We start from the raw sequence: 72089 nt of genomic DNA, 5'->3' as shown, positions 1-72089 counted from the left end.
CAAAGCTGACAGCAGAGCTTGAAGAGACCAAGGCTAGAGAAAAGAAGAATTTTGATACCCTTCAAGGTCAGCTAGAAAGGAGGGACAAACAATTTGATCTCCTTCAAGGTCAGCTGGCCAATCTTCTTGCTTATGGTGCTTTCCCCATTCCCCGGTCTCCTCCTCCTTCCCCACCTGCCGGCGATGAAGGTCGTAGGACCGAAGATGAAGATGATGCTACATAAAAAACTCATTGAATGTTGTGTATTGTTAAACAAAGTTGTGAACTTGTCAGTATTTTGTTGTTGGTTATTTGAATGATGATTATATTGTTATTGAACACTTTAGTAGTTGTTGTTGTGGTTATTAGTTGTTGTGGTTGTGGTTATTAGTTGTTGGTTAATTGTTGTTGGTGGTGGTTATTAGTTATTTTATTGAGTTTTCATGGTTGAATGGCAGCAATGTAAGCTGCCATTATAGGATGTATATTGGTTTAAATTGGTAGGTAGTGTACGGTTGGAAATTATTTTTTTTGCCCAGAAATTATAAATTTATATTTATTTTTTAAATAAATTAACAATTTACAAATAATTATTTAATTAGATAATATTATTATTTTTTAAAAGTTTCAACCGAATTCGGTCGGAAAACTAAAATTAAAAATAAATAAATAATAATAATTTCTGACTGATTTCGGTCGGAAATTTGAAAATTAAAAAAAAAAATATTTAATAATTTCCGATCGATTTCGGTCGGAAAATAAAGTTTGACTGCCAGTCAGCGCATTGGATTTTATCGACCGATTGCGGTCGGAAATTTTCGACCAATATTTTCCGACCGATTTCGGTCGGAAATTTGCGACCAATTGCGGTCGGTCTGCATTTGCGACCATTGTTTTTCCTTCCAATTAAAAAGGGTCGGAATTTGGTCGAAAATTATCAATTTCCGACCGATTTCGGTCGGGAATCACCTGATTTTTAGTAGTGTTAAACGATTAGTGTTGTAAACGCTCGCACAATAACCCTCCTCTAAAACTTTTTTAACTACTATTGGCGTATTTTGACATGTTATGGCTAGTACCTGCCTTATTTTCTAGGTTAGTGATCCCATTTTTTCATAGACGGTTGTGTGTAGTTATCTTTTAAACGATCTGGTGGTATAAAACTCCTTTTAAACTCATTTCAAAAATAGATAAAGCGAAAGAAGAATAGTGGGAGGAAAAAGGTACCTTCTTTTTGTCTCTAATTCATACTCATTGACATCATCACCAAGGAAAGTACCTTCTTGAGTGGCCCAATCTCCATCGTCGCCATCATAACTAGTAAGTGTAGAAGAAAGCTCAGGAGTTCCAGCTGATTCAAACACATTCATGGATTTTGGATTGGTTGACATTGGATCAGAAACTTCAGTCAAGACAGATGCAGAGGATGTTCTTTTTAGACCATTAGCACTGTGATTTGTAATATTCTTATTACACTCAAATTGCTGATTTCTCCAAACTGATGCATTTTCTTGGCCTATTTCCTTCACGTCCCTAACAGCATAAGAATTATCCATACTTGGTTGTCGAATAGATTGAGTTTTTGGGTGATTATGAGCACCATTGTAGACAATTTCTATAACCTGTCCATTTGGTGCACACTCTACTTTTTTCCTAACAGGACAACTTTGCTGAGTACATTTATAGTAACTTCTTGGAAAATTACTCCCTTTTACGCGCTTTTGTCCGTACTTTCTCCATGTGAATCCATCATCTGAACTGCTAGGAATAATGTTAGAAATAAAAACACCCTTCTGTTCAAATTGGTTTTGTTTCTTGGTAAATTCTTCTTGCTGAGGGATTTTTTTATTTGTTAACTCAATGCTGTTCAAAGTTTGTTGTACATTTGTTTCAGTAGGTGTCTGCAATTGAGGGGAATACAAAAACTTACATACCAATACATATATATACTAAGCTAAAGTTCCATGCATGTGGTACACATTGCAACATATCAATGAGATATATAGTTGATAATAAGTAAAACATTGAGAACCTAGACCATTTCTAATAGGAAAGAACAAAATCAGATTGGATTAAGATAGTCGATCCATTTAAAGAGAGTGCAATTGTTTTATCATATTAGACTGGAATAAGGATGAGAGTGAGAGTGGTCACGTATAATGGCAAAGTGAGGAATTTCATTAAGGGTGTCAAGATTTAATATATATGCATTAATGCAGTATTTGACATATATACATATTCAATTGACCTCTTCTCTACATATGTAGCTTTTTATCCAAACCAATATGTGAATTTATGGAGGAGTGACCACAAAACTTTATCTCAATTTTTAGGTGAAAAAAAGGAACTTCTTTAGTTATTTCAAAAGGCAAGACTTATCTTATGAATTTACTTTGTTGGGGGATGGAGGGAGGGAGTGGGGTAGCACAAAATTACTCAAAAATCACATTAAAAAAAAATATTAGGAATAAATTTTCTAGAACATCAGCACAATGTTAAATTGCTCAGACTACTTTCAAACAAATATTCTAACTATATGATGTTGACTAGCATGCATGCGTAATTTCTTTTCCATTTTCCTTTCTTTTCCCTTTCTTTCAGGACTATTCATGTACAAGGAACTTAATTAGTTCTTATTGTCCATTTCATTTTTGTTTTAGCTGAACTAATTTCAAATTTTCGAAAAGAAAAAAGCTAATTTCCAATTTGAATTTAACGAGGGAAAAAAAAGGCAATACCACTGAATTTGGAAACATCACCGGAGAATCAAGCAATGCTGCCGGACTAATGCCGGGAGGTATCGTTAGGACAGCCGGCCGACAAGGGAGTGACGACATGGCTACAGGTAACCCAGGCTAGCAACTTTCTGAAAGTAACGTTCAACAATAACTGCGCTTCAATTCCAAAAAAAAATTATTGAGAGTTTTCTACAATAAAGGTTTCAAGCTCAGATAAAAGAAAAGTATATTAGTAGATTGATAGCAACATAAAACGTAGTCAATTTATATTCATTCTCACAACACATGATACATTGCTAAAGTCGAATAATGTTAAATGGTTTCTTAAGTACCTTAATTTGTTGTATGAACTCATTGCCTTAAAACCGCATTTGGCTGCCTAGCATTCACCAATGCTAGGCTTATCATTTCTCCCTCAAATAATTAATTAAGAGCAATCGAACTTTCACTAGTCATTTATTCACTTCCCACCTTTAATTAAGAGCAGTTTCTTGAGTCTCAACACTCAAGCTTTGGTTGAAGTCTAAATTTCCAATAACTAGAGTGAGTGAAAAGTGAATTATTTTTTGTTTATTGTAAAGGAAAAACTACTAGGTATGAGTTTTTAAGTATTTGGTTAGCATAAAAATAGGGAACGTCTTTGGTTAGCCGAGAAAAGTGAGAAAGAAGGTTTTAGAAGGTTGCGTAATATAGGGACCATATGGCCACGTTTTAGTATCTACTCCTTTCTTATCTTAAAAAAATAAAAATTAAGTTAGGTATTTCATTACGATCTACTAGTTGTTATCTAAAGTAAAGGTAAATAAGGATAACAGATCGATAAAGTCGCTAGTTGTTATATAAGATTATATTTGTCGACTCTTGGTTTGGATGCAGTTAGCGAAACGGTTAAGTTTTGCAATTCCCATTAAGTGATCTAAATCAGCGGCTACGATTGTTAAGGTTAAGAATAAACAAGATTAAGGATTTTGGCAGGGAACTCGTAGGAAAAGGAACGACCAACCGAATTGACATTAGAGTACTTAGATCAAAAGAGCTCCAATAATTTTCTAAATCTTGAAAAAACAAGGAATTTTTTTTTATATAGAATTTCAAGGAGTCGGGTATATAACATCTTTAGTTTTGCATGGATCAAGCCTATAGTAAGCAAATTCCTTACATATCAATATCAAACTTAATCGCTAGCTTACTATTTTTGCGAGGGCAAACCGATTAACTTAACCTAAAAGCCCGTTTAAATCTACATGAACTAATACCGCACTCAGAGAAAATTAGTTTGAAATTATATTTTTACTTTTTTTTATTCAGAGTGCAAGGAGCATATATGCTTCTTCCTTTCTTTCGTAATCTAGATTCTTTAAATTTATGCCTTTTTATTTTCTCAAGTTTAAGATTGTGCATGGCGTTCAATGTTGTGTTGTCATTATTTACCCGCAAGACGGTACATGATACAAGTTGATACAAGTTAAGAAGAATCAAGCAATTCAGAAGAAGAGATTGAGCAGTGAGCAGTATGAGTGAAGCTGAGTTGGAGGCTGACATGACAATAGTTAGTTATGCTAGTTACAGTCAGTTAGGAGTTAGTTACAAGTTGTTAGTTGATAACTACTTCTAGAATCTTTAGCTGAGCTTATATAGTTGATATACATGTAATTGAAGATTACTTTGAAGATAATACAATTCTATTCTTTCTAAGTTCTTCTTCATTGAGCTATCTTCTCGTTAATCCCTGAAATAGCTATCACCTTCTTCGAGTTTCCAACTCCTAGATTGACTATTTTTCATTAGATTCTGTTACATTGCATCAATTGGTATCAGAGCTTCCTGTCCTTGGCATTTTCGATCATGACTCGCAACAAAAATTCAGAGAAACCTGTTGAAGAAATGGAGGACAAATTAACAGATATTCAAGATCAGTTGCAGAAGTTGATGGATGGAATGATGATTATAAATGAGCATAATGTACAAACTGATAAGGAACTACTGGAATTGAAGGAAATCATGGAATCTATGAATCAAAAAGGGAAGGAAAAGGAACCAGTTAAGGCAGAATCTGCTATTGATCGAGCTGGTTCAATGGAGATTCAGCAAGAAGGAAGAATCAGAGAAGTTCATCAAGGTGCAACTTCTAATGGTAACTTTTTTACTCGATACTCTAAGCTAGAATTTCCTTGATTTTCTGGCCATGATTTGAAGACTTGGTTGTACAAGGTCGATCAATTCTTTTCTATGGATGAAGTAGCTTTTGATCAGAGGTTAAGGTGGCTTTTATTCATTTTGATGGAGAAGCTATTGATAGTCAATATCAAACCCTTCATTTAGAACCTACCTGGACTGAGTATGTTCTAGCCTTGAATAAAAGGTTTGGGGAAGAGTTTGAAGATCATATGGAAACCTTAAAGAATTTCCAGCAGACTAGCAGTGTTAAGGACTATCAAGTTGAATTTGATAGATTGTTGACTGGGGTTAATCTATCTAATAAAAATGTAATTAGTTGCTTCTTAGGCGGCCTTAAGCTAGAATTGAACAAGGCTGTGAGAATTCAGTCACCTAGAATACTTCTGCAAGCCTATAGAATTGCTAGGTTGCAGCAAGAAGTATTTGAGGCTCAAGCCCAATCCTGAGGTCTCAAGCCTAACATGAGAACCCACACTGCCCTACTACATACCCCTAATCATAATAAAACTTAGTATAACTGTTGGCCCAAGTAAAGGTTAGTTTTGAAGACTGACAAAGGAACTCGGGATGAACCAGGTACATCCCTCAGGTGCACAAAAACTGCCAGATTCGAGCATGTGGGTTGCATGTGAAGGAAATAAGCTTAACTTGGTGTATTTAATATCTTCTGATCGAAAAGGTTGCATAATTGATAAGGAGAAGGACTCTTTAATCAAAGAGAACACTATCCAAGATAGGGAAGGAGTTAGAAGTTGAAATCAACTAGAACTCTTCCACCAAGGAAGAGTTGCATCAAAACTCTAGTTATTTCTTCATCTACTAACTCTATAAATTGCAGGATGTTCTCACATTACAGTGTCGCACAAAAATGCAGAAGTTAAACGTAAATTGGGAGCAAAATAGCAAGGCTTTTTGCAAGCAGTTCGTGTGTAATTCAAGTGTGCAAACCTGAAGCTACATGAACCAGATTGAAGAACCAGCTCCATAAAGAGTTTTATGTGTCTTTCTTTATTTCTAGTTCAATTGTAGTAGGTGTTTTCATATTGTACCTTTAAGCTTTATCTAGAAGCAATTATAATAGGTATTTTGAGTATTCAAGTTAGAGTTAACTTGAAGTTGTCGCAACAGTTAGAGGCTGGTTGCTACAACGGGATTAGAGGTAATCCTTAGGTTTACAAAGAGTTTTGTAAATTCTGTTTTGGCTCAGTGATTTAGTGAAGTGTTGGGAAAAATCCTACTGAGTAGTAGGTCGTGATTTTTTCACCTTTTGAGCCAGGTGTTTTCCACGTAAAAATCTTTGTGTTCTTTATTTTATGTATTTTTTATTCCGCAAATAGTAGTAATTAGAACACCTAGAAGAACCAGGTTCTTTTAGAGCGAAAATTGGGTACTACACAAATCACCCCCCTCTTGTGTGGTATTGACGTTTAGAACATCAATTGGTATCAGAGCGGGTTATCCTTGAAGAGACTAACACCTTAGAAAAAGATCAAAATGAGTGCACCACCTGGAAACTGGGAAGGGCAATCCACTAATAGGCCTCCACTCTTTAATGGCCACTACTATTCTTGGTGAAAGAAGAGGATGAGAGATCACATTATAGGAGAAGACTATAAACTCTGGGACATAGTCACAGATGGTCCTCTGGCAACTACAAAGAAGAATTCTGAAGGAGAGGATGTGCGAAAGATAAGAGCTGACTTCACTGCTGAAGATTTGAAGAAATGGGAGAAGAATTCCAAGGCCAAGAAATGGCTTGTGTGTGGACTGGGTCCAGACGAGTACAGTAGAATTCAAAGTTGTACCACTGCTAAGGAAATCTGGGATACTTTGCAAGTGGCTCATGAAGGAACACCTCAAGTGAAGAGGTCTAGAGGAATACTGCTATATTCTCAATATGAGAATTTCACCATGGAGAAAGGAAAACCATCCAGGAGATGTATACAAGGTTCACCACACTGACAAATGAACTTAAGTCTCTTGGAAGGGTTATTCTTGAAGAGGACAAAGTTGAGAAAATTTTGACAAGGGTTCTGCGAGTCACTTGGGAAAGCAAAATCACTGCCATTCAGGAATCAAAGAACATTCCCACTCTTAAGTTGGATGAGCTGATTGGAAATCTCACTACCTATGAACTTAGAAGGCAAACCAAGAAGATGGATGCACCCAAGAAGGAAAGGAGCATGGTATTCAGAATCACTGAAGGTGTTGATCTAGAGGAGGATGAAATGACCATGATCACAAAGGACTTCAAGAAGTACCTAATGAGAGGAAAGTGGTCCTTCCAGAAGTGGAAGCACAACAAACCAAGGGTTCCTGAAAAACAAAACAATGAGGGGTGTTACAAGTGTGGGAAGACGGATCACCACATCAAAAACTGCCCTCAATGGGAAATTGAATGGAAGAAGGAAAGAGCTGAACGAAGGAACAGGTTCAACCCAATAAGAATAAAGGATCAACAAAGGCTATGGTTGCTGCCTGGGGAGAAAGCTCAGATGAGGACTCCGAGGGTGAAAATGGAAATGAACAAACACTTATGGCAATTGGAGAATCCGATGAGGAATCTGAGGTAAGTATAATTTATCTTAAAGACAAGATTAAGTTTTTGTCTAAAGAAAGGCTATCTGAGTTACTCCTGAATTTCATTGATGAATTTGAGGATCTAATTAATGAAAAGGAACAGTTGTCTAATGAGTGTATGATTTTGAAAGCTAAGTACAAAAATCTGGAACTTAGGGCTAGTGAAAGTGAAAGTAAAAATGTTGAGCTAAAGAACCAGTTTCATGAACTTGACACCACTATCTTAGAGCTTAGATCTGAAAATCTAAAATTGAAATTAGGAACTAGTAAAAAGAAAGTTGATCACACACAACTCACTTTAGAAGAAAATGTAGGAAAAATGAAAGATGAGTTGTACAAAAGAGATGGGCAGATAAGAGTCCTTAAGGAGGATCTAAACAAGGTTAAGCACGAGATAGATAGAACCTGTAAATGGAATAGGTCCTCCAATGCATTTTCATGGCTATATGAACACCATAGTAGTAATAAGAGAGGACTTGGTTACGGGACCTCTGCACCTAAGTGGGATCCCAAAAGCAAGTACCTCACAGTTCCTAAGAACATAATTTGCACACATTATGGTAAAACTGGTCACTATAAATCTGAATGTATTTCAAAAGAAAAGGCTAGTTAAAAGAATAAAGAATTTGTTCAAGGGAAAAATAGACTGCCAGGTTGGGCTAAAAAGAATCTGATTCACCCTTTTGGCTATAGAAAGGGACCCAAACTAGTTTGGGTTCCTAAGACTAACCCCTGATTTCCTTTTGCGGGTCAAAGTGAAGGGGAGCAGCCAAATATGGTACATGAATAGTGGCTGCTCAAAGCATATGACAAGAAGCAAGAACCAGTTCCTTTCACTTGAGGACCTCAAAGGAGGTAATGTCTCCTTTAGAAATGGGAAGAAAGGTGAGATCATTGAGGTTGGAAAGGTAGGTAAGACTGATTCTCACTCTATTGAGAATGTCTACTTGATAGATTTTCTAAAGTACAGTCTAATCAGTGTATCACAATTATGTGATAGAGGTAACTTGGTAGCATTCCACCTCTACCAAATGTTTTGCTATTGATCTTACCACTGACAAGATTGTTTTGCAGGAAAAAAAAGTAAACAATAGATACATTGTAGATTTGTCCACACTTTCAGAAAATGAACTCACTTGCTTAAGTATGTTGGACAATGATCCCCTCCTTTTGGAACAAGAGACTTGGACATGCAAGTCTGAGTCAACTCAACAAATTAGTCTCCAAGGACGTGGTGATAGGGCTGCCTAACATCAAGTTCAAGGAAGACAAAGTTTGTGAGGCTTGTTCAAGGGGGAGCAGGTAAGATGCTCTTTTAAATGCAAGAAAGTAGTAAGCACCACCAGAACGATGGAACTGGTCCATATGGATCTCTATAGTCCAATGAGAACATTAAGCAGATGTGGTAAAAGATATGTGATGGTGCTTGTTGATGATTACTCTAGATTTTCTTAGACATTGTTTTTAACATCTAAAGATGAAGCATTTGACATATTTACTTCTTTTGTTAGAAAAACTCAGAAATAACTATGTAATCAACTTGCATCAATTAGGTCTGATCATGGAACTAAATTTGAAAATGCTAAGTTTGCTGAATTTTTGCATTCTACATCATAAATAGTTGCATGACTAGACCTCTTGTTAAGAAGATTCCTTATGAGTCACTTAAAGGGAGAAAGCTAAATATATCTCATCTTAGGGCATTTAGATGCAAGTGCTTTGTGCACAACAATGGCAAATACTCCCTAGGTAAGTGTGATCCTAGAAGTGATGAGGGAGTATTCTCGGGATATTCTTCACATAGTAAAGCTTATAAGATATACAGTAAAAGAACTATATGTGTAGAAAAATGTATATGTTATTTTTTTAAAAAAAACTAACATTCTTTCTGAGAGGCAGGAACAAGATAATGAAGAGATTGGGCTGATAAGAAATTCATATGGTGAAACCACAGTCTAGCTTGAAGATGCATCGCAGGAAGGAACAAGTGATGGAACAAGTCTTCCACCCAGGGCAACATGACAGGGGGAACTGACTAGAGAGGAACTGATCTTCAAACCTCGAGGGAACCTGTCCATGAACCTATTCCACAGTAACAATACTAGGAAGGAACATCCAAAGAAATTGACACTCCTATTGCAACATCCACAAAATTGGATATAGATGAACCTGGTTCATCTATTGATCAGAAGTTGTATAGGAGAATGATTGGTTCTATTTTGTATCTTACTGCTAGCAGACCTGACATTGTTTTCAGTGTAGGGCTTTGTGCTCGATTTCAAGCAAATCCAAAGGAATCCCACTTGGCTGCTATCAAGAGAATATTGAGATACTTTAAAGGCACTACTGACTTTTGCCTTTGATATCCAAAAGGTAGTAACTTTAACCTAGTGGGATATGTTAACGCTGACTATGCAGGTTTCCTTATGGATAGGAAGAGCACCTCAAGTATGGTAGACTTCCTTGGTTCATGTCTTGTGTCATGGGCTACTAAAAAGCAAAATTCAGTGGCCTTATCTACTGCTGAAACTGAGTATATTGCTGCTGCTTCATGATTGTGCTCAATTGTTGTGGATCAAGAAATAGTTGATGGATTTTGGTATTGAAGTTGGTTGCATCCCTATTTTCTGTGATAACACTAGTGCTATTAGTATGACTAAGAATCCGATTCATCATAAGAGAACTAAGCACATAGATGTTAGACACCATTTTTTTAGGGACAACTATGAGAAAGGCTTTATCACTGTAGAGTTTTGTGCTACTGACAAGCAAATTGCTGACATCTTCACAAAAGCCTTATATAGAGATCACTTTGAGAGGAACAGGGTGAAATTAGGGATGATTAAGATCACCTAAAAGGACTGATTTAAGGTTAAACAGAAAAAAATGAAAAAATTGAAAAACATATATTTGGTTAGAAAGTCTGTAAATTGTGTATAGTTAGATTAAATCTTGCTCAGTCTCATACTTTCCATAGTATACTCTTGTGCCATGTGTTAAAATAACTCATTAATCTCTAATGATATTTTCTCTATTTTGGCAAATTTAGACTTACACAAGAGAGTTATCAGTGAAGAACCTGGTTCATCAAGATAACATGGTATGTTTTCTACACTCTGCATAATTTGAAATAACTATATTTGGATCATGAGCAGAGTCCTACCAAATACCAAAGATCTTGCGAACTTATCTGTTACAAGTGAACCAGTTATGTTCAAGACTCCTGACCATATTAAACTACCTAGATTCTTTTAAGTCTGCTACTCAGGGGGAAGAGAGTGGTTCTTCCGAAACTGAATAGGTATCTTCTGATTCTAAAGTTTCTCCTGAGACAATTTCTAAAATTGCTGCAAATTTGGAAAATAGATTTGTAGGATCTATAGCAGGTGTTGAGACTACAGAATCTGGAGAAGTTGGTGGTAAAAATGAAAAAAAAAAGGAGAGCAAGGGTGCTAGGAATACTGTGAGGGGAAAAGGGACAAGAGTGGTTGATTCTTCACCCACTCCTATGAGTTTAACTAAAAATGCAGGTGCAATGGTTGTTTGGGGAGATGAACCTGGTTCATCTATAGAGGAAACCCTTACAGACCTGCTAAAGAAAGTGACTGAAAGCTATAATCCAGCTTTTTGATAGAGTTATCAATGGAACCAAAACTCATACCATTCCCTATGGCTTCATTCTCACAACTGTGCTTGCACATTTCAATTTACCAATGAAAAGGTGGGAGGTTAGTACAAGCATGGATCATTTTTGGGTTAATACTTTGCTTGCTTGCGATATGAAGTCAATGTCACTCCTAAAGAACCTAGTTCATCCAAAAAGGTACCAGTGAATAGCAAGGTCAGAGCCTTGGTACAAGAAAGTGGGGCTAAGGATACTGAGATTGAAAGGCTGAAGAAGAGGTTGGTTGAGATGGATACTAAGAGAGATGCTCTCAGAACTGAGCTGGCAAGAGAAAAAGAGAAGAATGATGGCATTCTTCAAGATGTGCTGAAACTCCTCCAAGTTAAAAACCAAGCACCTAGTTCTTCCCAGCCTTAAGCCTCCTAGCCTAGTGTAGATTAACCAGTGACCCAGTTCGGAATTTTTGTTTCTTTTGCTCATGTTTTCAGTATTTTTATTTCTTCTTATGCTTTGTGGTAGAATCTTATCAATCATTAATGAAATTCACTGTCTTTTGCTCTAACTGTTTGTTTATATTTCTTTGATGGTTAAAATTATTAGCTTGATCTATGATGATTAATCCATGATTGCATTTGAAGTAGCCTCAGTGGCCATGAGTAAGCTTTAAAATCTGGTTATCTCACATTTTTTATGCAACTTTTTGATGATGCCAAAAGGGGGAAAAGGTTGTGCTTTAAACAAGTGATGTTTATAACCTAATGTACCTGGTCCTTGATGATAAGTGATAAAAGGGAAAAATATTTCTAACATTGTGTTGATGTTGAGCTGAGTTGAAACAGGGCCTAAGCTTATGAAAAGCACAGAGTTTGTCATCATCAAAAAGGGGGAATTTGTTGGCCCAAGTAAAGGTTAGTTTTGAAGACTGACAAGGGAACTCAGGATGAACCAGGTCCATCCCTCAGGTGCACAAAAACGGCCAGATTCGAGCATATGAGTTGCACGTGAAGGAGATAAGCTTAATTTGGTGTATTTAATATTTCCTGATCGAAAAAGGTTGCATAATTGATAAGGAGAAGGACTCCGTAATCAAAGAGAACACTATCCAAGATAGGGAAGGAGTTCGAAGTTGAAATCAACTAGAACTCTTCCACCAAGAAAGAGTTGCATCAGAACTCTAGTTATTTCTTCATCTACTAACTCTATAAATTGCAGGATGTTCTCACATTACAGTGCTGCACAAAAACGAAGTTAAACGTGAATTGGGGCAAAATAGCAAGGCTTTTTGCAAGCAGTTCGTGTGTAATTCAAGTGTGCAAACCTAAAGCTACATGAAACAGATTAAAGAACCAGCTCCATAAAGAGTTTTATGTGTCTTTCTTTATTTCTAGTTCAATTGTAGTAGGTGTTTTCATATTGTACCTTTCAGCTTTATCTAGAAGCAATTGTAATATGTATTTTGAGTATTCAAGTTAGAGTTAACTTGAAGTTGTCGCAACAGTTAGAGGTTGGTTGCTACAACGGGATTAGAGGTAATCCTTAGGTTTACAAAGAGTTTTGTAAATGCTATTTTGGCTCAGTGATTTAGTGAAGTGTTAGGAAAAATCCTACTGAGTAGTAGGTCGTGATTTTTTTACCTTTTGAGCCAGGTGTTTTCCACGTAAAAATCTCTGTGTTCTTTAGTTTATATATTTTTTATCCCGCAAACAGTAGTAGTTAGAACACCTAGAAGAACCAGGTTCTTCTAGAGCAAAAATTGGGTACCACACATATCACCCCCCTCTTGTGTGGTATTGACGTTTAGAACATCAATAACCAAAAGAATCCCTTACCAAACTTCACAAACAAAAAGCCTTTTGAACATACTCTTAACTAGAACACTAGGACTCTTGGCAGAAGATTGAGTGCAGCTGAAATGGATGAGAAGATAGCAAAGGGATTGTGTTTTTTCTGTGATGATAAATATATACCAGGCCACAAATGCAGAGGTAACAAATAATTGTACTTGGTAGAGGTGACAGAAGATGAAAGAATAGAAGTAGATGAATAGGAAGGTCTGATACAAGAACTATCAGATGAGTTCATGGCTATATCATTACAAGCATTTACAGGTGTAGCAAGTTATCAAACTATTAGAGTTACAGGTTACCATGAAAAGAGGCCATTATAAGTGTTGATATACACTAGGAGTACTCATAATTTTATTGATGAGGAAGTAGCTACAAGGCCAGGCTACAAAGCTTGTTCTATTCAAAAATAGTCTGTGAGTATAGCTGATGGCAGAAGAGTCCAGACTGCTTCAGTTTGTAAGGACCTGCAATGGCTACTACAAGGTACAACATTCTCATCTGACTTCTTACTCTTACCATTGGGAAATGTAGATATTTTGCTAGGTGTGGAATAGATGAATACTTTGGGGGGATATTGTTTGATTTCAGAAAGAGAACCATTGAATTTATGTATCTAGGAAAGATGCATGTACTTAAGGGTGCAAATGACCAACTCAAATCTGCTAAGGCTAAGAGTTTATTAAGAAAGGAAGGAGTAGAGGCTCAATTCTTTATGATATCCTTAGTAACCAGTGAGGATGAAAACATTCACTGCCACAGTATACAAGCTATACCAAGTACTGATACCTTGCCAGACTTAGGAGCACTTATAAAGCAGTATTCATGTATCTTTGAGTTACCTACTACTTTACCTCCTCATAGAGATTCTTATGATCATAGGATTCCTCTAAAAGAAGCTTCTAATCCTATCAATAAGAGGCCTTACAGATACCCCGGGATTAAGAAAGATATAATAGAAAAGCTAGTGCAGGAAATGTTGGAGCAAGGAGTAATACAACCTAGCACCAGCCCCTTTGCATCCCCGTAGTGTTGGTGGGAAAAAAAGATGGTAGTTGGAGACTTTGTGTAGACTATAGAGATTTGAATCAAATGACTATCAAGGATAAATTTCCTATTTCCATTATTGAAGACTTACTTGATGAACTAAGTGGTGATGAGATCTTTTCCAAAATAGACCTTAGAGATGGTTATCATCAGCTAAGAATGGCTGAAGGAGATACTCACAAGACTGCATTCAGAACTTATGAAGGACATTATGAATTTTTGGTAATGCCTTTGGGCTAACCAATGCACCCTCCTCATTTCAGAGTTTAATGAATGTTGTCTTTAAACCATTATTGAGAAAATCAGTATTAGTATTCTTCGATGATATTTTGATATATAGCAAGAGTGTGACTGCTCATGTGGATCATGTAAAGGTTGTGTTTGAATTGATGAAGCAGCATTAATTGTATGCCAAGATGTCAAAGTGTGCATTTGGAATGGCTAAGGTTGAATAATTGGGGCATTTTATCAGTGCTGAGGGTGTATCTACAGACCCAAGGAAAATTGTTGTTGTACAAGAATGGCCTACATCTGTGAATATCAAATAGTTAAGGGGATTCTTAGGTATTGCAGGCTATTATAGAAGGTTTATTCAAGGCTTTGGAACCATATGCAGACAACTTCATGATCTATTAAAGACGGATAGCTTTGGGTGGACTGATGAAGCTACTACTACTTTCAACAACTTGAAGCAGGCTTTGGTATCTGCACTTGTGTTAGCTATGCCAGATTATTCTAAGCCTTTTTTACAGTGGAGACAGATGCTAGTGGTAAAGGCATTGGGGCTGTGTTGATGCAACAAGGACATCCTATTGCTTACATAAACAAATCCTTAGCTCCCAGACATCAAATTCTATCAGTTTATGACAGAGAGTTACTTGCTCTTATCTTTGCTATTACTAAGTGGTCTCACTACTTATTGGGCAATTATTTTATTTTTAAGACAGATCAGAAAGCATTAAAGCATTTATTGGATCAACAGGTGCATACTGACTTCCAAGTTGCTGGCATTTCTAAGCTGGTGACATTTGACTTTACTATTGAATATAAGAAAGGTTCTAAGAACAAGGTTGCAGATGCACTATCAAGAAAACATGCTGCTGAGCATTTAGTTATCTCCTTGCTCACTCCTAATGACTCACTATATGTACGGATCAGAACTTCATGGAGAGATGATCCAGTTTTGTAGGAGTTAATAACTAAACTACAAACACAATCTTACAAATCCTATATTTGGTGTAACAACCAACTTAGGTTGAAGGGCAGGTTAGTTGTAGGCAATGATCAGCAGCTGAGAAAGACTATAATCACACTTTGTCATAGTACTACTCAGGGAGGTCATTTTGGGATAGATGCTACCATTAAGAGGCTACAGTCCTTGTTCCATTGGAAATCTCTTATAACATATGTCAGACATTTTATCAATAAGTGTGATGTTTATCAAGACATAAATATGATGTTGCAGCTTCACTAGGCCTATTACAGCCATTACCAATTCCTACAGGTGTTTGGACTGATATCTGCCTAGATTTCATTGAAGGCCTTCCAATGTCACATGACAAGGAGGTGATTCTGGTAGTAGTAGATAGGTTAACTAAGTCTGGGAATTTCTTAAGTCTGCAGCATCCTTACACTGCTCAGACTGTGGCTCAATGTTTTCTAGACCAGGTTTTCAAGCTACATGGTATGCCCCTTACTATGACCAGTGACAGAGATCCAGTGTTCTTAAGTTCCTTCTGGCAGGAACTCTTTTCACTTCAAGGAGTACAACTGCAAAGATCCACAGCATACCATCCACAGACAGATGGCCAATCAGAAGTGTTGAACAGAACCTTGGAAACCTATTTGAGATGTTTTTGCTCAGATAGTCCTAAGGATTGGTCAAAATATTTGCGTCTAGCAGAGTGGTGGTATAATACTACCTATCACTCCACTATTAAATGCACCCCATATGCAGCTTTGTATGGTCAAAAACCTTCCATACATCTTCCTTATTTGAGTGGAGATACAGATGTTGAGATGGTTGACAGATCTCTTGAAGCAAGAGACGTCGTAATACAACTGTTGAAGTTCCACTTGTGTAGAGCTCAACAAAGGATGAAGAATATTGCTAACCAATACATGTCTGAGAGATTGTTTGAAGTAGGAGATTGGGTTTATTTGAAGCTGCAGCCCTACAGAAAAATTTCAGTGGCTACAAGACCTTTCAACAAACTGGCTGCTAAGTATTATGGGCCTTATCCTATTGCAGCAAAGGTTGGCTCAGTAGCTTACAAATTACTCATGCCTGCTGATATCCTTATCCACCCAACTTTCTATGTTTATTAATTAAAAAGGTGTCATGAAGTGTCTAACATCATCAATCACCCTCCTATACTCCATTTGTCTAGTCCCTACAACCCTCAACCAGAGTCCATCCTAGAAAAGAGGTTAGTCAAACATGGTAAATACAGTTGTGTGTTAAGCTAAGGTCAAATGGGCAGGCCTTGATGGTGATCATGCCACTTGGGAGTATCTTCAAGAGATGCAGACAAGGTTTTCCTCCTTCAATCCTTGAGGACAAGGATTTCCTTTAGGGGAGGGTATTGATACAAGTTGATACAAGTTAAGAAGAATCAAGCAATTCAGAAGAAGAGATCGAGCAGTGAATCTGAGTTGGAGGCTGATGTGGCAATAGTTAGTTATGTTAGTTACAGTCAGTTAGGAGTTAGTTACAAGTTGTTAGGTTATAACTACTTCTAGAATCTTCAGCTGAGCATATATAGTTGATATACATGTAATTGAGGATTACTTTTGAAGATAATACAATTCTATTCTTTCTAATTTCTTCTTCATTGAGTTATCTTCTCGTTAATCCCTCAAATAGCTATCACCTTCCTCGAGTTTCCAACTCCTAGATTGACTATTTTTCATTAGATTTTGTTGCATTGCATCAGTAGAGTTAAATTTTTATGTGATTTATAGACAAGCGAATTAATTTGATCCAATAATGATAAAGAGATAAGATTAAATTTGAGATTTAACGATTGAAATTGAAGAAGATGAAAAGCCTGGCTCCGAACTCAGCGTCTCCAAAAGCACAAATGGAAATAACGATAAAGTGAAAGAAAGTTGTTAATTTCAGAGCAAAATAGTAAAATATAGCCTTTTTGCATATAATGTTTCATGTCCCTACAATAGCTGGTGAAATTCCCTATTTATAGTTTTACCTAGTGAAACAAGATACTAGGATCAAACTCCTCTTTAAATGATAATAAAAGGGCCATTGATGAGTATGTGATGGCATGCCTTGAATGCTAATATTCTCTGTAACGGCTGCTCACTTAATGCTAGTGAATATTCCCTCATTGAATGATATTTGATGGAAAGTCTTTGAACTTCTAATGTTGACTACGTTCCCGTCAGAATCCATCTGGTATCGGTCACACAGACTGCATTCAGTACTAGTTGTTTTCCAACTTGTCTTTTGTCTATCTTTGGCTCCATGTGTCATCTTACCATTTGGCCACCTGTTATCAACCAATTTTACTCTATACAGTCATTCCTTTAGGAATTAGTATCTAGAGGGACATATTAAAATCGTTTGAAATCTCTGTTTAAATGATAATTTAAGTAAGTTGCAGATTCCTTAGCCAAACCTACACAACATTTATGGATGGAACAGTCTCTTTATATGGTCTTAAAATCCCCAACTCAATAGTTAGATTTTAGTGTTGAGTTAGACCAATATCCATTTATTTATTATAGTACCAAAATCAAGCTCATCCCAATTTGTTAAATATATTTATTTTAGAGTGAGCTTAGCTGCTATTCTTCTCTGTTGCTTCCAATCATCTCCCTATAAATTCTAAAGAAATTATCCAGTTTGACATTTCAGAGCAAAAATGCCACTAATATTAATTAATTCATAAAATATTATCAATATTAACTATATGCTACAAATATCAGCCCAATTGTCTATCCGTATGTTTCTTCCTCTATAGAGTCTACCTTTCCCTCTTTCTTCTTTCGCCCTCACATAGAGTCAATTATAAAATTTCTTAAGATTCACATAAACTACGTGTCATGATAATATAGTGGATGTAAGTGTCAAATTAAAGCTCTTCTAACACAACTTTGATATGGAGCTAACAACTTGGCCTGACAACTAGGGCTACATGCATGGCCTTTCACTTGAGCAACCAGTGGTTCCTATAATCAGTTGAATGTGCTATATTTTTGTTTCAGAAATTAATTTCTTAATGCTTTATTTAGTGATAGGTTATGTGACCTTCTTTACAAACTTTAAGAACCAGATGGGGAACCTTCTTTACATCTTCAGGTGCTCAAGAACAACAAGTCTCAAGTCGGGGGCATGTCTCAACAATTCAGAGTCAAAGAAATAATAGAGGGAACAGATGGATATCAGTTCCCTTGTTGACTGTACTAAGTCAACTCCCCACAGCTGTAAAGCTGCTGCAACTATTCCTCTGCACGCACACAACAAGGCAAATAGTGCAGCAGTCACATTATGGGTAATGTCTTTGTACCCAATATGATTGCATCATCCAAGTGACATCACTTGGGTAATATTAACCTGAAGCAAAGCAAAAATAAGTCACTTGCACATTCCAAAATTGATCAAGCTTTCTCTAAAGTGTGTCAATCTTGCAAGTGACTCTCAATGCTTCAAGGACAACATAACAAAGGACCAATTTCCTCTATTGAGTCATTACATGTCCTTGGTTGTGTTGCACCTTTGATAAAGTGATTTACTTGTAATTCCTACTTAGCTTAGTTAAGACGCATTGTGTAGGAAACCGTTTGTAAAATCATAAACCTTGTATTTGTGTCTTGGCTAGAGTTAGTCGAGTTATAAGCTTTGTAATAGAGTTATTGCAAAGGGGCTTGTAATAGGGCTATTACAAGTTAGTGGGGGATTAAGAGTTTAATTCCTAGGTTATAATAGTTTGTAATCTAAAGTTTGCTCAGTAGTGAAGTTGAAATCCTATGAGTGTAGGTCGTGATTTTTAATCCTGTGAGCTGGGAGTTTTTCACGTAAAACTACATTGTGTCATTTACTTACTGCTATGTGTGTGTGTAGTCTATGGGAAACTAATAGAGAACACGGTTCTCTATATAGTTTGGTAGACCCCTAGTTTGTATCAATTGGTATCAGAGCGGGTTCTTTCTATCAGGCTAACACCTACAAATGATCCTCATGGCTGCTCTACCAAAATTTGAAGAAGGACAGTCTACGTACATACCACCAAGGTTTAATGGACAATACTACAGATGGTGAAAAATAAGGATGCATTACTTCATCATGGTTGAAGATTCAAAGCTCTAGGATGTTATCTGTGATGGTCCTTTTGTTCCTATACAGACCATTGGTGAATTAGTAGTGACAATTCCCAAAACAAGAAAGGAATACAATGATATTGACTGCAAGTCTATAGAGAAGAATTTACGAGCAAATAAGATCCTCATTTGTGGCATTGGACCAGACGAATACAACAGGATTTCTGCCTGTCAATCTACCAAAGAAATCTGGGAAGCTCTCCAAGCAGCACACGAAGGGACAACTCAAGTCAAGCAATCGAAGATTGATATGCTAACCACCGAGTATGAACTCTTGAGGATGAAGGATGATGAGTCCATTCAAGACATGCACACTCGCTTCACCTCTATCATCAATGAGCTTCATTCTCTGGGAGAGATTATTCCAAGGAACAAACTTGTTAGGAAAATACTCAATGTATTACCTGGTTCCTGGGAAAGCAAAGTTAATGCTATCACGGAGGCAAAGGATCTGCAAAATTTGACCATTGATGAACTTATTCGCAATCTGAAGACTTGTGAGATGAAGAAGAAGAAGGATCATGAGAGAAGAGATCCCAAAAAGGAGAAAAACATGGTCCTCAAGACAGATAACAACGACTCAAGTGGTGAGGATGCTGATATAGCCTATCTAACAAAACAATTTCAGAAGAGGGTTCTCAAAAATGGAGGTATTCCAAAAAGGGGTAGCCCTAGCAAGCCAAGAGGCTATGACTTATGTCATAAGTGCAAGAAGCCATGACATTTCATCAAGGATTTCCCTCTCCACAAGCAAGACCAGTACAAACACAATATAGATAAAGTAGCCAAGAGGAACCTGGTTCGTGACAAAAGAATTCAAGAGAAAAGATGTCGCTAATAATGTTGTAAAATAGGCTCTTGCTGCATGGGGAGGCTCTTCCAACGAATCTGCAGAAGTTGATGAGCAAGGTGATAGCTCCATTTTTGCCCTAATGGTAGAAGCAGATGAGGATGAGGAAGATGACGATGATAATGAAGTAAACTTTCTAGATGTTCAAAGAAATTTTGAAGTCTTATTCTCAGAAGAAGCTTATATCTTTGCGTAATGTTCTATTTGATGCATATCACAATCTCATTAACGATAAGAATGCTCTAACTGTGGAACTAAGAGAAATAGAAAATGAGAGAGATGATCCAGTGGTTGTTGTGGTTAATCTAAAAAAGACTATTGAGAGTTTAAAAAAGGAAAAAGATACCTTAGATAAGAGAATTACAAACATAGAGCATGAGACAGATGACTTACTAGTCGTAGTTGTAAACTTAAAGGAAACAATTAAAGAACTAAAAAGGAAAAGTAGGCATGAGACCACTCAAAAGGGAAAAGAAGTTACAAGTGAGGCACACCTTAGGCTTAAAAATGAGTTAAAATCAGTGAAATCTAGTCTGTGTGCTGAATTTGAGAGAAACAGACAATTTCAGGAAGATCTAGGCAAATCGAAGGATGACTTAGAAAAATCTCTTAAATGGACCTAGTCCTCTGATGCAATCACTGCTATGTATAAGAATCATGGGGGGAACAGGCAGGGAATCGGGTTCCAAAGTGAAAAAACTCCTTACAACCCACATAGCAAGTATGTTACTGTCCTTGATAACTAGCTCTACGCTCACTGTGGCAACACTGGGCATTTTAAAGAAACATGTAAAGCCAGATTTCAGTCCAACAAAAAAAAACAAAGTTTTTGCTGAAAAAATAACTATTTCTAAAGAACCTGGTCCCTCATATAAAAATTATGTGATGCCTCTTGGACAAAAAAACTTTGATTCACCCTTTTCCTCATTACAAGGGACCCAAACTTGTTTGGGTTCCTAAGTTTAATCCTTGATTCTCTTGTGCAGGGACCAGTGAAGGGAAGCAGCCAAAGATGGTATATGGATAGTGGTTGCTCAAAGAATATGAATGGAAGCACTAATGATTTCCTTTCACTCAAATACCTGTAAGGAGGGAGTGTGTCCTTTGGCAATGGCAAAAAAGGATACATTCTGGGAGTAGGAAAAATTGGGAAGTCTCTCACTCAGTCAATCGAGAATATGTACTATGTGAATGGCTTGAAGTAAAGCCTACTAAATATTTATCAAATTTACAACAAAGGCAACAAAGGTGGAATTTGTGTCAAAAATCTGCACAGTCACAAACCTTGTGACTAGTGAAGTGATCCTGATGGCAAAAAGATACAAAAACATCTATGTCGCTGATTTTGAGTCCCTACATAATGGGGATCTCACATGTCTGAGTGTTGTGGATGATGATGTTGAACCGTGGCATAGAAGGTTGGGCCATGCAAGTTTTACTTTGCTGAACAAATTGGTCAAGAAGGACCTGGTTCGTGGACTGCCTAAGTCAAGCTTCAAAGATCACAAGGTGTGTGATGCATGTGTAAAAGGAAAGCAGATCAGGTCCTCCTTCAAACCCAAAAAGGAAGTAAGCACCTCAAGGCCACTTGATCTCCTCCATATGGATCTATGTGGACCTATGAGAGTGCCAAATAGAGGAGGAAAAAAGTATATTTTCATCATAGTGGATGACTACTCCAGATTTACATGGACCTTGTTCCTCAGAACCAAAGATGAGACTTTTCTAGTGTTTGTTGCTTTTGTGAAGAAGATCCAAGTAAAAATGAGCCATATTATTGTGAATATAAGATCTGATCATGGCACAGAATTTGACAATGCAAAGTTCGACGAGTTTTATGCTGAAAATGGTGCAAGTCATAATTTTTCATCTCCAAAAGCACCTCAACAAAATGGTATTGTGGAAAGGAAAAATAGGACTCTTGAAGACATGGATAGGACAATGCTGATTGACAGTGATGTTGCAAAAGGTTTCTGGGCAGAGGCAATCAATATTGCATGCTACTTGGTGAATAGGTGCATGATCAGGTCCCTCTTGAACAAAACTCTGTATGAACTACTGAACGGGAGAAAGCCTAAGATAACACACTTAAAGACATTTAGTTGTAGATTTTTTGTCCTCAATAATGGTAAGTAAGCTATTGGAAAATTTGATTCCAAAAGTGATGAAGGAATATTACTTAGATATTCATCACAAAGCAAAGCTTACAAGGTGTATAACAGAAGAACTCAATATATTGAAGAAAGCATACATGTGATCTTTGACGAATCATACCACCTTTTTGGAAGAGCTGCACATGATAAGGCTGATCAAGATGGAGAGCTATCAAATGTCCCTGGTGAAGTCATTGATATGGCAAATGGAAAGGCTGACATAATGATTCAGGTCAAGGAATCAAATGAAAATGGCACAGGTAAATCTTCAGCTGATGTGGAGGAACCTGGTTCCTCAATCACAATAACTGAAGCAGAGAATAGAGTTGTGGATGTTGTGCAAGGAACCCTAGATGCTGAGGTGATAAGCAGGACTCATGAATCATATCCAGAAGAACCTAGATCCTCTCATAATGAGATTCGGGTGTCCAACTGGAAGCATAAGAGCTCACATCCTCTTCAGAATGTGATCACTCCTCTTGACTCAGGGACTCAAACTAGATCAAAGTCAAGAAACTCACTTTCCTTCTCAGCATTGAAAGATGCTGACTGGATCACTGCCATGCAAGATAAACTCCATCAATTCAAGAGGAATAATGTATGGCACCTGGTTCCTCGACCTGCTGACAGAACTGTTATAGGAACCAGGTGGATATTTAGAAACAAACTGGATGAGTTTGGAAACACGACAAGGAACAAGATAAGGCTAGTAGTTCAAGGATACAATCAAGAAGAAGGGATTGACTATGATAAAACCTTTGGTTTAGTTTCTCGAATGGACACCATCAGAATCCTTATTGCATTTGCATCTCATATGGAATTCAAACTGTTTCAAATGGATGTCAAAAGTGCATTTCTGAATGGTTTTCTAAAATAAGAAGTTTTTGTCAAACAACCTCCTGGCTTCGAATGCCATGAGCATCCTGAACATGTCTTTAAACTTGAAAAGGTTTTGTATGGGCTGAAGTAAGCTCCTCGCGCATGGTATGAAATGTTGTCCAAATTTCCCCTAGAAAATGGCTTTATAAGAGGAAAAATTGACAACACCTTATTTCTAAAGAAACAGGGGAGGAACCTGCTCATTGTGCAAGTCTATGTTGACGACATCATCTTTGGTGCAACAAATGACTCTCTTTGTGAAGAATTTTCAAAGCTCATGGGAAGCGAGTTTGAGATGAGCATGATGGGAGAATTAAATTTCTTCTTAGGTCTGCAAGTTAAGCAAACTCAAAGGGGCACATAAGTCAACATAAGTACATCAAAGAGCTTCTAAAGAGATTTGAGATGGAAAATTCAAAGGTCATTGATACCCCTATTGCCACTGCCACTCGTCTCGACATGGATGAACCTAGTTCTCCTATGAATGAGACCATGTATAGAGCTATCAATGGGTCACTCTTATATCTCACAACAAGTAGACCAGATATCATTTTTAGTGTGGGATTGTGTGCCAGGTTTCAATCTAATCCAAAGGTGTCTCATCTGAAGGCGGCCAAGAGAATCTTGAGGTATCTCAAAGGGACACAAGACCTGGTTCTCTACTATCCCTCAGGAAACAATTTTGACTTGATTGGATATGTTGATGTTGATTATGCTGGTTATCTGGTAGATAGGAAAAGCACTTCTGGCATGACACACTTTCGAAGATCGTGTCGAGTCTCATGAGGTACAAGAAAACAAAACTCTGTGGCTCTTTCAATTGCAAAAGATAAGTATGTGGCAGCTACCTCTTGCTGTGCTCAACTGTTGTGGATCAAGCAGCAGCTAGAAGATTTTGGTGTCTTCTTTGATTGTGTGCCATTACTGTATGACAACACCAGCGCTCTCAACATGGCCAAGAATCCCGTTCAACATAAGAGAACAAAGCACATTGATGTACGACACCACTTCCTTAGAGATAATATTGAAAAAGGGCTTATTTGCATGAAATTTTGCAGTACAGAAGATCAAATTGCAGATATCTTCACCAAAGCACTGAGCAGAGAGCCTTTTGAAAAGAATCATTTGGCACTGAGGTTGATCAAATCAAGTTGAGGACCTGGTCCCTCAACGATTGGTTATGAAAGAAATAAACAGGTAAAATAGCTAAAAGTGTTTTTTGGCGAGGTCTAACTCATTTCTATACTGTTACATGTAGACACACATGGCGATTACAGGGCAAACAATAAGCTAATAGTATTGGACTTTGGCAAAAGGATGCGGCTCTTATCTAAAAAATCTGTCAGGGAACCTGGTTCCCTTAACACGGGTTAGTAGTCCCTCTAGTACTCTCATGCACAATTTTTTTTAAACGGCTAAAAAGGGTGCCACGTCATTAAAATGTCAGTTTTCATTTTTTTTTGGAACCCAAGCATCCTATCCGTTATGAAACAACCCGCGTACCTAGAAACTCAATACACATTCCCAATCGTTCCCTCACCCCCTTTAAATTAATCCAAACGATGTCACTCTCATAATTGTTCACATCAAAAGCCAAAATTTTCCTTTTTCTCTCAAACAACCAAACACTCTCTTCCTCGTTAAACCTTCACTACACTCCACCATGTCTGAAAATATCGAAGCCACAAATATCCTAAGTCTCGTCCCCACTGTGGCTTCATCTATTGAAGCATCGGTGACAAAGTCAAAGTTTCTTGTGCCACCCAGTCCAAACCCTTAGCAAGATTCCCAACCACCTATTGTCTCTTCTCCAACCCAGTCAAGTTCTGGTTCTCATCGGAGTCGCAAGACTTTGAACCCCAAGAGGTTTGTAGCTACGACCTCCCCTTCTGCCTCGCCAGAAAATTAGTTGAGGGAGAAATAGTAGAAGGAGAAGAAAATGCAGAAGTCTCCAATCTGCGAGTAGAAGAGAATCTTGAAGCGCAACAGGGTGTGATTCATAATAGTAATGAATTAGTGAATTACTACACCAGAACTCGATTTGAATGTCGTTGATTCTATAGGTAATACTCTTCTTATGCCTTCTGAGTTTACTTTGGGGTTACAAGAACAAGAAACCATAGAAAATATGTTGTCAATAGCTATTGGGGGAAGTTTGGTGGGTGGTTATAAAGGTGTGTCTGAAACCCATGAGTCTCAAGGGGAAGATGATAGTCTACAGGAAGAGGGTAGGGAACTGGTGCCTATCAAAAATTTGGCACCAGAAAGTACTACTGGGGAACCACATGAGGGACCTGATCCCTCCACCCAAGAGGAGCCCTCTGCTTCTACTTGGGATGAAACCCCCTGTTCTCCACAAGAACCCCAAGTCAGTACTAATCCTGCTCTCTCTCCTCATTTCTATGCTGAGCCATTGACAATTGTTGTTCCTGAAATGAGATCTCTATCTAAGGATGAGAATGAGGATAGTAAAGAAGACTATGATAATATGGCTCTTACAAGCTTCATTAGTGTTAGGAGTAGAAAGGAAACTCCTAAGGAATCCACTCCTAAGAGGCCTACTACTAGGCTACAAAAGAAGGAAGTTTTTGAATCTATTCTTAGGCAAAACAAAGAAGAAAAGAAGAAGAGGAGATTGGTGAAGGATGGAAAGTTTGTGAATAAGAAGGTAGTGCATCCAGCACTTGTTGTGGACATTGATGATGAGGTGAATGAGGAACCTAGTTCCTTAGTTCGTAAGTCCTCCAAGAAACCTACAGTTCCAAAATCCTGGAAGGAGTCATCTGAGAGTGTGATGGAGTTTAGCAACGTTGAGGCTGAAAAGTCTGGTTAGAAGGTAGCTGAAGAGTCTAGTGAGAGAGTGGCTGAGGAGTCTGATGAGAAGGTGTCTGAGAAATTTGCAGACAAAGGGAAAAGTGTGAGGAGATCAGCGATAAGAAAAGCTGGTGAGGAACCCGGTTCCTCCAAAAGGGCCAAGCTGCGTGTAGACAAGGATGCAAGAAGAGAAAACTTAAGAAATCAAAAGGTGTTGTGGGAAGAACATTTGCCCCTAATATTCTGGACATGCCTAGTATGCGCCAACTAGTGAAGATTTGTAAATCTCAACAGTGGACACATTTGTTCATGGTAGAGAATCCTAAGGTGTATGAGGCAGAAGTGCACAACTTCTATGCTGATATTTTCATAGTGGATGATGACAACACCTGCATGAAGGTGAATGGGGTTGACTTTGTGATGGATGAGAGTGTCGGGAACCATCTTGGGAGTGCCTACTGGTGGCATATCCTCCATTAAAGGGAATTGTTCTTCAAACTTCAGAAATGCCATTTTGAAGGATAATGCAGTACAATATGGGGAGCAGGTACACAAGAAGGACCTCCTTCCAGTGTACCAATTGTTGTTTGAGATGGTTAACAAGGTTCTGCTCCCAAGTGTAGAAAGACATTCCATTACGTCACGAGCAGACATGCTTCTCATGGAAGCACTAGATGCCCACTCCACTATAAACTTGTCTGGCCTAATGATAGAGCATATGAAGAAAGTGGCGGATTTTAAGGATGATAATCATGGGTTTCCGTATGGTTTCCTACTCACCAAAGTATTTAACTACTTCAAGGTCCCCTTGGGAAAGGCTATAGTGGGTACTCGCAAGCAAACCATCTCCAAGACCACCTTAGAAGAGTGTGAGTATATCGATAAAAAGGGAGGGGCTGGCAGCACTTCCACTATCTCTCAACTCATCAACGCTCAAAATATTACCACTGAATAGATAAGGAAACTGAAGGCAAGGAATGCCATTCTCAAAGGTCAGCTCAGTCAGGCACCTAGTTCCAGTAGTTCACAAGGCACAGAGGTTGCCTGGCTGACGAAGGAAAATGTTGATCTGAGGAAACAGGTCGAAGACCTGAAAGAGAGGCTGCTTAACGAGCAGATGTCAGTAAATGCTCAAATGGACATCCTCCTTAGAACCCTTGCCTCTTCATATGTGCCTCCCCCTTCCAGTGCTCCCTAAAATCATTCCCTTCCTAGTGTCAAGTTCAAGTTGTCGGTCCTATGTGTTAATCCTTTTTGTTTGAATGTGTTTAGTGACTGGTACTTTTTTTGCTATTTTAATTTGTGGATGATTATGTAACAACTGGTACTGCTTCCTGCTTATTTTAAAAATTAATGAATATCTCGTCCTTTTGCTATGCATACTTGCTCTTACACTCTTTTTAGTCATATTTGTGTGCACACATATGGCATGAGTTAACCAGGCTAGACTTCTTTTTGCTTATTGCTTGTGTTTAATCTTTTTATGATGCCAAAAGGGGGGAAATGAATTGAGGGGGAACAATAGAGGGAACAAGTTCAAGGGGAATACAAGAAATATGCATGACACTCTGGTTCTCAGGGGAGTTTCAATTACAAGTTTTTCATCATCAAAAAGGGGGAAATTGATAGGTTATGTGGCCTGCTATGTTTTAATGATCTAACAAACTTTAAGAATCATATGGGGAACCTGTTTTACATCCTTAGGTGCTCAAGAACAACAAGTCTCAAATCGGGGACATGTCTCAACAATTCAGGGTCAAAGAAACGATAGAAGGAACAGATGGATATCAGTTCCCTTGCTGACTGTACTAAGTCAACTCCCCATAGTTGTAAAGCTGCTGCAACTGTTCCTCTACACGCACACAACAAGGCAAACAGTGCAGTAGTCACTTTATGGGAAATGCCTTTGTACCAAATATGCTTGCATCATCCAAGTGACATTACTTGGGTAATATTAACATGAAGCAAAGCAAAAATAAGTCACTTGCATATTCCATAATTGATCAAGCTTTCTCTAAAGTGTGTCAATCTTGCAAGTGACTCTCATGGCTTCAAGAAAAAAGAACAACATAACAAAGGACTAGTTTCCTGCATTGAGTCATTACATGTCCTTAGTTGTGTTGCACATTTGATAAAGTGATTTACTTGCAATTCCTACTTAGTTTAGTTAAGAAGCATTGTGTAGGAAACCGTTTATAAAACCATAAACCTTGTATTTGTGTCTTGGCTAGAGTTAGCCGAGTTGTAAGCTTTGTAATAAAGTTATTGCAAAGGGGCTTGTAATAGGGCTATTACAAGTTAGTAAGGGATTAAGAGTTTAATTACTAGGTTACAATAGTTTGTAATCTAAAATTTGCTCAGTAGTAAAGTTGAAATCCTACGAGTGTAGGTCGTGGTTTTTATTCCCGTGAGATGGAAGTTTTCCACGTAAAACTCCATTGTGTCATTTACTTACTGATGTGTGCGTGTGTTATGTGGGAACTAATAGAGAACCTGGTTCTCTATATAGTTTGGTGGACCCTTAGTTTCTATCAATTAGCCAAAGAGATACTACACATGAGACGCTAACAGTAAATAATATTAGTTTTAAAATAAATGTCCGTATTTGATACAGTTGCTTAGAAAAATAATTTAAAAGAGTAAAGAAGATGAGCTGAAACTCCACTGGAAGCCATTGAAGCTTGCTTGAGCTTGAATTCAAAAATTTAGATTTTTAAAATTGAAATTTATTTCAAATGAATGTTGTTGCAATAGATTGAGTACATCATAAAAGTTTGAATTTTAATTTTGGGATGATTAGATGAAATTTTGATGTGATTTTAATTGAAAATTTGAAGTAGAAGATGAATATGGAATAAGATGAGATGCGTATCCTCTTGTTTATTACCACTGTATTATTTGGCTGACATCCCATAAGTATTAAATGTGTAACAACAACAATAACAAACATAGTGAAATCCTACAAGTAGGATCTGGGGAGAGTAAAGTATACGCAGACCTTATCCCTAGCTTATGATGATAGAGACGCTCTTTCCGAAAGACCATCGGCTCAAGATAAGCGAAAATAAAGCAATAAACAGATAGTAGAAACAACAAGGTAATAAGACACGGAAGCAAATAGCGCAATGTGCAATAATAAAGATCTAAGAATATAAAAATATAAAAATAGAACCAATCCTACTGGAAATAATGACACGCCGTGTAATAGCAAGGGGCTAGGAATAGAAAAATACAAGACTAGTACTAATACCACTAAAAAACTAGAGGAAACTCTAGACCGTCTGTCAATCCACACCCCAAATCCTCGACCTCCACGCCCTCCTATCGAGGGTCATGTCCTCGGTAAGCTGAAGTAGATTCATGTCCTGCTTAATCCCCTCACCCTAATACTTCTTAGGCCTCCCTATACTCCTCCTCTGACCCGCCATGGTTAACCTCTCACACCAGATAACTGGGGCATCAGGGTCTCTGCTCTTCACATATCTGAACCATCTCAGCCTCGTTCCCACAACTTATTTTCTATGGGAGCCACGCCCACCTTATCCTTAACATATTTATTTCTAATCTTATCTTTCCTATTATGCCCATACATCTATTTCAACATCCTTATTTCAGTTACTTTTAACTTCTCGATATGAGATTTCTTGACTGGCCAACACTCGACTCTATACAAAATGGTCGGTCTAACTACCGCTTTATAGATATTACCCTTAAGTCTAAGTGGCACATTCTTGTCACACAAAATACCAAAAGCAAACCTCCATTTCATCCATTTCACTCTAATACGATGTGCGGCATCCTCGTCGATCTCCCTGGTACCCTGTATCATAGACCCAAGATATTTAAAACTATCTCTCCTAGGGATAACTTGTGTATCAATCTTCACGTCCACTTCTTCTTTATGTGCCCCAACAATAAACTTACACTCCAAATATTTTGTCTTCTTCCTACTCAACTTGAAACATTTAGACTCTACGGCCTATCTCCACATCTCTAGTCTAGCATTAACCCCACAATGCATCTCGTCAATTAGCACTATGTCATCTGCAAATAACATATACCATGATACATCTACTTGAATGTGTCGCATCAACACATCCATCGCCAGGGAAAATAAAAATGTGTTAAGAGTTGATCCTTGATACTACCCCATCACTACTGGGAATTAATCCAAGTCACCTCCCACAGTCCTCACTCGAGTCTTAGATCCATCATATATATCCTTAATCACCCTAATGTACGCTACCGGAACACCGCTAATCTCCAGACATCTCCATAAAACCTTCCTAGGGACTTTATCGTGGGTTTTTTCTAAGTCAATAAATATCATATGCAAATCATTCTTCCTCTCCCTATAATGTTCCGTCAACCTCCTCACTAGGTGAATGGCTTCTGCAATTGACCGTCCTGGCATGAATTCAAACTGGTTCTCCAAAATAGACACACTCCTTCTCGCTCTCCTCTCCATTGCCTTCTCCCAAAACTTTAAATGTATATCCATGTATACTTGTGTGTGAGATACATGTATCGCAAAGAAATTTCTAAACTCGATTTAAATATGAATTTTGACTCCAAATCAGTCCAAATCACCTCTACTCAAATTTTGCATATTTCCGCATCTATATATTCTCAACGAATTTCAACCATACCTATTAAAAAATTCTCCTAATTTTTTGAATGTTGCATATCATTGCTAATGAATTTTGAATCCAAACCAGTCCAAATCGTCTCCAATCTCCTCAATTTTTGTATATTGCATCATCTTTGTGTTATAATGAATTCCAACCATACCAATTAAAAAAATATATTTTTTGCCTAGGTTTTTTAAATGTTGTATATTATCAGTAATGTTTTGACTATTTTTAGTAGCAAGACATAATGACTAATTGTTGGTAAGTAGTGTCAATTTGTGGTTATTTCTATAGTTTTCTCTAAATTCTAATTAGTTGCCCGCTCGAGCCAAACTTTTAACACTTGCTGGTTAAAGACTAATTCTACAATTTTGAAGCAAAAAACTACTTCCAATAGGTACTGTTGGAGTTACATAAATTTTTGGCTGGAGATAGTTTAGCTAGTTGGGCCACAACCCATTATTCTTTATTGATTTGATCCGATTTTGTATTCTTTGTAATAATAGGCCCACTCTATAAATAGGGCTTAAAGAGCATTCTGGATGATTTTTGGCCTAATTTCAATACACAAATTCTCTCTCATTCGTTGTGCTCTCACTTCTCTCTAAAAACCCTAACTATGGCTTCATCAAATCCGATTAATCTCAGAATTTAACATGGTATCAGAGCCGGTAAATCATTGATCCTTCATCTTCTACACTCAGCGGTGTTGCCCCTCGTCGATTTAGTCTCTTTTGGTTTCTTAATCACTGGATTTTCTCATTTGTTTTTCGTTGGTCTTGCAGTTGGAGTTTTTCTTCTGGTTTTATTTGTTCTTCTAGTTTTTTCTGCTTGATTAGCTTAAAGCATCGTCAATTTCTACGAGATTCTTGTGATTCACCCACTCATCGGAGTTTTTGGAGGTTTTCTTCTAAGCTAGAGTTTCAGATCTGAACAATCTTCAAGGCCTTTTTACTTCTTCGGGTCGCGAAGAAGTTTGGCACACTCGTTCCTTATTTCTTTACATCTATTGACTTTTTTGTGATTAGGTGATTGTATGTTGTTATAAATTATTTTTTTAGAAACTTTCTGAAAATCATGGGTGATTCTAGTTCAAATACTGCTCCTTACGTTCATGAACTTACTAGTCCATTATCCCTCATTCCTTCCGATATCCCAGGCATATCTCTTGTTAGTGTATCCTTCTCTGGGACAGGTTTTGGGGGTTGGAAGCGTAATATGATAGTTTCTCTGTCCGCTAAAAATAAAATAGATTTTATAGATGGTTCATGCACTAAGCCTGATGAGACCTCTCCTCAGTATAGGCAATGGGATAAATGTAACAATATGGTTATATCATGGTTAACCAATTCCTTATCCCCGGACATTGCTGAGATTGTATAACATTCAGAGACAATTGAGAGTATTTGGAAGCAATTAAATAATATATATGAGACTGTTAGTGGTACCAAAGTCTTTGAGATTAAGAGAGATCCACTTACTAGGGATCCCCAGATGTTGCTTCCTACTTTAATAAACTTAAGAAACCTTGGGATGAGCTGGAGATCATGCGCAACAGTCATGCTAGTGCTTGTGCTGCTAAAGAAGGTCTCCGAAAAGAAAAGGAAGAAGATAAAGTTCATCAATTTCTAATGGGTCTAAATAAAATTTATGTAGGAGTTAGAAGCAATATCCTAATGATTCACTCATTGCCATCTCTTGATAATGTCTACAATATACTGCTCCAAGATGAAAAACAAAGACAAATCCTTCCAAATGCACAAGCGTATTCTGAGTCAGCCTCTTTCCATGCAAATTCCAACAAGTTTCCTCCTCAATTCTCATCTCAGCAACAATATCCACAGAAACTAAAATTTGATCAACCTAGTCAGAGATTCAATTCTGATCACAACAAGGTTTCACTGTTTTGCAAGTACTGCAAGAAGCCTGGTCATACAATTGAAAAACGCTATAAGTTGCATGGTTTTTCCAAGAATTTCAAGTTCACAAAGAGTAAAACATTTGGTACTGTTGCTAATGTTCAAGGGCAGTCTTTTGGGATTCCTGATCATATTTCTTCACATGATAAGGATTCACTAGTACCTGGTTTAACTAAAGATCAATATACTCAGTTGATGAGTCTGCTTCAGCAGTTTAGTCTCAATGAATCATCATCCCAACCTGCCATTATGGGTTCTGCAAATTTTGTTGGTAGTTCCTCTTCCTTGCCTATGTATTTGAATGGTAATTCTAATGTGTTCATGTTACTATTGTAGCTGGAAGGATATGGATAGTAGATTCTGGAGCCACTAACTATACGACTTCAAATAAAACCCTTATTTTCAACATTACTCCTCTTCCTATTCATTATCTTGTCTTTTTGCCTAATGGTTACAAAGTAAAGGTCACTTGTACTGGTTCTCTTACTCTGCTACCTTCCCTAACTCTTCATCATGTTTTATACATACCTACTTTTCACTACAATTTGATTTCAGTAAGTAAGTCGATTCCTCAATTCAAATGTTATATTTTATTCACATCGTATTCATGTATACTTCTACAGGGTCATTCTATAAAGAAGCTTCTGGAGCTTGGTAGAATGGACCATGGACTATACAAATTCTACTTTAACCAAGTTGCTTCTCCTGCACGCCTTACTTCTGATAATTTTGATAATTCTGCATCTATTTCCCATAATGTCATGGAAAGTATTAAACAATCTACTCCTATTGTTCCTGATTCACTTGTTTCTAGATTTAATACCATAGCAAAAGTAAATGATTCTCAATTGAATGCAAATATAGATGTTCTGGATTCTTTTCTTAATCATGTTTCATTACCACTTTGTAATAATCATTAACATATGAATAAAAATGATGTTCTTTGGCATCATAGACTGGGTCATGATCCTTTCAAATGAAAAATATACCTTCTATCTCCTCTAGTTTATCAGCAAAGCAATTTTTCATTTGTCCTATTTGTCCTTTAGCCAGACAACCCAGATTGTCCTTTCCAGATAGCTCTTCTCACTCTACTGCTTTGTTTCAACTTATACATGTTAACATCTGGGGGCCTTACCACACTCAATCCTATTCTGGGGCAAGATATTTTTTTGACTATAATTGATGATTATAGTAGGAAAACCTGGACACACCTGATGCACTCCAAAAGCTATGCCTTCAGCTTAATTAAGGTCTTTATAGCAACGGTTAAAATCCAATTTTAACTTCCCATAAAAATCATTAGGAGTGACAATGCCTTTGAACTTGGCTCTTCTAATTCAGCCCTTCAGTTCTTCTATGAAATTGGGATCATTCATCAAACCATCTACCCTCACACCCACAATAAAATGGGTGGTAGAGAGAAAACACAAGCATATCCTTGAAACTTCAAGAGCTTTATTGTTTCAATCCAAACTTCCCACCAAATTTTGGGGTGATTGTGTTTTAACAGCAACCTACCTTATAAATAGGTTTCCCTCTTCAGTTTTGTCTAACGAAATACCATTTGAAGTCTTATATGCCAGTCCACCTTCATACTCCCACTTGAAACTTTTTGGGTGTCTATTTTATGCCACTGCGCCAAATACTATAAGGATAAGTTTCAACCAACAGCTCTCCCTTGTGTTTTCATTGAGTACCCCTATACTAAGAAGGGTTATAAGCTATACAATTTGCATATTAAATCAGTTTTGTTCTCCAGAGATGTTATTTTCCATGAATCTGTATTTCCTTATCAATTGGTATCCTCTACTCCACCTTCTTCCATTCCTCTATTCTCTTCTGATGCTGCTTCTGATTTGCCTACTTTTATTCCTACTACATCTTCTTCTCCTTCTGTCATCATTCCAGCTGTTTCACATGTACCTACTCCTTCTCCATCTGATCCTTCTCATTCAACTCCTCCAATACCTATTCCTGATCCTGCTCAGTCAGCCCCTCCAACTCAACCTACTCTTTCACTTAGAAAGAGTTCTAGAACCCACCAAATCCCATCTCATTTGAGAGACTATGTTGTAAAACTTCCTCCTTCTGTTTCTTCCTCCACTCCTTCCTCCTTTTCTGCTACACAACATGATCTAGTAGAACCACATTCCTACACTCAGGATGTTGCAGCCCTTCCTGGCAAGAAGTTATGGACAAAGAGTTTGAAGCTTTAGAAGCCAGCCAAACTTGAAAAATTGTGGAACTCCCTGCTAGTAAATTCCATAGGTTGTAAATGGGTCTACAAGATTAAATATAAATTTGATGGTAGTGTGGAAGGATTCAATGCTAGATTGGTGGTTAAAGGCAACACTCAGGTATAGGGGATTGATTTTAATAAAACCTTCTCCCCTATTGTCAAGATGTACACTGTGAGATGTCTGATTGTTGTTGCAGTAAAGAAGACATAGCCTTTGTTCCAACAAGATGTGAATAATGCCTTTTTGCATGGTGACTTAGATGAGGAGGTCTATATGAAACTTTCTCCTAGGATTTCTCCTCCTTCTACCTCTTCCAATTCTGCCCCTTTGGTATGCAAACTTCAAAAATCTCTTTATGGGCTTAGACAAGCCTCTAGACAATGATATACAAAGTTATCACAAGTTCTTTGCTCTAGAGAATATACTCACTCCTTGAATGATTATTCATTGTTTGTTAAGAAAAATGAGACTCTACTATTTTCATTGTTGTTTATATGGATGACATCATACTAACTGGGGATGATTTATCTGAAATTTCTGCTCTTAAGTCTTTCTTGGATGCTCAATTCAGAATTGAAGACTTGGGACTCCTTAATTACTTTTTGGGAATTGAGGGTTTTTATCACAGTTCAGGTGTTGTTTTGCATCAAAAGAAGTTTATCACTTATTTGCTTGCTGAATACCACTATTCTGATATTTTTGAGGTTGTTAGTCCATTAGACACTTCACATAAATTGCATTTTGATCTTAGTGATTTGATGCCAACCTGACAAATATAGGAGCTTGGTCGGAAGCTGAATTACTTAACTCATACTAGGCCAAACCTGTGTTTTACTATCCAACATCTAAGTTAATTTTTACAGGCCCCTAGAATTTCTCACATGACTGTTGCCTACTTGCCTTACATGTTTTAAGGTACTTGAAGGGTACTCTTGATCATGGGGTGTTTCTCAATAATTCCTCTGATTTTTCTTTGTTAGCTAGTTGTGATAGTGATTGGGCTGCATGCCCAGCCTTTAAGAGGTCTGTTACTGGGTTTTGCATACATTTAGGTGGTAGTTTCATTAGTTGGAAGTCTAAGAAGCAGCCTATTATTTCTTTATCCTCTGCTGAAGCTAAATACAGAGCCATGAGTAAGGTGGTTGCAGAATTGGCTTGGGTTGTCAGGTTATTAGCTGATCTGGGTGTTTCTTTTTCTACCTTGTTCCTCTGTTATGCGACAGCCAGGCTGCAATGTACATAGTCAAAAATCCTGTATTTTATGAGCGTACTAAACATATCGAAGTGGATTGCACTTCATTCGTACCAAGTTAGCTGATGGGCACATTTCTTTGTCTCATGTTCCTACTTCTTCTCAAATGGATGATATTCTTGCTAAGTCCTTGACAGGGTTGGAGCATCGCACTTTATCTGGCAAGTTGCACCCTCCAACTTGAGGGGGTGTTGGAGTTACATGACAACCGGACATTTTGAGCTGCATATAGTTTATATAGTTAGGCCACAGGCCCATTATTCTTTATTTATTTGATCTGATTTTGTATTATTTGTAATAATATGCCCACTCTATAAATAGGGCTTAGAGAATATTTTGGATGATTTTTGGCCTACTTTTCAATATACAAATTGTTTCTCATTTGTTGTTCTCTCACTTTTCTTTAAAAATCCTAACCATGGCTTCATTAAATCCGGTTAATCTCCAAAATTAACAGCTACCAGGTGAAATAAAAAGGCTCATCAACTGTATCTCAAACCTACTCTAGATATTCCAAATGACTTTCAAAATCTCACTTTCAGCAAGGAAAAATATATCTTCAATTCCAAAGTTATGTGAACTACAAACTATTTCAATGCTCTATCCAAATCAAAAAAAAAAAATTGATTATAAGAAATAGAACAACGTTCAGTAAAATTCAAAAGATGGTGAATTTAAAAAGAATAATAGTATTTTCGAAGTAAAATACAACACTTGAAAAATTCAGCTCTAAAAGAAGAAGAAAAATAACGAATTATGTGTGAGAGAGATGTGCATTTCATATGCATTGATATATACATTATAAAGCAACCTTAACATAAAGCATAATTGATTATAACAGTGTTTTAAAGGCGTTTTTGGGACGAGCCTCAAGGCGAGCCCTGGGGGAGGCACACCAAAAATGCCCCGAGGCGATGGTAGGGGCGAAAGTCTTAAGAGGCGTATGCCCAGCAATTCGGGGCGTACGCCCGAGCACTAAGGCGGATTTTTGTAGTGAGGCGTAAGCCCAAGAGACTTTTTTAAATTAAAATAAAATTTGCTGAAAAAGTCCTTAATATAATACTCAAATTTTCAAAAGTCATCTTTTAATTACTTAAAAGTTTTAAAAAGGAACTGCAACATTAAATTTAAAAATCAAAACCTTATTTTATTGCTAGAACCCCTAATTTATGGTCTTTCCCAAATATTTATCTTGTCCAATAGTATGCTACTATCTCCCAAAAGCGACGAACAATTAATATTTTTGTTTTTGGCAAATAAAAAGAAAACTCAATCTCCTCCATAGCAGTAAGTTCAAAGTTCAAATCGTAGGTTAGTCATCCTTTTTGTTCCTCCACATAGAAAACTTTATTATTTTCAACTCAAGTTACTTGTGCTTGTAAGCAACGTATAATCGATTGTTTTGACTAGTTTTTTGGGGGGATGAAGCACATCTATACATATTTTTCACTTATTTATAGTTTTATTCAATTTTTATGCAATTTTACCTCTTTAAAAGTATTTACTGTAATTATACTATTTTATGAAATATAAAAAATTAAATATCTGTGGGGCTTATGCCCCGTTCCTCGGGACTTACACCTCGCTGAGGCATATGTAAAACGTCTCGCCTTACGCCCACGCTTTTTAAAACACTGATTATACACAACGTATATTCTTTATAAATATAGTGTGTATATAAAATACACCGAGTATACATAAATTATACGTCAAATATAAACTCTGGATACGCTGGTGAATTCAATAGATATAAACACGTAAATGTAGGAGCCGTCAGCCGGATCAACCAACAAATGATAGGACAGAGAGAAGGGCTCATTGACTAATCAGTGATCCCTGGGCCATGTCCCTACGGATTGGTTGAAGTGTAGAAATTCTCTTTTAATTTTCTTTCTACTCCGAGTAAAATTTCGTTCTTGTTGTGTGAATTAGACCCAATCGTGCCGAGTAAAGCTTCAACCTTGTTGAGTGAATAAGAGTTAAGACCCGATCGACCTTATGAGCTTGTCAGGTTTTTCACCATCTATTTTTCCTCAAATATGTGAGACTGTGCAATTATAACAGTGTCATTCCAAAGCTCTGTTTTAGCAAATGAACACCAGTTAGCTCGTTTTATAGCTTTAAGAAAATGATTAAGTTTTAGCCCCAAACTTATGGAAGATAGTGGCATTACTAACCCTCAATATGGCATTTTCATAGACTTCTTCAGTCATTGATTCACATTCTCACTGAAGCTAAAATGGCAAATTCAATCATATGATACAGAAAATTTCGGACAACATAAAACTTTCCAAGCACAAAGCAAGAAGCTAGTTTATTTAGATTCAACAGTGACAAATCTATGTTACAAGTTCTGATCAATTCAAAAATACTTCTGTTCTATTTCTCACAAAGACAACAAACATAGGGATGCAAAAGGAAAGCTTGAGAACATTACTGCCAAGTTTATCAGTTTAAAGGAATAGGAATGTATTTTTGTTCAACCATGTTAAAAGTTTGGCTCCTTTTAAGTCAACTTGTGAATGGTTTTCATATCAGCAGCTTCCTGGATAGTCCCCTTCTCAACATGGTCCCACCACTTGAACAAGAAGTTGTCGACGACTAGTCTGAACCAAGGAGATAGCTTCAAACCGTCCTCACCTGCATCTGCTTTCCTCAAAAGTTCTTTCAGTTGTTCTTGGTTCACATATTTGATATCAGCAACTTCATCCGGGTTCGGGTTCACATTAACATCACGGACGATGAATAGAAGATAATCAACTGCAATAAAAAGGGAAGGATAAACCACGAGTTATACCTATTCTACCCTATGCAACCTACATTCTAGCCGGTCTGTGAGACCAAAAGCAGCAATAAATGTTTTATACCAGTAAATCCCTAGCAAAAAATGGAAAGTAGTTCTACAATGCTATATGCGCTAAGATTCAAGTACAAAGAAGATGAGTTATTACGTTCATGCTCTCCCCACTTTCCATCAGATGGTGCCTTGTAAAGCATACGGCCCAATGGCGTGAACTGGTCAACTGGGACATCTTCAGCTGGAATACCCAATTCATCAAGAAGCTTCCTTTGTGCTGCGTTTCTTACACCTAAAGTTTGAAATTATGGCGTAGAATTTAGATAGAGTTAATTAGAAGTTATGATATAGAATGAGGTAAACAAGATGGGGTAAAAAGTAGAATTTCAGCTCAAAAAACATACCAAGAGCATTCTCCTCAATTAGCTCAGACTCTCGGTAGAGCGGATGGCTGCAGCATGTGTTCGTCCATACCAAAGGAAAGGTTACCTTTGTTGCAGATCGTTGCTACACATAGAACGCGACAATAACATATATTAAGCATTTTAATCTTCGAAAGCTACAACAATGCATCTCAACTACAATAATTTGACAACTTATGACTGCTTATTTTATAGCTTGTGTCAATACTAATATTCTAATATTGAGATGATATCTGACAATACCAAGAACTCCTGCCAGTGTACTACGTAATCATTCAGCAAATTACTTCTATCAGCCTTTTCTGTAACAATTTGTACTGAAAGAAAAACTAACAACTGAGGTCTTTTGACAGCAATTACACTACAACACTTGCACCTTATATATGCCACATACCTGAAGAAGAAGCTCATACTTCGAGTTGAAAAGAAATACACTGAAAGCTCTGTGCAGCAAATTCAAAGATTCAATCCTTTCCATCAAATGACCTGCACATCAATAGTGGATTATTTGGGCAAAAATATGAGACATATAAAAACAATGATCATATAAACAAGAATGTGATGCTTTCTCCTCTTTTTTTTGTCCCGGTTGTGAGTGGAAATCAGAGAAGTTCTCCTCTCTTACTATTTTCGTGGCAGCTAAAAGCTGAATGTGAAATAGTAGTCATCCTTTCATCCTCTCTTAATCATATCCTAGAGTTTACTTTTTTCTAATCTAGAGTTTACTTAGCTACAACAACAACAACAACAACAAAAACCCCAGTGTAATCCCATAAATGGGGTCTGGGGAGGGTGGTGTGTACGCATAAAATCCACACCTTTGATTACCAGATATATAAACACAAAAGAGAAAAAAGTTTACTATTCTAATCTTTCTATATAACCTTTCACTCAGGAAACAAATGCGAGGGACGTGTTTTCATGTTCCTTTCTGTACAATAAAACACTTCAGTCAGTGCAATATGAGTGCAGCAGATCTAGTACTGCTGCATGCCCTTCTATTCATCCACTCTATAATACCCATCCTTCTATAGGAACAAAGAATTGTCACCAAATAGCCACCTGATAAAGTTAAAGAATCTGGACTTCCTCGACTCTTTACGAGACTTTTCCAAGTGATGCAAAGTTAATAATTGTCGATAATTAAGCTCTTTAGAGGTTATTTGGGTTAACTCAAATTTTCACAGCATAAAGTTCCAACTAGGTCAGCCTAGCTAATAGGTCTCCTAAATTTATCTAAGCAGTTAGATAAAATTGGTAGAAGAATAAAGCAGAGATCTCTCCAAAAAGGACACTGTTAAATTATATGACCACCTAATCGGCTAATCCAAAAGCTTAAACGGGTAAAAAATTGTTGTCTTATTTATTATTTAGTGGCTGCTATAATATTGGTATAGTAGTTGTGACTCATTCACACTATATACATTTGGCTTCCGCAACAATTGGTATCATAGCCAAGGTTTGTCTGAGTATGCTCTGTGGTCGCAGCATAGTCTGATCTTCCACTACCAGAAAAGATTTATCTTGGTAACTGAGTCAAGGTTCTGTCTGAGTATGCTCTCTGATTGCAGTTTAGTCTGATCTTCCGCACCAGAAAGGAAATAATCTTGATTTGTGTTGTCAGCTATTAAATAATATTTGTGTCAAAATGGGAGACAATAAACAAGAAGAATCTACATGTAGATTCTTCTTGTTTATTGTCTCCCATTTTGACACAAATATTATTTAATAGCTGACAACACAAATCAAGATTATTTCCTTTCTGGTGCGGAAGATCAGACTAAGTTGCAACCACAGAGCATACTCAGACGGAACCTTGACTCAGTTACCAAGATAAATCTTTTCTGGTGTGGAAGATCAGACTATGCTGCAACCACAGAGCATATACAGATAGAACCTTGGCTATGATACCAATTGTTGTGAGGGGTCGTCCTCAAATTCTGATACCAATTGTTGCGGAGAGACAGTGGCTTGTGCAACCTCAATTGTAGCTGATGGTGTTCCTACCACTTATAAAGACGTAATCCAAAGTTCAGAAGAAGATAAGTGGAGGATTGCCATGAATGAAGAAATGCAGTCCCTTCATCAAAATCGCACATGGAGATTGGCCAATCTTCCAAAAGGAAAGAAAGCAATTGGGTGCAAATGGGTATTGGCAAAGAAAGAAGGATTTCCTAACCAAGTAGATGTTCGCTACAAAGCAAGATTGGTGGCCAAAGGATATGCTCAAAAAGAAGGAATTGATTATAATGAGGTGTTTTCTCCAGTCATGAAACACTCCTCCATTAGAGTTTTGTTGGCTTTGGTAGCATAGATGAATTTGGAACTAGTTCAGTTAGATGTAAAAACTGCATTTTTACATGGAGACTTGGAAGAGGAAATCTATATGACTCAGCCAGAAGGACTCAAAGTTGTTGGAAAGGAAAATATGGTGTGCAAACTTGAAAATTTGTTGTACGGATTGAAACAATCTTCTAGACAATGGTACAAATGATTTGACAAGTTTATGTTGCGACAAGGGTACAAGAGAAGCAAATACGATCATTGTGTGTATTTGCGCAAGCTTAAAGATGGTTCCTTTGTATATCTTGTCCTATATATTGATGATATGTTGATAGCTTCCAAGAATTCAAAAGAAATTGATAAGTTGAAGATTCAATGAAGAAGGAGTTCGAGATGAAAGACCTGGGTAAGGCAAAGAAAATTCTTGGCATGGAGATAATAAGAGATAGACGTTCAAAGAAACTATGTTTATCTCAGAAAGAATATTTGAAGAGAGTACTACTGCGTTTTGGCATAGATGAGAAGACTAAGCCAGCTAGTACTCCACTTGCTCCCCATTTTAAGCTAAGTACTACTATATCGCCAAAAGATAAAGCTGAACGGGAGTAATATGTCAAGGGTACCATACGCAAATGTTGTTGGTAGCTTGATGTATGCAATAGTCTGCACGAGACCTGACATTTCACAAGTTGTTGGAGTTATTAGCAAATATATGCATAATCCAGGGAAGGAGCATTGGCAAGCTGTGAAATGGATTCTACGATATATTCATAATACTGTAGATGTTGGGTTAGTTTTTTAGCAGGAAGGCAATCGGTCTATAGTTGGATATTGTGACTCAAATTTTGAGGGTGATCTGGACAAAGGAAGATCAACTACTAGTTATGTGCTTACTTTTGCAAAGGCACCAGTTTGTTGGAAGTCCACTTTGCAGTCAACAGTTGCTTTGTCCACAACAGAGGCAGAGTACATGGCTATTACAGAGGCTGTGGAGGAGGCAAATTGGCTTTAGGGGTTGCTAAAAGAGCTTGGTATTGGACAAAAAAGTATCACAATTTTTTGTGATAGTCAAAGTGTTATTCAATTAGCGAAGAACCAAGTTTATCATGCAAGGACGAAGCACATTGATGTTCGGTATCATTTCGTACGAGAAATCATAGAGGAAGGTGGAGTCACGGTGAAGAAAATTCATACTACAGAGAATCCTGCTGATATGCTGACAAAAGTGGTGATTGCGGTCAAGTTTCGACATTATTTGGATTTGATTAACATTGTTGAATACTGAAGATTGACGATGAAGACACAACCAAAATTTGTTATTGAGAGAAATTGAAGATGTGAAATTTTACCTAGGTGGAGATTTGTTGAAGATGTCAAAGTCCCACATCGGGAATTTGGCAATTTGGTTGGGAATTTTTGAATACTGAAGATTGACGATGAAGACACAACCAAAATTTGTTATTGAGAGAAAATTGAAGATGTGGAATTTTACCTAGGTGGAGATTTGTTGAAGATGTCAAAGTCCCACATTGGGAATTTGGCAATTTGGTCGGGAATTTTCCCTATAAAAGGGGAGGCCTAATGTTTAGGATTTAACACACACCTCTCATTTGCCTTCTCATCTTCTTAAGGCATTTGTATCTTCTCTCTCTTTAGTATTATTTCACTTGTATTTTTAGAGTGGAATAAATTATTGGTCGTGTCTGAAGAAGTAGGCAAAAATTGGCCGAACCTTGTAAATTTTGGGGTTCCTTTTTTGGTGTCTTATTGTCTTATTTATTATTTAGTGGTTGCTATAACTTTGGTATAGTAGTTGTGACTCTTTCACACTATATACATTTGGCTTCCGCAACAGAAAGGAGACATTTATTTTTCCTATTTCAGGTCAACATGCTCCCCTCATGTGGCCAAATTCTCTTCTATGCGCTAACCAACTTGAAATTCTGTCTGCTGCGCCATATTGAATAGTGTAGCCAACTCATTTAAACATTTAAACAGTTTGATAGAGGACTTATTTATTTATCTTAGATTTGCAAAAGACGCCATCATGATTTAGTTGAAACTGCCCGGGAAAGAAAGTGCATCCAGCACTAAGGCAGGGGGGCAGAAAGAGACTGTTTAACAACAATGCGCAGAGAAAGAATACACCATATATTCGCTGAATACAAAAATCAGCAAAAAGAAAAATCATTATGAATTATCTGCCTTTTATTTTTGAAAGTGACAAAGATGTTGTCTGATTCAATAGTTGCTATCACCTAAAGAAGATAAGCACCGAATTGGAAGTTGTGGTTTTTTCACTTTATAAAGGGATCTAACATATGAATGAAGTTAGAAAATTTGTAAATTCTAGATTATCCACCACCAAACTACCTTGATTGCATTTACCTAACATGAAATGGCATTGACAATTTGTCATTGAATTACGGAAACCTTCAATATCAAAATTCAGCCACCTAGGAAACTACACAAGAAGATAACAAACCAGTACAGTTCCAAAGACAAAGCAAAAATCTGAACTTACAATTGTACTTGGTGTCATGCCCAACAACCTGGTCATTCTCATCCACCAAAATACATCTGCAAGAGTTAAAGAAGAGAAAGTGTAAAACCAGGAGAAAACCGTAAGAAAGTTGCTGAAACTCTATCAATGCAGATCAAACATTGACGACAAGAAGTTGAAAGAAAATCCAGAACAGATTGGCTTTCTGAGTCATGAAATTTGCGACTTAAGTTCACAAAAGCACAGAGGCGGAGCTAGTTTATGAAGTGCGGGTTCAAACGAACCCAATAGCTTTTGCTTAGACCCTGTATTTATATTAGGAAATCCATTAAATATGTCTGTATATTAAATTACGAACCCAATAACTACAATGAGCTATGGGTTCGTATGCAAGTCCAAAGCTCATAAACTTCAAATCTTGGCTCCAATTAAAGAGGCAAAAATTAGATCTGATCTTGCATGTAGAATAGCAATCTTCCTTAAATTTAGAAAGTCAAGTATTTTCTCCCAAATATAAGAAACGAATAGCAGGTACGGCATAACTTATAATTAAAACAATAGCAATCCAATTGCAATTCATTGATGTCGCAAACAAAACAACAAAGCAACTCTCCTATCCTAAATCTTCATAGTAATTTCACATTAAATCTGAATCCAATACCAACAACAAAAAAAACAACAGAAGACCTAGTGTAATTCCACAAGTGGGGTATGTGAAGGATAGTGTGTACACAGACCTTACGTCTACCCAGTGGCGGAGCCAGAATTTTTATTAAGGGGTGTCAAAATATATAAAAGTAAACATATCAGAAAATTAAGGGGAGTCAATATATAGTATATATAAATATAAATTTTTTTTACCTACCTACACAGTATATTTTTCCCGCAAAGGGGTGTCATTTGACATCCCTTCCTAAAGGTGGCTCCGCCACTGCGGCCCTACCTTGAGAAAGTAGACAAATCTGAATCCAATACCACATATTAAATTGTGTTGGGCATGAAAGTATATACGCTCAACTAAAGAATGTGTTCTTTGATGAAATCATTTTCTAGTGTTTGGTTACTTTGAATTAAAATGTTATGAAAAATCCTTCGATGAAAAGGAGAAAAATGACTTTTGTCACTTATGGAGAGTAGTAGTTTTCCTTTATAGATATCTTTAATTCTTACTTCATATAACTTGCTTCTGTCAATACATTGACATTCTTTGTTAACTTTTGATAACTATATGATCATGCCTTATTGTATAACTTGTACGATTTTCACACATGACCAGTTTTATGCCCAATCAATCAAAAGCCAGAAAGATCTAGAAAATGATTTTAAGTTATAAAAAAAACACCATATGCCTATTAATTAATCTAAATGAAAAATCAATCAACCAATTTCAAACAAGCTGAGGTTGGCTGTAAGAAACTTCTGTATCTGTTCTGCTTTACTGAAGCTCAATTTCATTCTAATAATTGTAACTAACTAAACATTCTGTCTAAAAAAGCAAATTGGAGGTTCTAGACATGCTCTAAATCTGAGACGTATCCCACATTGACATACAAGTAGACTTTCTAGCAAAAATCAAACAATTAGTATAAGGGAGGAGAGAGAGAGAGAACGAACTCGTCTTCAAACATGAGACGGCGTTGGACAGCGTCCATATTGGCATCAGCTTCAACATCACCCATTTTGCAGAAATATAGTGAGATTTTGATTGGAGAAGGAGTGAGAGTAATGGGTGAAGAAGAAGAAGAAGTTATAGGAGAAGATTTAAGGTGACAGGTTTGAATAAGATGGCTTAGACCTTTGTTGTTATTGGAGTTTCCGCCATCATTTGTTGATTATTCCCCTTTTGTTATTATCCATCCTTACATTATTCCCTACCTTGACCATTACCTAATTCTGTCACTTACTAAAAAATACTCCAACTTTGGTAACAAATTTAACAAAATGGTATAACCAAAAAAGAAAAATAAGAAGAAATGATTTATTACACTAACTTTCCTCTAATAATAGGAGTTAGGCAAAATATTCGTAAATAAGATTAGTGTTACAAAGGGAAACTTGAGAAGAGGTTTTTGAAATTATTCAAAAAAAATGTTCAAGTAAAAATCATCACTAAAAAGAACAAAAATGAAACATAACAATTGCGAATGAGTAAACCTGCATTTTCCAATTGAATTGTCTTTCTTTTCTAATTTTGATCGAAAAAATCACTAGTGCCTGTAAACTACCGAGATGTCTTATTCAATGATAATACTAGTGCTGTTTAGCTGATATTTTCTTACTACGCATTCACTATTTTCGGTCAAAGTCAAGTTTGGCATATTGTAGTTATTTATCTATGTGATGCCTGCAAAAGAAAAGGAATACAACTCTAGATTAACTATAGTCCGCTCGTTTTATGTGTTGATATCTGATTAGATGTGCAGTTTAAAACAAGATTTTTATTTTTAAGCACAATTATAGATGAAATAAATTTTAAATTAATTTTTAAAATATTAAAAGTGCTTTCCTTGAATAGGCTAAAAATGAAAGAATGACAAGTAAAATGAAATACAGAAATGACAAAAATCTGAAAAAGAAACGTGCGCCATCACGTGCCAGATTCATTTCCTCTATCCTGTTGTTAGATTCATGAAATAAATCCAGTCAACTGAGGACACCTATACCAACAACATTGGGGGTCCACATAAAACTTATACCTAGATTCTCCACTTTATTTCTTTTTTGTATTTTGTTTAATTTAATACTCCTACTTAAAAAGTTAAAACTTATTCCTTTGTTTTGGTAATAATCAGAAATAATTTTGAGTTAAACTTAATTTTCATTTTATCAGACAACAACTATAATATTATATCAAGAAGTATTAAATTTGATTGCATATTAGAATTTTGTAGTTGTTATGATTTATTCCATAAAAGAATTTATAAATGAGAACATATTTGAAAGTACAAGAGGGGGGGTGAATTGTTTATTTTTTAAACTTAATTGTTATTTGTTGACTAGTTTCTCAATTAGTCGACTAGATGTAATAACTAGATAACAGTAACGACAGAATTTAAGATGCTGAAATTAAATGCAGGAATTAAAGACACCAGAATTTTTATACTGGTTCGGATTCAATGTGAATCCTAGCCCAGTCCCCTTGGGTTGCAAGGTAGTTCTTTTCAGTGAATGAGTTTCTTCGAGTACAAAGAGGATGGTGTGATCTACACCGATAGCTCAATTCCTATATCACTCATTTCTTTTGATACAATGCCTTACCAGTGTTGTTCTCTCTTTCTTCTCTAACTTGTTACACAGGAGATCTTAGCAGAGCTACAATGTTTGTTGGTAGTAGAACAAAGAAAGGGTGTTTAGTTCGATCAAAATATATTTTGCAAAAGTGTGATTACAAGTTTAAATACTTTGAGAGAGGCTTGAATTCTAGAGAGATTTGTCAACCCAAGAGATTTGATCATTGGAAAGAGATTGATTCTTTCCAAGAATAAGGTTATTCCGCAATGGGTCTAACTGACGGGAAGCTTTAAAATATTTTCCCTTGTGCGCTATCCCGGAATCTTGATCCTTCCAGATTTAGACGCTTGATTGAATATTCTGCAAGATCTTCGATATACTTGATTTATTTGATTCTTTTAGTTTAGCCTTGATTGATTCGGTCAGTATTAATTTCTTCCTTTAACCACGTTTGCTTTCCTTGATTGCCTCTGATTGATTCCTTCAATCTTGTATGACAATTCATACGTTCCTTGATCATTGCTGATTGATTTTTTCAATCTTGAATGTTATCTTTGAGTTCTTATACAAAAAGCAAATATATTATTTTTATCATTAAAATCAGATCTAACAATATTTGCAACCCCAAAAGGCACAATAAGTTGGCATGTGCATGTAACATGACTTTTAAAGTTAGGATATCATATGTGTGGCTCAAAAACATTTATTACACAAACATAAGATCTCTGCAAATTATGCATCAAAACAGTATTATTAATTTTTTTAAAAGGAATTTCTACGGTCAAACCACTCTATAACAGTCTCATTTGTTTCGGATATTTTTAGATGTTATAGCAAACTGCTGTTATAGAAAACATATATTATAATAGAGCATGAGATTTGGTTCTGAAAAAATTTAACTTTTATAGAGTAATGTTATATAAGGATATTGTTATAGAGAGGTCTGACTGTAAGATAGAATGAATATAACACGGGAAAATAGAAAGTGATCCGATCAAGTTGTAATATAATCCAGTGATGTGATAGAATAGATAAGGTTATTTTACTCTCAATGAAAAGTTATAATTCAAGTTATGAAAATAAAGAAAGTCCAGTGAGAATCGTTTTCCCTTTAACTGGATTTTACGCAGCACAAATCGGAATTAATCGTGTCAATAATTATTAAAAAAATTGAAGAAGTGTGTCAAGTGTCAACCAACCATGGTCCAAGATATAACCTTTTCAAGTTAATTTTCTCAGATGAAATGTGTTAGTCAATAATGACTTGTTACCTAATTTAAAATTATTATAGTAGTCGAAGTAATGCGATTAGGTTTGGAGTCAGCCGCAACCTTACTTTGAATGACAAATTATATTTTCGGTCATTAGCAATATCTTTGGACTATGCCCATAAGGTAGGTGAATTGCCGAGTAACTAAGAATCCGTTTGGCAATGAATTATTTATACGAGCACAATTGCCGAGTAACTAAGAATCCGTTTGGCAATGAATTATTTATACGAGCACAAGTTAGATCTAGAATTTATTAGATTTAACTAGGATTTACCTATCATCTTTGATTTAATTGGTTTAACAAAAGGTTTCATACTTCTTGGTCAAACAAATTGGCGCCGTCTATAAAGATTTTCTAGTCAAAGTCATAGTTTTTCTAGATCTAAAAGAGACACAAAAATTTCTTTTTTCCTACTTGCATAGCCTAACATGACAGGTAATGGAGAGGAAAGATTGAAGGCAGTGGCGGGCCTTACCGCTAACCTCCTAAATACCATCAATGAGGCTAATGGAGAAGACGAGGAGAACGTGACTCCAAACACTTCCCCTAGACGAAGTGGTTCACCTCTTCCTCGTGGTAGCATTACCACCGCCTATGCCCACAACGGGAGAAGCACCACCAGCAGTAAAATAAACTACTAGAAGCATGGCTAACGAATACGCGCTAACTAGCATACTCGACAAACCTGCCCAAAGGGCGAGCAGGGAACATGCACGAGTCAACATCACAACAACAACTATTGAGCAGCACGTCTCTCCTCCTTCAACAGGTATCACTCGCACTATTAGTGATGTAGGTAACGACACCTTTACAGCTATTCTAAGAAAAATGGAGGAGATGGAGAACGAGAACAAAGCACTTCGCGACCAAATGAGGGAGCATATGAAAGGATAACTAAGATACTAGGCACCCCCAAAGACCCGGCCGATTAGTAGAACAACCATACAGCGACGAGGCTACACTTCATGCTATACCTAAAACATTCAAGATGTCGCCATACTTGGAGATATATGACGGCACAACGGACCCTGAGGATCACATCACCCACTATGTCACTGCAGTAAAAGGCAACAACCTCGCTAAAGAGCAAGTATCATCCATATTGCTGAAAAAATTTGGTGAAACCCTAACCGGGGAGCGCTGACGTGGTACTCACAACTGCTAGCATGATCCATAGAAACGTTTGAGGAAATGGCTGACAAGTTCGTCACCGCACACGCCGGGGCCAAGAAAGCGGAGGCGAGGGTAAACGATATATTCTCCATTAAACAGTCACCTAGCAAAGGGCTCAGGGACTTCCTCGCCCGATTCAACCGTGTCAGAATGACTCTTCCAAATGTGTCAGAAGGAATGGCGGTAGCAGCATTCCAAAATTGGCTGAGTAGGAGCGGTTCGAGGGCAACCAAGAAATTATTAAGTCGACTCATGAAAACCCTCCTACCACTTGGGATGAAATACACAACACATATTGTGCCGAGGTAAGAGCAGATGAGGACGACCTCAATGGACCAACCCAACGGTTGACATCAGTCCAAATGGAGGTGAGAAAAGACCGCAAAACGATAACAGAAAGGACCATACAGGTCCACGCCCCAATCGTGATAGACACCAGCCATACGTCAGAGGTGTCGTCATACCACTACCTCCCCCACACACCCTTATGGTTACGGTTTATCCAGGCCATGGACAGGGACTCACCGAAACAAGATAGGTATGCCTCTATTACTATCTGCTCACAATTTTTGTGTTTCTCCTTCAGAGATAGTCTACACCCTAGAGAAGCTTGGCCCAAAGGTGAAATGGCCACAAAAGATAAAGTCTGACCCAAACACAAGAAAGTTGAATGCCCTCTGCGAATTCCACCAGGAACGAGGTCACAAGACCGAGGACTGCATCGCCTTGAGGCAAGAGGTAGTGAACATGCTCCACCAAGGGCATTTGAGAGAATTAATGAGTGACCGAGGAAGAGCGAACTTTGCTTGGGGACGAGAACAGTATCAAGGACCGCCTAAGCCACCCTCCCCAACCCGCACCATCTAAATTATCATCAATGGAGGTGACGAGGCATCAATCAACAACGTAAAGTTCACAACCACCCATAAGCTGAAGTGATCAATCACCCATGAATGGTATGACGACCTTGAAGAAACTATCATCTTCGATGAGTCGGATGCCCACAGTTTGACCTTTCTTCACTATAATGCTCTTGTTATTACTTTGTGTATTTCAGATACCGATGTGAAACGGATTATGGTAGATCACGAAAGCGGCGCATGCATTATCCACCCTCGAGTCCTCACATAAATGAGGCTTGAAGATAAGATATTGCCACACTGTATTACACTAACGGGTTTTAACAATGCAGTTGAGCAGACTTTCGGAGAAATCACATTACTCGTTCTGGCCGGTAGTATCACCTTGGAAACTACGTTCCATAGATCAAGATACGGTGACAACGCCATTATAGGACGGTCATGGATACACGTTATGAAGGCTGTCCCATCCACCGTATATCAGGTTGTCAAGTTTCCCATCCCATGGGGAGTATTCAGCATCTGTGGCGAGTAGTGCATAGCCCAAGAATGCTACTACTACATCGCCCAAGACTGCATGTACACTTAACAGTTAAAGGGCAAAGGCACAGAAGCATAGCAATTAATGAGGTCGAGGTCGAACGCCGACAAAGGGAAAGATGACATCAAAGAACCTGATGTCGTAGAAGCTACAGGATCAATTGTGGAAAACCTCGACCTCATTCAGCTCGACAAGAGCGATCACAGTAAAAAGGCCTATATCGAACACAAACTACAAGAACCAGGCAAATTCCATCAATTTTTAACTAACAATGCAGACTTGTTTGCCTTCTCTCATGCAGATATGCCGGGCATCCCGAAGGACATAGCAACACATAAATTGAACGTCGACCCACTCTACCCCTCGGTACGGCAGGTTAGAAGAAAATTCAATGCCCACAATAAATGATGTTGTCCGTGAAGAGGTGGAAAAGTCACTTGAAAATGGCTCTACCAGGGAGTCTAAATACCCCCAATGGGTCACCAACGTGGTCATGGTAAAAAGGAAAAATGGCAAATGGCAAATGTGCGTAGACTTCACAGATTTGAACAAGGCATGCCCGAAAGACTCATTCCAACTGCCTCACATTGATCAGCTCATCAACGCAACAGTTGGGCACGAGCTGCTAAGTTTCCTGGACTCCTATTCAGGTTACAACTAGATCCTCATGGAGGAGGAAGACCGGGAAAAAACACTTTTATCACCCACCAAGGGACGTACTGTTACAGAGTTATGTCGTTTGGATTAAAAAACGTAGGGGCAACATACCAGAGGCTAGTAACCAAAATGTTTAAAGAGCACCTTGGAAAAACCATGGAAATATATATTGATGACATGTTGGTCAAGTCGAAAAGAAAGGAAGACCACATCGACCATTTGAGGGAAGCCTTTGACATACTCAGGCGATACGAAATGAAATTTAACCCCAAGAAATGCGCCTTCGACTTAACCTTAGGAAAAGTCTTCGGTTTTTTGGTATCGCAAAGAGGCATCGAGGTTAACCCCGACCAAATAAGGGCTATAGAAGAAATACCAGAAAACTTGACCAGCACGAAGCAGGTGTAGAAGCTGACCGGCCGTATAGCCGCCCTATTGAGGCATCTCACAATCCTCTTATAGATGCCACAAACTCTTTGGCATGCTCAAAAAGGACAACGGACTCCAATGGAATTCCGAGTGCATCGATGCCCTGAGAGAACTAAAGGTGTACCGATCTTCGCCCCCGCTGCTCGCTAAGGTAGAACCTGGAGAACACCTCCTAATATACCTGGCCGTGTCCGACGTTGCAGTAAGCGCAGTCCTAGTTCGAGAAAATAAAGGTACGCAATCTCCAATCTACTACATTAGTAAGACCTTGGTCGACGCTGAAACGAGGTACCCCCACCTCAAAAAACTAGCCTTGGCTTTAGTCGTAGCTTCACGAAAGCTTAGTCCTTATTTCTAGTGCCACCCCATCTCGGTGGTCACGACCTTTCTTCTAAGGAGAATCCTACACAAGTTCGAGCTATCGGGTAGGTTGGTCAAATGGTCCATTGAGTTGAGCGAGCACGATATAACCTATCAGCCACGAAGAACGATAAAGTCGCAAGTACTTGCCGACTTCGTCGCCAACTTCAGCGCTAAAATAATGCCCGAGGTCGAAAGGGAAGCCACTGATACTTTCCCTAAGACACATGACCTATGGATTATGTACACCGATAGTGCCTCTAACATATTAGAATCTGGACTGGGATTCGTACTCGAGGTCCCGACGGCCGAGATAATTCACCAGTCCATACGGTGTCCCGATATGACTAACAATGAGGCCGAGTATGAGGCTGTGATTGCAGGGTTAAAACTGGCACTCAACTATAGAGCACGATAGGTAGTCCTTCGGTGTGACTCACAACTCGTCGTCAATCAAGTCACAGGGACTTTCCAAATCAAGGAACAAAGGCTACAAAAATATCAGGCCGAGATTTGCAAGTTATTGCCCGAGTTCGACGAATACCATCTCGACCAAATACCTCGAGTGTGGAACATCGAGGCTGACGGCCTCGCCAAATTGGCAGCATCCACTAAAAGCATAACCGAAAAAGAGAATGTGGTCACTCTTCTCCACTCGACCATCGACCAAATTGAGGTACGCACTATTAACCTAAGTTGGGACTGGCGCAACTGTATTGTCTCCTACCTGCAGGATGGCGTACTCCCAAATGACAAAAAAGAAGCCAAAAAGCTTCGAATGTAAGCAACCAGGTATAGCATCATCAATAACGATTTGTATAAAAGGACGTATAGCGGCCCTCTAGCAAAATATTTGTGACCAAACTAGACACAACACATCCTAGAAGAGGTCCACAATGGTCATTGCAGGGCTCACACCAGTAATCGAGCCTTAGTCAGATGTCTTAAACGAGCAGGCTACTACTGGACCACAATGAAAAGGGAAGTAGCTGATTTTGTTAAAAAATGTGAACCATGCCAAAAGTACGCCCCCATGATTCACCAAGCGGGCGAGCACCTCCACTCAGTCACTTCGCATTGGACTTTCATAAAATAGGGAATGGATATCGTCGGCCCCCTTCCCGCAGGACGAGGTAATGTACGATTTCTTTTGGTTTTAACTGACTATTTTTTAAAATAAGAAGTGATCGCCTTCATATGGAAGAAAATCATATGCCACTTCGGCATCCCCAAAGAAATTAGTTGTGACAACATACCCCAATTTACAGGGAAAAAGGTCACTAAGTTCTTCGAAAAATGGCACATTAAAAGAATACTCTCCACGTCATATCACCCCGCAAGCAACGGACAAGATGAATCCTCCAACAAAACAATATTGAATATCATGAAAAAGAAACTCGAAAACGCCAAGGGACTGTGGCTAGAGATGCTACCAGAAGTGTTGTGGGCGTACCGCACCATGCCAAAGACAAGCACAGGGGAAATGCCATACTCACTAGTTTATGGGATTGATGCTGTGATACTGGCCGAAGTCAGAGAACCAAGTCTAAGATATTCAAATGAGAGCGGGCCAAGCAATGATGAAAGTAGAAGGCAAGACCTCGACGAGGCCGAAGAACGAAGAGACATGGCTTACATAAGAATGGTAGCCCAAAAACAACAGGCAGAGTGGTACTACAACAAAAAAGCCAAGGTCAGGCCACTCAAAGTCGGGGACTATGTACTCAAAGCCAAAACACAGGCGAGTAAGGATACATGGGAAGGCAAGCTGGAGACCGATTGGGACGGCCCATGCAAAATCACGACAGTAGTAAACAAAGGGTCGTTCCAGCTAGAAACAATGGAGGAAAAATTACTACCAAACAATTGGAATGTCGCCCACCTCAAATACTTCAACTTCTAAGGATAGACGTCCCCCAAGTCGTACTCTTTTTCCCTCACCCGAGTTTTGTCCCAATTGGGTTTTCTTTGGGAAGTTTTTAACGAGGTGATGAAGAGGGCGTCTTGAAGCTAAGTATAAGTTCATCACTCGACCTCTCAACTACTTCTCCAGGACGACCAATAAAGGGACTAGCTAGACTGGGACTTCTTCATTGTATGCATGAACAAAGCAAAAACATGTAAACTTCTCCAATGAATTAATAAACAAAGCGAAATACGCAAACACATGATGTTGACATTTCTCCACCAAGTTTATACATTACGCTAATCCAGGAAACTGCATTCGATCTCGCTCAAATCGACCTACATTAGATCTCATTCGAATTAACTTTAATGTTAACATTCGACCTCGCTCGAATCGACTTGCATTCGACCTTGTCCGAATTACTTTTAAAGTCAACATTCAACCTTGCTCGAATCGACTTACATTTGACTCCGTTCGAATTAACTTAAAGTCAATATTCGACCTTGCTCGAATCGACCTACATTCGACCTCGTTCGAATTAATTTTAAAGTTAATATTCGACCTCGCTCGAATCGACTTACATTCAACCTGCATTCAACCTCGTTCAAATTAATTTTAAAGTCAACATTTGACCTTGCTCGAATCGACTTACATTCGACCCCGTTCGAATTAACTTTAAAGTCAATATTTGACCTCGCTCGAATCGACCTACAATTGACCTCGTTCGAATTAATTTTAAAGTCAATATTTGACCTCGCTCGAATTGACTTACATTCGACCTCGCTCGAATCGACCTGCATTTGACCTCATTCGAATTAATTTTAAAGTCAACATTCGACCTCGCTCGAATTGACTTACATTCGACCTCGTTCGAATTAATTTTAAAGTCAATATTTGACCTCGCTCGAATCGATTTACATTCGACCTTGTTCGAATTAATTTTAAAGCCAACATCCGACCTTGCTCGAATCGGCTTACATTCGACCCCGTTCGAATCGACTCTTATACGACCTTGAGCGAACTAATTAAGACACTTACATACATACAAATCGGCTCGAACTAATTAAGTAACGATTCGACCTCGCATGAGCTCAACTTACAGTCGGCCTAATTGAATTGCAATCAAAGCAGTCAATTGAAGAAAACATTTGAAGAAAAAAATAAGAAACTCAGAAACAAACAGCAAAAGTATCATTCTAAAAGACATCTTACAAAGGCCAAACAGATGCCCACAAAACAAAAAAAAAGAACAACAAAAGTACAAAACGAGTACACTACTCGGCAGCTTCACCCATATCGCCATCATCACCCTTATCGCCATCATCACCCCTATCGCCATCATCACCAGCACCCTCGCTATCGGAGTATTCATCATCATACCAAGCACCTAGCTCAAGCCCGCCTACGTCATTTTTATCATCACCCTCCCCGGGCGTACCGAGATCATAGCCACAAGCTTCCCGAGTTGCACGTGCCTTAACACGAGCATCCTCAAACTCCGCCTCAGAAGCTTTCCCATCCGTCATCAAGCCCCTGAATATGTCTATATGAGCCTTAGCATGAACCCACCTCTCGTACTCTGGAGCGTCAAGATAAGTGAAAGCATGAGGGGAAGAGGTTGAGCCAGCAGTTGTGCCTTCTCGGCCTTGAGGACGGCAATCTGCTCGTTCAGGTCTGAAACTTTTGTTTCTAGGTCAGTAATCTGTTCCTCGAGTCTCGCCTCCTTAAGTGTAGACGTCTCTACTTCAGTTGACCGCTCAGATCTGAGGACACGGATGGAACCCACTAATGTCGTTTCCTCTGCCACAGCCGCCGTCCTGGATTTCTCGGCTCTCTCCAACTATGCTGCTTTTATGGCCAACTCGTCACTCAAGCCGTCGGATTTGGCTTTACTTTGCTCAAGCTCGACCCGCAAGGATGCCACCGGAGCCTAAAGCTGGACGTACTCGGCCACAACCCACTTGCTCACCTCAAGCTCGTCCTCTTTGGCTCCCAACGTTCCTTCGAGCTTGCTACACCTAACGATGACTCTCACAAGCTCATTGTCCTTCTGCTTCAGCACATCATCCTTCTGCTTCAGCTCATCCTGGAGACTCTGGAACTGACTATCCTTGCTGAGTATGTTGCTCAATGCACGGTGCTTGGCAAGATACTCCCTGTACTCAGACTCTATTCTTTTATAGAGAGCCTTCCTCTTCTCTTCTCGACGGGTACACTCGATCTCCAGAATGAGAGTTTGATAAACAGGTGGGAAACAGTTAGTAAAGACGAACAAGGTAAAGAAAAGAAAAAGATACGAGAACACTAAAAAGACAAAAAACTTACTCATAGGGCCATCTCGAAGATGCCTAATGATAAGTTGGCATCGTTGAATGTCTACAATGTCCTATTCTCGGCTTTAGTACAGAGGGGAATCAAAGTTGGGACCACACTTCCCGAGTTGGTTAACAAATTAGTCTAAGGGAATGACGATGTTTCGGGTAGATCCCTCCGTTCTCACCTCCACCCGAGTGAACCCCTCGTCGAACGTCTGTACCTCCTCGAGGTCTATGTCAAAACCGGACTCGTCGTCGTCCACGACCACAATCTTTCATTTCCCTTCGGTGGACGAAGATACGACCTCCGCTTTTTCTGGCCGCCCTTCTTCTATGGTGACCTCTACTGCCTCTAACGGTCTCCCTTCCACAGCGACTTCTAGCAGGAGAAACGTCTCTGCAACTAAAGAACATATAGATTCCACACCCAAAATAGCATCACTCTCAGGTGCGTCCATGACCGTAACCACACCGCCAACCTCCACTCTCTGCCTTTTCAGCGGAGCCATTTCCTTTTGGCGCGCCGAACACTCGTCTACTAGATGCAATGCTGAGAGGGTCAGAGTCACTGCTAGTGGAATAGACCAACATCCAAGCCCACTCAAAGTTGGAGTCTGTGAAGGAGTATTGCTTACGGACTCAATTAGCACGAACTGCGACCCGATCGAGGCCCCCGATTGGCAAAATGCAGGAACAGGAGCCTTTGCCTTTCTCAAATATCGACGACCTAACACCAAAGGGGAACTGTAAGTAAAAAAAGAGAAGAGAAAAGGGATTGGGATGAGGTCGAAGTGGCCAAAGATCGGAATCTGAATTACTGGTCGAAGGTTTGGGTCCGAATTTCTTGTTGAAAGACGCCCAGTTGGAAATCCCTACTATGTGGGGCAAGATTTGGGCGACCTAGTCACTGATATCAGCAACCAACGAAGGAGGATGTTTCTCGGCTACACGAAAATAAAAAAGAATGATTAAGCTGCAAAACCAAAAAAATACAAGGGAAAGGAAATGAGCGTACTTCAATCGAACAAATGCACTTACAGGCAAAGTTCCACTTCTCAAGAAATCCATTGGGGCTCGCCACCACGTGCTTGGTTTTGATAAAAAAGAAGTTAAACCAAAAATGACGATTCGTCTTATCGTCCATTCCTGCCACTAGCCCATTGGTCCCACGATGGCAAAGGAGTATCATCGTGCCCTTGTGGAAGCTAGGCGTAAAGAGATGCAACAAATAGTGAATAGAAATTTCACAGCCGGCCAGGTCCACAAACTTTATTATCATAAGGAAAATCTTGTAAATATAGGGGGAGAGTTGATCTGGGCATATGCCGTAGTAACAGTAGAATTCCTCCGCCGATGGAGGAAGAGGGAGAGAGTAACCCACTTGGAATGGGTATGCATAAAACGCGCAATACCCGGGCCGATGAACCTAGATCACGTCATTCCCAGCAGGAACCAGGTCGACGTGAGCGGGGATGTAGAATTCCTTACTCGAATTTCTGGTTCGCGGACTGTTAAACAGAGTCAAGCGTTTCCTCGATTCGGGATTCAACCGGTGACTTGGGACACCATAAATCTCCCAAGTGGCGACTCTAAATCTTTTAATAATAAATCCCGTTTCGATTTTCCTTTAATTGGAAAAATCCTTTATACCCTCCCGATGTGTAGGAAAAAGGAGGTGTGACAGATGTTGCATTTCGGCGTATTAGATTACAACGATATTGCACCCTGTAGTATTGTACGTTGAATTTGTTGTAAGGTAATTGACATCAATCCAAGGAAACAATATTTGAATATTATATGGATTATGCTATTTCAAACAAGTGATGAGTAAATTCATGAAGGTGATAGGGGAAGCAAGACAAAGAAAATGAATTTTCGTCCAAGTTTGGCATGTTGGGATAAAATTCGGGTCGAGTGTTAATACCCAATATTTATGGACAAGTACCATACAAGGCACCATATGGCCATGATGTTAAGGTGTATAGAGTATATTAAAAGTGAGAAGTATTTTATGTAATGTGAGATAATTCTTGATTATGTGAATAATTGGTTAATTATTGGTTAACGGGGGATTAGCAAATTAATCAAGTTATTGGATAAGGATGATTAATCTCCTAATGTGGAAACCAAGGTATCCTGATTTTATAGCCCAAATAAGTGACTCTTAAGTCACACTATAAGGTGACAAAACATGGAGGAGTCTTTGGCCAACTAAGCAAACAAGTGGGTCCCACACCCAAAAGACTAAAGAGAGCTTTTTACTTCATTTTCAATCTCTACAATTCAAAGCTTGCTTCAGTAAGATAATGTTACAAATATAACATGTGTTATTCAACAAAAATTCATTCGAAACTATTTATCATAATAGCACCGGAATTTTGCGATTCTAAGGGAGTACGGTGCAATCTTTCTCAAGAATATCATACGGATTCTCCCCTACTTCGATCCGCCATTACGTTATTGTTGCAATTGACGTATGTTAGAAGGATTGCCAAGAAAATAGGCTCAGGTATGTTAAGGCTATCCCTTCTTTCTTTTGGCATGATCCATACGACACAAACGAAACGTGCAAATGCACAATTTCCATACATGACTCTATTCATAGAAATATTAGAGATGTTTATGGTCTTGATTAAGCATGTGTCATATTATTCTATCATTTGTTCATGGGTCTCAGAAAAATACATAAGTTGAAAAAGTTTACTTCATGATATTATTCCAAGGCATAATGGTCTTATGACACTTCACGAGATTTTATTGACGTACTTCTCATGAATCGCATTCATGTACACTAACCCATGACCAGATGGTGTTATATACGCGTATATATGTATATTATATGTATATGGGATATAGGAAAAGGTTACGGCGTTATATACGTACCACCACCTGATCAGCTGGTATACGTTAATGATTTGCCCACAGTGGCTGAGATGATATGATGGGATGTCCTCAGAGAATGATGATGTTATGAAACATGTACCTATGCACGACATGACATTCATACGCATATGGATGACACTATAGGTATTTTATGATTTACAAAGTTTTCCAGACCTACAGGTTGAGTCATTTACTCTATATTTATTCTATGTCTGTTATGTACTTATTTATGTGCCTTACATACTCGGTACATTATTCGTACTGACATCACTTTTGCCTGGGGACGCTGTGTTTCATTCCCGCAGGTCCCGATAGACAGGTTGAGAGACCTCCAAGTAGATTATCAACTCAGCGGAAGATGTTGGTGCACTCCATTTGCTTTAGAGTTGCGTGTTTGGTTAATATAATTTAGACATGTATTGTTTGGTATGATGGGACTCTGTCCCGACCTTTATGAAGATTATGTATTCTTAGAGGCTGGTAGACATATGTCATGTACGTAAAAGATTGTTTGGCCTTGTCGACCTATGTTCAGTATACGAGTGGTTATTTTGATCTTATAGGTTATATGTCTTATGCATAAGTTATTATCACATGTTGTATTCTACTTATCTTATGGCCGCCTTTCAACTCAGTTATCTATGATAGTATGATATGAAAAGATACGTTATGTTGGTGCTCGATTGAGTAAGGTACCGAGTGCCCGTCTCGGCCCATCGATTTGGGTCGTGACAAAAGTGGTATCAGAGCAGTTTTGTCCTAGGGATGTCTACAAGCCGTGTCTAGTAGAGTCTTGTTTATGGGTGGGCCATGCACCACACTTATAAGCAGGAGGCTACAAGGCATTTAGGACTGTCACTATTTCTTCTCACTCTAGATCGTGTAGTAGAGCTCAGTTGTAAGAATTCAAATTCCTAACTTCTATTTTATTCGTAATAAGACGATACCTACATCCAGAAAGACGGTTGGTAAAAGACATGTCTATGGAATAATTGATTCAGAGGAGCTCGACTTTGCATCATGCTTATGATAAGTAAATGTGAGATCTTCAGCAGATCATGTGCGTACTGAAAGGTGTAAGCCTCTTGATAAGGAGTCTTGAGGCAAGAATACCTATCCACCTTAATGGTAAAAGACAATGAGAGATTCAGAAGATAAATACAAGTTTCAACAAGTAAAATAAGTAAGATGAAGAAGAGTACGAGGTTCCCAATTAATGAAGGTTAACGGTGTTTATAATTCAGGCATAGGAATATAAGCCTTTTGAGTTATATTCAACAGTAATAGAGGTATGTATAATTGGGCGTACCTATCTCAGTTATGCCTTATGGGGGCTAACAAGTATAGTTTAAGAAAAGGACGGAACATCAGGATCTGGCTGGGGTTAGAGTAACCCAAAATGGTGGATGGATTGTTTGCATTAGTTGACGTTTCTGAAGGATATTGCAAAAGTGCTAATAAATCTCCTTGTGAGACATCCAGATGGTGCACTCTAAAATAGTACAGCTAGATATGAGTACTACAAAGATAGGCACTGGAAGCCTTGGAAGACAGAAGATAGTCACTGAAAGACAGATGATATTACCTTAGTGTGACTCTCGTCCCTAGTAGAGCAAGGACGTTGAGCAACCCAAAGAGCCAATGGATGAAGCAAGGGGAGCCAAAAATCAAAAGAATGTCTTGCTGAAGTTTTCACAAGAAAAGGATAGGCAGAAATATTAGTAGAGTAATGAGAAGAGAGATAAGGAAGAATTATGAGTAAGATGCGATACATGGACGACAACATTAGATCAAAAAGATAACGGTATTACTGGGTCCATAGTCAGGTGAAGGAAGAGACGAGAGGTGATAGGCCTCAAGAAAACAAAAGAGTATAGGCCATGAAGTCATATCCTCATTTCAAGAAGTAAGTTCATGACTCTAACGTGATTAACAATAGGAAAAGCTAGACCCCAGAATAATAGAGATCAGTATGGGTTGGTGAACAAGATAAACTAAACATGAATTAGGGATTGAGTGATTTGATAATAGTCGGCATTAAGAGAATTTCAGATTTTGTTCCGGCGATAGCAGAATGCACAACAGAAGCAAATTCATGAGAAATTCAAAGAATGGTCATTCAGGAAGACGCTTCCCTAAAGTAAGCAATGTGAGCAAAATTAAGCTTAAGAGACTGTATGTGCCAGTTACAGTAATTGCCACCTCGCGAGTAAGGAATTTTGTTATCCTTAGTACAGAAGGATTACCGTAAGAAGAGTAAGGGTCATCGATGATATGACATGGTGCCAAAGATGAAAAGGTAAAACATCTATAGGTAGATCGTCATAGCATTAAATCTTAGTACTTCCCTAAGGGGGGGGGAATATGGAGTAGTATGGTATTAAGTCAAAATTAAGTCGTTCTAGTAATTATAGAATGGTAAAGGAAGGATGTGATAAAATGAAAAAGGGATGAGATTGCACTTATTCAAAGCCTACAAATATGCTACGATACTAGAGCATTATGTAAACACGACATCAGAGAGAGGAAGTAAGGGTTCCTGCCCGAGATATTATTGATTAATAAGAAGCCAGTGCGAGAGGTAAGTTAAGACAAAGGAAATGACCCAAGAAAGATTACGTGGAATATTGATACGGGAATGGGCCAACAAGCAATTAGTAGTTGATTCAAAAAGAGCCTAGCTATGGCTAGACAAGAGAATACAGACAAATCAACAAATCGTGCAAGATAAACATAGGGAACCCCAATATGGGGAATTCAGCCTCATAGTTGTGACATCGTGGTCCTTGAAAAATATCCATATAGGAGTTAGGGAAGTTAAAAAGGTACCGTATGAGTGTTACAGAAATAAAAGAAAGTGCCACCGAGAAGACAGTCAAAATATTAGTTCAGAAGTTACCCTACAAGCACAAGAGCGTGGAGATAAGCAACCACAGGTAATTATAGGCGAGGAAGAACATCAAAAATTCTGTTAGGCATATGATGGGATAAGCTTGTAGCCTTACAAGAGTTAGAGGATCCCCCCCCAAGTACCACAATGAAAGACTAGTTGAGAAAATAAGGAAGAAGGTTTCAACCAAAGCACAGTGACCTAAAGAGGAAAGGGTTGTGTAACAACAGTTTAACTACAAAATTGTATGCACTCCAAAAGAAAGTTGCACCTACCATGGTTAATGACCGGGAAGTAAAACCAAAAGTAATATTCAAGACCATATGAGTTGCACAAAAACTTTGGCATGCGTGAGAACTCAAATAAGCTAAGTATGCACACAAAAGGGGGCAAAAAGGCCCAGAAAAGAAATTGCTTACATTTAAAGAAAGCTGAAATGGAACGAAAGGAATTATTCGATCAATGATCCAGAGTTGGTTACATTCTAAGCGCACTTAAGGGTTTGGAGTTTTATACATACAACATATACAGTCGTAGAAGATTCTGGTATACGTTAAAAGAAAGAATTGAGCCCAAGTCATAAATGATGGATTAAATTGTTAAAGGGTTTGTATCATGCATATTCCTCAACGCACATAAATGTGAACCCCATAGCGGGAGATAATTTAAGCCGACATAAAAGCCGATCAGAAGAAGGAGGAAACTAAAGAGTTACATCAATGAAGTAAATTAGGAATTCGGTTATTGGACCTAGAAATTATAGAAACCGTGATTGAGAATATTGCAGAATTACTCTCAATATCAAAGGTACAAGAGAAATAGTACAGTAGCCACATTCTATAACGGCTCTACGATAGAGCCAGTTGGAAGAGTACTAGTATGAAGCTGCCACCAGATTGTGTATGCACCAAAGGTGCAAGTATTATAGCATAGCTTCAAGTTATGGACGTAAATTACACCTAGGTGGAAGGGAGGTCATGAAAGAGATAGAAGATACGATGCGAGATTTTAAGGTAAGTAAGGTAAAGGTGAACAACGTACGAGATACTCAAAGGCGGAAGATCGTGAATAGTCCATTCTTTGGATAAAAGGCTAGAAGCGCGGGGATTCAGTATCTAGGAATAATAGCAGCATCGTTAGTAGCATATCTTCCAGCCTATGGTCTAGGTATCGAAAAGCCTGACTAAGAAAGTAAAGAAGAGTTAGAGACGATATGATGTCTCGCTTGACGTTCCAAAATAACATAAGGAAATCTATGATGCAAGCAAGGTGAAAGATTGCAAGTAATATAAATAGAGTTGTGTAGGTCGCAAGATATTGTACGTTGAAGCGACAAGGTTCTAGAAGACATGAGTAAGGATAAGAACGGGCAAGTGAGAAGGTAACGAAAATGGACAAGTCCTCAGAATTAAGCTCATGAAAACAAGAAGAGCAAATGATTTCTATAAGTTATACAAAGCTCACTATAGCCTGAATAAACTCAAGAGGAGTCTAAGACTAATAACATTTAGAAAAGATGGAATGTTGCCCTAATAATAGAATGATGGTGTAATTGTGATAGATAAAGAATGACGTTTAGGCCTTCGATTGAGAAATGATTTGAGGAAAGGGATTCATGAATTGTAAGGGATTAATTTACTCACGTAAGGTGAATCATATTGGGATTCTAGGAAATACGGTTATGGAGGTACATTATCGTCCCCGAGTGGGTTAGGAAAATCACTTCAAATGTTCCTCAATGCCATGTGAGCCCTAGTGATTACGTAAGAAGTAACAAGTTATCAGTGGTAAATTGTAGATCAATATTAAGGTGAATCAACAATGGATGGACAAAAGTCATAAAGTATGAGATACGATTAGGCCGTCATTCTTAAGATAAACAGTAATGAGGGAGCATTAAAGGACTTGGATTTATACATATGGGATAAGCAACGAAAGTAATCGGAGTTGGTAGCAGAACTCAGTAAGGATAAATTGAGGTAAGAGTTATGATATAGTATGATCTACCTAGGTGCAGTAAAGTCAAACGGATGGATGAACAAAATAAGGTGTAGTAATATTCGTGAGTTCAACATAGTACCGAACGAAGAATTTCGGTATACCCATAGATGCCCAGAGGGACATCTTATCAAGCTCTATATATGTTTACCAAGTGAGGCCTAGAGGTTGGCTAAAAGCTAGAGGAAAAAAGAAAGAAGAGTCACATAAGCGTACTTACAACGAAAAAGTCGTACATGCTGCATGATAGAAGGTAGCAAGAATTACGAGATTGGAAGAATCCTGATCACATGCCGTGGTGTAAGAAAGAGACCTACAGGTAGGAATACCCTAGACTTTGGACTTGTTCACAGAACAACTGCCTAAATGGCGAGGACAGTATTAAGGTATTCACAAGAGATATAAGTTATGAAAATGATAAGAGCATCAGTCAACATTCGAGGACGAATGTTCCAAATGAGGGAATGATGTTACGCCCCGCAATATTACGTCGATATTATGTCCTGCAGTATTATATTATGACTATGTTACGTCTTGCAGTATTTTATTACGAGGATGTTACGTCTTGTAGTATTACATTACAATGATGTTAGGCTTCACAGCATTAAATTACGACGATGTTGCACCTTGTAGTATTGTATGTTGAATTTGTCGTAAGGTAATTAACATCAGTCCAAGGAAATGATTATTTGAAGATTATAAAGATTATGCTATTTCAAACAAGTGATGAGTAAATTCATGAAGGTGAGAGGGGAAGCAAGTCAAAGAAACTGAATTTTCGTCCAAGTTTAGCATGTTGGGATAAAATTCGGGCCGAGTGTTAATACCCGATATTTATGGATAAGTACTATACAAGGTACAATATGACCATGATGGTAAGATGTATAAAGTATATTAAAAGTGAGTAGTATTTTATGTAATGTGAGATAATTCTTGATTATGTGAATAATTGGTTAATTATTGATTAATAGAGGATTAACAAATTAATTAAGGAATTAATTAAGTTATTGGATAAGGATGATTAATCTCCTATTGTGGCAACCAAGGTGTCCTGATTTTATAGCTCAAATAAGTGACTCTTAAGTCACATTATAAGGTGGCAAAACGTGGAGGAGTTTTTGGCCAACTAAGCAAACAAGTGGGTCCCACACCCAAAAGACTAAAGAGAACTTTTTACTTCATTTTCAATCTCTACAATTCAAAGCTTGCTTCAGTAAGATAATGTTACAAATGTAACGTGTGTTCTTCAACAAAAATTCATACGAAATTATTTATGATAATAGCAACGGGATTTTGCGATTCTAAGAGAGTGCGGTGCAATCTTTCTCAAGAATATCATACGGATTCTCCCCTAATTTGATCCGCCATTATGTTATTGTTGCAATTGACGTATGTTAGAGGGATTGTCAAGAAAATCGGCTTAGGTATGTTAAGGCTATCCCTTCTTTCTTTTAGCATGATCCATACGACACAAACGAAACGTGCAAATGCACAATTTCCATACATGACTCTATTCATAGAAATATTAGAGATGCTTATGGTCTTGATTCCGCATATGTCATAGTATTCTATCATCAGTTCATAGGTCTCAGAAAAATACGTAAGTTGAAAAAGTTTACTTCATGATATTATTCAAAGGCATAATGATTTTATGACACTCTAAGAGATTTTATTGACGTACTTCTAATGCATTGCATTCATGTACACTCACCCATGACCAGATGGTATTATATACGAGTATATATGTATATTATATGTATATGGGATATGGGAAAAGATTACGGCGTTATATACGCACCACCACCTGATCAGCTGGTATACGTTGATGATTTGCCCACAGTGGCGGAGATGATATGATGGGATGCCCTCAGAGGCTGATGATGTTATGAAACATTTACCTATGCACGACATGACTTGTTTACGCATATGCATGACACTATAGGTATTTTATGATTTACAAAATTTTCCAGACTTACAGGTTGAGTCATTTACTCTATATTTCTTTCATGTCTGTTATGTACTTATTTATGTGCCTTACATACTCGGTACATTATTCGTACTGACGTCACTTTTGCCTGGGGACGCTGTGTTTCATGCCCGCAGGTCCCGATAGACAGGTCGAGAGCCCTCCAAGTAGACTATCAGCTCAGCAGAAGATGTTGGTGCGCTCCATTTTCTTCAGAGTTGCTTCTTTGGTTAGTATGATTTAGACTTGTATTGTTTGGTATGGCGGGACTCTGTCCCGACCTTTATGAAGATTATGTATTCTTAGAGGCTTGTAGACAGATGTCATGTACTTAAAAGATTGTATGGCCTTGTCGATTATGTTCAGTATACAGGTGGTTATTTTGATCTTATAGGCCGTATATCTTATGCATAAGTTAATATCACATGTTGTATTCTACTTATCTCATGGCCGCCTTCCGCCTCAGTTATCTATGATAGTATGACATGAAAAGATATGTTATGTTGGTGCTCGATTGAGTAAGGTACTGGGTGCCCATCTTGGCCCATTAGTTTGGGTCGTGATAGTATGCCATAAGCAAATTTATATAAGCTCGGAAATAAGATGTTACATTCTGTATTTCGTACGTTAAAGTTTCGTCAAAGTTAATCAATGTAAGTGTTATGAACTTAACAAGAAAACAGAAGCAATTGTATTGATTCAGTAGAAGACCAGTACAATTTCTTAATAAAAATTGCAGCTAGAGAACACGGAAGAACACAGATAAAGATAAAACATAAGAAAGAAACACAGAGGGAGGAACAAAGCCACAGACCAAGAGAGAGAGGAATTTCTTAATAAATTTCTGCCTAAACTTTCCACTACTCATACTATTGTATTTAATACTAGATAATGGTCTCCAATTCCACATTGTCTTGCACTCCAAGTCCTTAGCTAGCATCCAACATGTAGTCAGCTAACTTTTGGTTTAGTTTCTTCACCCTTAGGCTCCTTCTTGGCAGATCATTAGGCCCAACTGACATATCCTCTAACGGCTCATTCTCCCCATTAGGTCATGTCTGCCGATGTCTGATAGGCAGTGTTATACCAGTATTCGACCCACGGAAGCAGAGGAAACCATTCATGGGGGCTGTCAGCTATGAAACAACGTAAATATTGCTCGACACATTTATTCAAAACCTCAGATTGTCCATCCGTTTGAGGATGGTATGCCGTGCTCATAGACAAGGTAGTCCCTTGCAACCTGTGGATCTCCTTCCAAAAGGAATTCATGAACCTGGGATCTCTATCAATAATTATGATTTTGGGGTGGCCATGGAGGTGAATGATTTCCGAAACAAAGGCAATGGCCACATCCTGAGCAGTAAATGTTGATGGAAGTGCAATGAAGTGACTATACTTTGATAGTCGATCCACAACCATCATAATGGTTGCTTTTCCTTTGGAGCTCGGTAAGCAAGTAATAAAGTCCATAGTAATCTCTTCGAACATCATCCTTGGCACAGGTAAAGGCTGCAACAAACCAGCTGGCTGTTTAAATTGGTCCTTCATCTGTTGGCACACCTGACAAGCAGCCATGAAGGCCTGGACATCTTTTCGCATTCCCTTCCAAAAAAAATTGAAAGAAAGCCGATGAAATGTGCGAGCCACACCTGCGTGACCCCCAACCAGTGAAGAATGAAATTCTTCAAGTAATTGTAATCGGAGAGAGGATTCAGATGGTACTACCATTCGTTCGTGGAATAGCACAAGTCCTTCTTGGAAGGAAAATTCTGCTACTTCTTCAGCCGAAGCGTGTATTAGTTGCTGCAACTTCAAAAGTTCAGGATGAGACTGATTTTATTTTTGCAACTCTGTAACTATGTCAAATTGACGACCCGAAATAGCTAGAAAAGAAACTTCAAGGGTCCGTGACAATGCATCTGCAACCAAGTTATTTTTCCCGGGCTTGTAGAGTATTTTGAAATCATACCCCGCCAACTTACTAAGCCAATGTTGCTGTTCAGGGGTTTGAATTACTTGATTTGTGAGATTCTTCAGTGCTTGTTGATCTGTATAAATGATGAATCTTCTCCCAAGTAGATTCTGCCTCCATTTGCTAACCGCTTGAGTTATAGCAAACATTTCTCAAAGATAAGTTGAAGTTTTTCTCATGCGGGGGTAAAGTTTGTGGTTGTAATAAGCAATGGGATGACATCGCTGGGAAAGGACAGCCCCCATCCCGGTACCTGAAGCATCTGTTTACATATGAAACTCTAATGAAAAGTCTGGTAAGGCAAGGACCAGCGTGGAACCTAAAGCCTGCTTGAGTGTCTCAAATGCAGTTTGGGCTTTATAAGACCAGTTAAATGGTTCGTTGCGAAGAAAATCTGTCAAAGGCCCTGCAATAGAAGCATAATGCCGAATGAACCACCGGTAGTAGCCTGCTAGACCCAAAATACTACGGATCTCTTTGACATTACGTGGCCTAGGCCATTGTAAAATTGCCTCAATTTTTGCTTGCTTGACTGTTAACCCTTCCTCGGAAATAACATGCCCCAAATAGTCAATTTTCATTTGCCGGAATACAAACTTAGACTCCTTGGCTACCAACTTGTGTTCTTTGAGTAATTGTAGGACCAATTCCAGGTGCTCCAAGTGCAATTTCCATGACCCACTATATATAAGAATGTTGTCAAATAACACCAAAACAAACCGACGAAGATGAGGTTTAAAGACAGAGCTCATGGTGGCCTGAAAGGTTGATGGTGCATTGGATAAACCGAATGGCATGACCAAGAATTCATAATGACCATCATGTATTCGAAAAGCTATTTTTGGGACATCATTAGGCCTTACCCGAATCTGGTGATAACCGGATAATAAATCTATCTTTGAAAAATAACGAGCTCCATGAAGCTCATCAAACAACTCATCTATGGTTGGCATGGGAAATCTATCTCGGACAGTGATGGAATTAAGCGCTCGATAATCTACGCAAAATTACCAGGTGCCATCTTTTTTTCGTACCAATAACACAGGGGATGAAAAAGGGCTAGTACTAGGCCAGATTACTCCCTCCTTCAACATATCCGAAACAAGCTTCTCCATCACTTGTTTTTAGAAATATGGGTACCTATACGGTTTAACATTCACAGGCGCTGCCTTAGGAAGCAAATGATTAGCATGATACTAGGATCTAGAAGGAGGCAGCCCATGTGGTTACAGAAAACATCCTTGAATTGTTGTAGCATTATGGTCAATTCTGGTGGGTAAATAAGAGCCACAGGTTCTGGTTCATATACCAACTCAAGACGATAGTAACATGCTATGCCATTTACCTCTGCCAAGCTCCGAATATGCTAAAATTGCACCGGTTGGACATCGAGAGGAGGTTACCTTTTCCAACTATAATGTTTCCCTCCCATTGAAAATTCAAAGATCCGGTGATGATAGTCTGTAACTACCGGGCCTAATGTAGCTAACCAGGAGACACCCAATACAAATCAGCCCCGTGCAACGCTAAAACATAAAAATCCAACTGTAATTTGGTCCATTGTACCATCAAGGTAACATTACGAATCACCCCTTCACAGCGAAGGTATTGGCCACTGCCAACCACCATTGAGAAACGAGGTAGAGCTTCCACCTTCAAATTCAAAAAATTTGCTGCACGTGATTGGATAAAATTATCAGTGCTACCTCCATCGAGCAAGACTTGAACAAGAGATCCATTTACCTTACCTTTAAAACTCAAGGTGGTGGAAGAATTCCCCCCAGCAAGTGTATGGTAAGATATAGCGGAGTGCTCTTAGACCTCCAGACAATATAATTCCTCGGCTAGTACATCCTTCCTCTAGCAGAAGAAGCTGAGGCAAGGATTTGCATTTGTGACCAAGAGAGTAACGTTCATCACAGTAGCAACAGAGTCCATTTTCATGCCTTTGTTGAGCCTCCGCCGGTGACAGGCGTTTCAATGGTAGTTTAGAGGTTGGAGATATGGAAGATGGGTTGAAGGGAACGAGATTTGTTAAGGGTGGAGTCAGTAAAATGGGTTGCGATTTGGCATACGACATTTTAGAAGTGGCTGGCCCCTTTTCACAAATAATTCATTGTTCATGAGTATGGGCTAATGAAATAGTTTGGTCTAATGATGTGGGTCCATGGGCTACAACTGCAAACTAAATATTCGACCGAATCCCAGATAAGAATGTTTATATCATCCATCTGTCCGATACACTTTCCGTTTCATTAGTCAAGGCTTCAAAACGAGCCTGATAATCCGCCGCCATGCTTGACTGGTGTAATTTTGCCAATCGACCTTCCGGACCTAGAACTTGACACTTCTTAAAGCGAGTCACTACTTTCTCAGCAAAATGGTCCCAACCAACCAGTTGCTTTTTACGGTGCAACTAGCGCTCAAGGGCCTCCCCGTCCAAATAAAATGAAGCTACTGTGAGCTTCTCATTTTCATCAATAGAGTAATAATTAAAATAGCGCTCTACCTAGAAAACCCAAGACTCTGGATTATCTCCTTGGAAAGGCTCATCTCCACGAAATTTTTCCGAATAGGCTTTGACCCCCCTGTGGAATGCGACGTAACACCCATTTCCGGCGCTGGAGGCTGAGAGGGAACACCTGCCAGTGGTCGAATATGAGCAGTAAGGGCCACCATCTGAGACATCATTTCTTGCATGAAATGCTGACTTGACTACACAACTGAACAAAATACCGCTAGATCCGACGAAGGTACTGAGTTCCGATCATGAGTCGACTGAGAAGGGTCACTCAAGGAATTTTTCGGGTCCCCCATCGGAGATAAGTCAATGAAAGCACCAAATGTTATGAACTTAACAAGAAAACAGAAGCAATTGTATTGATTCAATAGAAGACCAGTACAATTTCTTAATAAACATTGTAGCTAGAGAACACGGAAGAACACAGATAAAGATAAAACATAAGAAAGAAACACAGAGGGAGGAACAAAGCCACAGACCAAGAGAGAGAGGGAATATTCTTAATAACTTTCTGCATAAACTTTCCACTACTCACACTAGTGTATTTAATACTAGATAATGGTCCCCAATACTATATTGTCTTGCCCTCCAAATCCTTTGCCAGCATCCAACACGTAGTCAGCTAACTTTTGGTTTAGTTTCTTCACCCTTAGGCTCCTTCTTGGCAGATCATTAGGCCCAGTTGACATATCCTCTAACGACCCATTCTCCCCATTAGGCCCAGTACTCTGATTGGCTATTACATTAAGTTCGGGAATGAGATTATTTTGGGATTATAAGTATTACGCTATTTCAAACAAGTGATAAGTAAATTTGTGAAGGTGAGTGGGTAAGCAAATCGAAGAAAATGAGTTTCGTCGAAAGTTGTTATTTTGAGATTACATGGATGTTTTAATAAAGTATTAGCGTATGTATTGATTTTATATGGTACCACATGACCATGATAGTAGGGTACCTAAAGTGTATTAAAAGTGAGTAGTATTTTAAGTAATTTGAGATAATTCTTAATTATGTGAATAATTGATTAATGGTGG

General features: G+C 38.3%; 5 protein-coding genes and 1 long non-coding RNA gene across 7 annotated transcripts in view; 2 read left to right on the top strand and 4 right to left on the bottom strand.

Annotated features, from left to right (window-relative positions):
* Positions 1-348, top strand: part of LOC107808637 (uncharacterized) — a 3145-nt gene extending 2797 nt beyond the window's left edge. The window contains exon 3 of the mRNA XM_016633163.2: positions 1-348. This exon is cut by the window's left edge and continues 256 nt beyond it. Coding sequence (XP_016488649.2) covers positions 1-224 — 224 coding nt within the window. The 3' untranslated portion in view covers positions 225-348.
* Positions 1-3312, bottom strand: part of LOC107808636 (putative WRKY transcription factor 26) — an 8893-nt gene extending 5581 nt beyond the window's left edge. Inside the window, exons 1-3 of one of the 2 annotated variants that reach the window (XM_016633161.2) lie at positions 3051-3312; positions 2719-2874; positions 1208-1881 (exon numbers count right to left, since the gene is read on the bottom strand). In XM_016633161.2, coding sequence (XP_016488647.1) covers positions 1208-1881; positions 2719-2817 — 773 coding nt within the window. In that variant the 5' untranslated portion in view covers positions 2818-2874; positions 3051-3312. The remainder of the gene's footprint in view (positions 1-1207; positions 1882-2718; positions 2875-3050) is intronic. The other variant, XM_016633162.2, reaches the window with a different exon arrangement.
* Positions 3313-18389: 15077 nt separating this feature from the next.
* Positions 18390-23578, top strand: LOC142166047 (uncharacterized). Its single transcript, XM_075224458.1, has 11 exons — positions 18390-18506; positions 19358-19966; positions 20187-20309; positions 20356-20665; positions 21169-21197; positions 21422-21726; positions 21889-22031; positions 22152-22230; positions 22345-23096; positions 23217-23284; positions 23402-23578. The coding sequence occupies exons 1-11, from the start codon at positions 18390-18392 to the stop codon at positions 23576-23578; spliced, it is 2712 nt and encodes a 903-aa protein (XP_075080559.1).
* A 6615-nt stretch (positions 23579-30193) lies between these two features.
* Positions 30194-30529, bottom strand: LOC142166046 (uncharacterized). The gene has a single exon (XM_075224457.1). The coding sequence runs from the start codon at positions 30527-30529 to the stop codon at positions 30194-30196; it is 336 nt and encodes a 111-aa protein (XP_075080558.1).
* Positions 30530-38360: 7831 nt separating this feature from the next.
* On the bottom strand, positions 38361-45792 carry LOC107808635 (isopentenyl-diphosphate Delta-isomerase I-like). The gene is made up of 6 exons (NM_001325826.1): positions 45693-45792; positions 44100-44155; positions 39687-39778; positions 39275-39377; positions 39025-39162; positions 38361-38833 (listed from the first exon to the last, which is right to left on the bottom strand). Exons 1-6 carry the CDS (start codon positions 45755-45757, stop codon positions 38580-38582), a joined length of 708 nt encoding a protein of 235 aa, NP_001312755.1. The 5' UTR covers positions 45758-45792; the 3' UTR covers positions 38361-38579.
* A 21435-nt stretch (positions 45793-67227) lies between these two features.
* Positions 67228-71572, bottom strand: LOC142166392 (uncharacterized). The gene is made up of 2 exons (XR_012696803.1): positions 70283-71572; positions 67228-70207 (listed from the first exon to the last, which is right to left on the bottom strand). It is a non-coding gene; the product is annotated as an uncharacterized LOC142166392 (long non-coding RNA).
* Between the last annotated feature and the right edge of the window lie 517 nt (positions 71573-72089).

The sequence above is a fragment of the Nicotiana tabacum genome, chromosome 11, assembly GCF_000715075.1.
Source record: "Nicotiana tabacum cultivar K326 chromosome 11, ASM71507v2, whole genome shotgun sequence".
Lineage (NCBI taxonomy): Eukaryota > Viridiplantae > Streptophyta > Magnoliopsida > Solanales > Solanaceae > Nicotiana > Nicotiana tabacum.
Note: the sequence above shows the minus strand (reverse complement) of the source record. Positions and strands in the feature narration are given on the sequence as shown.

Coding starts and splice junctions, on each gene's coding strand:
- LOC142166047 (XM_075224458.1), top strand. CDS start 18,390: ATGGATATCAGTTCCCTTGTTGACTGTACTAAGTCAACTCCCCACAGC. Junction 18,507..19,357: donor GTGCAGCAGTCACATTATGG/GTAATGTCTTTG, acceptor GTTCCTATACAG/ACCATTGGTGAATTAGTAGT. Junction 22,032..22,151: donor CGAGTTTTATGCTGAAAATG/GTGCAAGTCATA, acceptor ATGTTGCAAAAG/GTTTCTGGGCAGAGGCAATC.
- LOC142166046 (XM_075224457.1), bottom strand. CDS start 30,529: ATGGATATACATTTAAAGTTTTGGGAGAAGGCAATGGAGAGGAGAGCG.
- LOC107808635 (NM_001325826.1), bottom strand. CDS start 45,757: ATGGGTGATGTTGAAGCTGATGCCAATATGGACGCTGTCCAACGCCGT. Junction 39,779..44,099: donor GCATGACACCAAGTACAATT/GTAAGTTCAGAT, acceptor ATTGATGTGCAG/GTCATTTGATGGAAAGGATT. Junction 38,834..39,024: donor AAAGTGGGGAGAGCATGAAC/GTAATAACTCAT, acceptor TTTTTATTGCAG/TTGATTATCTTCTATTCATC.